The sequence below is a fragment of the Miscanthus floridulus genome, chromosome 3 (assembly GCF_019320115.1).
Source record: "Miscanthus floridulus cultivar M001 chromosome 3, ASM1932011v1, whole genome shotgun sequence".
In the NCBI taxonomy this organism is placed as follows: Eukaryota; Viridiplantae; Streptophyta; class Magnoliopsida; order Poales; family Poaceae; genus Miscanthus; species Miscanthus floridulus.
Genome location: NC_089582.1, coordinates 17060824 through 17132912, shown reverse-complemented (window position 1 = coordinate 17132912; position 72089 = coordinate 17060824). Strand labels below are relative to the sequence as shown.

Genomic DNA, 72089 nt, shown 5'->3' with positions numbered 1-72089 from the left:
GCTACCATAAGCTGACCCCACCATGGGAAGGGCCGTACATCATCGCCCAAGTGCTAAAGCCTGGGACCTACAAGCTAGCCAATGAGAAGGGCGAAATCCTCACCAATGCTTGGAACATAGAACAACTACGTCGCTTCTACCCTAAAATTTCCAAGCATTGTATACATTCTTTCTCGAAATACAATAAAGAAGCGTTCTTTAGTTACTCTAATTTTTCGAGAAACCCCCCGAACCTATCAATGGGGATCAGCGTTACGATAACGCTACAAGGGAGACTCGGCTCTGCCTCTGCAGAGGTGCCCACCACGAGGCTTGAACAAGACTCAGCTCTGCCTTTGCAGAACCGAGCCTCCCTCGGGGGCTAGAAGGGGGGACCCCCCCTAAGTCCTAGACACCATTTTTAGTCATTTTTCGAAAAAAATTCTATGCCAAACTCTCTCGCGTACTCTAATAAATCGATTGTAAAAAACCTAAGGACCGAAAGTCTGTCCCAGGGCCAAAAGGTCAGCCAAGCCGCGAGACGGCCTACACCTCCGGGCTACGGCAACTCCCTCACCACCTTTTGCCCGAAGGGCAGCTTAGGCTCCGAGGAAGTTTTTTGCAAGTGATATGTTCAGAGACGAGACAGAGGGCAGAGGCTCGAAAATACAATAAAAACGATTAAAAAGTGAATACGCATAAGTACTTTAAAAAGGCCTCGATGGCCACAAGCGTTATGGCACAATAATATAAATCCTAATCTATTTACATGGCCCCTTTTGGCCCAGGTCAGAACTCAGGGTTGCCAACGTCGGCAGTCGGCGTAGGAGGAACCACCTCCTCTTCGAACAGCTTGGCCAGCGCCGTGCCAGGGGCCTCAACCACCTCCACCAGCTTCATGACCTCCTCCTCGGCCTCCTCGTCATCCTTAGCCAAGACATAACCGTCGCTGATGGCCTCGAGGTCGACACTGGTGTAGTGCGAGGAGACGACAGCCAGGGCACGCTTGATGCCCGTATGCAGTGCCCCCTCGGAGCCGCTCATGGACTCGACCACTCAACACGATCAAGTGGCTCCCGAGGGAGCTACCTAATATGACCCCCCGACCTCCAGGGCCTTGCAGGCGGTACAGGCGGCGCTCTGCAGCGTGTTGTGCTCCTCGATCTCAGCCTCAAGCACCGCCTGCACTTCAACGGAGGCCTCAGCTGCTCCAACCCTGCGCCAAGACAAGCGGGATGGGGTTAAGCACAAAAGGAAATAAGCCAAACAGGGGTGAAGGCCTATGGGACTCACCCTCGGCTTTCTCTTTCTAGCTTTGGACCTCGACCCAAGAGGCCTCAGCCGCCCTGGAAGCCTCCCTCTCCAGCTCTATGTCACATCAGGGAGTTAGGGGTCGAATGCAAGAAGAACAAATAAAACAAGAGGTGCGGCTCAACATGACTCACCCTCGGCCTTTTCCTTCTAGGCTAAGGCCTCGACCCGGGAGGCCTATGCCACTTTGAGGGCCTCTGCCAGGGCACCTTTCATCAGTAGGTGCGCGCCCTACTCCGCCGCTAGCTACCCAGCAATGGCCTTGGTAGAGGCCATCGCTTCTTCAGCTCGGGGCCTGAAGGTGTCCCGCTCGCCAGCCACCCGGGTTAGCTCCTCCTCCAGCTCCTTGATCCGCTCCGCCAAAGGGACGGCCTACTCCCAGGCCATGGCCGCCTCGGCCTTCATATTAGCACAGCAAAGGCGGAGGTCCTCCACCTCCGCGCTGACAGAAGCTCATTGGCATTGGCAAGCAGGTCCTTCTATCGCTGAAGCTGGTCCCAGACGTCCCTCTCCTGTCGGAGGAACATCAACTTCCTGAGGGACCGGGCCTCGAGCTCCTAGGTAGGCAGAACAGGGGTCAAGTACTACGAGAAAACTCAGAAAAGACGACATAGCACTAGGAAATAAAGCGCGCACCTGGGCAACCCTGGGTAGATTGTCAACCACGATGGACAGTGCTGTCCGCAGCGACCGCTCTACCAGCTGGCGAAATTGCTCGAAGGAGCCCCAGTGCCCCCTTGGCCACGTCCTCAAGGGCGAACAGAGGCTTCCCCTCAGGGTAGTCCCAGCTCTGCCACAAGACATGTGGGTTATCCCACCCACGGGGCTCGGGTTGTACCCGCACGAGGGCCGAGCTTCCCTCGCCAGAAGTCGGAGCTGGCTGCTCCATGGTGCTGGCCGCCTTGGCATCTGCCACCTCCCTCCCTCAGGAAGTATCGTCGGAGGAGATCGAATGGACCTCCACTTCCCGGGTGCTCTCCTGCGATGGCGGCGGGTCTTGGATGGGGGGTGGTACTGAAGCTTGCCCCACCTCCATCTCCGCTTCCTAGGCCACCGGCTCCGCCGCGCCCACGCCGGCCTCCCCCACCTCGGCCTCGGTGGTCCCAAGAGCTCTGGCCTCCGCCACATCGGCCTTAGTGGTCCTGGACGCCCCGGCCTCTGTCGCCTCAGCCTCAGAGGTCCTAGGGGCCTCGACCTCGCCCTCAGTGGCCTCAGCGACTGAGGGTGCCTCGGCCTCATCTGGCTCGAGGGCCTTGGCCTCGCGGGGCATAGGCGCCTCCTCCCCCGCTTGCTTCATGGCCGCCTCGGTAGCCTCTCCTTGGGCGTCTGGCTCCTTCGGGTCAGACCTAGCTGAGGTCGTGCCATGCTATATGGTGGTCTGCGCCTCCACCCATCGGGCGGTGGAGCTGGTGCTCACCTTGAGCGCCTTACATGGCGCTAGGGCAGGCGCTTCCGCCTGACGCTTCTGGCTGAAGGCAAAGCACTCATAAGGTCAGCATACGACCAAGGGATGAGCGGGAGATGCTGCAAACTCCACTGACAAAACACTTACCTTGAACGGGGACACAACCGCTTCCGCACTATGTCCCTCGTCCTCTGCAACGACGATGGCGGCGGTGGTGGCACGACCTCCGTGTCTGCCGGTGTCGGCCGGCCCTCGCTGGACTCCAGTGCCCCTTTGACCCTTTGCGAAGGTGGATGCATCGCCCTCGCTGCCGCCTGCTCCACCTCTGCCATCGAGCCCATAGGGCTGACGGCGCGCTTCCCTAACGCCCGTGCCTTAGGCATGTCGGCCTCAGCCCTAGGGCGAGCGATCGCCGGCCCCGAGGCGTCCTCTCATCCTCCTCCTAGAAACACCGGGTTGCTCATCGACGCCTCGGGCGTCGTCCCCCTGACGTCAGGGAGATGGTCCAGGGTACCCCACCCTGTCTTGCTCTCATCGTCATCGCTCAAGGAATCCGACAACGACAGTGATGGAGACGGCTCCACCAGGAGACCGTCGTGCCTCTGCTGCCGGCGATGTTTCTCTAGCTCGTTGTGCTCAAGGTTCTTCCTCTTGCGCCATGCCTCCTCGGCGTCCTTCCACTCCTTGTATGCCTTGGCATGCACCCTGTTCACCGCCCGCCACTCTGCGTCCTCGGGAACGGGCGGTGGGGAGGCTCGCACATCCCTCCTCCCCTGCAGGAACGGCGAACGCAAATAAGGGAACAGGAAAATGCAAGGAGCAAGGAGGCCTCGGGGGTAGCAGCGGCGCGTGACTCACCAGAGAGATGTACCCCCACGATGGGTGCATCGGGAATGGGGTCAGACCACTGCTCCTTAGCCGCCCCTCCACCGTCTCTCTCACCCGATGTAGAATCTCCTCGTCGAAGAGGGCGACGGCGGACAACCAGACGCCATCGATCGGCTCGTCCGGTGTCATCTCAAATAGGCACTGCCACCGAGCCATCGGCGGCAGCACCCTCTGGCGATGGAAGGCCACCACGACCATAGCCGCCATAAGGCCATGGCTACGTAGCCTCTCCAGTGCCTCTAGAAGTGGTCGTAGCTTGGGCTGATCAGCCGTCGGGACGCCGTACCTCCACTTCTCCGGCTGGCTCTCCATGACCCGCCCGGTATAGGGGGAAAGCCCACCGTCGTTGTTGCGGAGGTAGAACCAGCTATTGTACCAGCGACGGTTGGACGACGTGAGCTGGGCCAGGATGTAGAGGGGCTACCGGTCTTGGCGCACTTGTAGAGTGCAACTGCCGGCCCTCAACGCCTTCCGCCTGCCCGCCATGCCCGCCGGCTTGGTGGTGAGCCCCACCCAAAAGAGGTGGAGCCATAGCTCCTAGTGGGGGGCAATGCCTAGGTACCCCTCGCAGATGGCGACAAAGATGGCCGCCTGCGCGATAGAGTTGGGGTTGAAGTTGTGGAGCTCCACGCCATAGTAATGCGGGAGCGCCCACATGAGCTGGTCCGCCAGCAAGCCGAGACCACGCTCGTGGAAGGCCACGAAGCTCATGATGTAGCCATCGCGTGGCCTCGGCTCCAGCTCGCCCCCGAAGCAATCCACTCCGGTCTGTTGGGGTCGGTAACCGGGCGGAGGAGGCCGTCATTGACAAGCGACTGTAGCGTCGCCGCGGACACATCAGACGGACCCCAAGGATCCGCCTGAACGACAACAGCGTCACCGGCCATGGATGTGGTGGAGAATGCGGCTACAGTGGTAAGGCAAGCTCTCGCTATCCCTCTCTCTCTCTCTTCTTCCCCCTTCTCCCTTCTTCTCCCGGCGCTCTCTGTTCTAATCAACCGCTCGAGGGCAGAGAAGTCAAACGTATGTAGGCAAGGTAAGGAGGGGAGGGGCGAGGCTCATCACATATTTATGAGGGAAGGGGGCAAAATGGACAGGCAATGAAACCGGGGAAGTTTCCCTCAGATCTGGCGCAGTTAATCTGGATCCGATTAAACCGCCCACGCGTCCACCTTTTCCTTATTAACTGTGCACGCACAGTAACGTCCCATCCATAGACATCGCATCGCATCCGACCACAGCGACGGCAGGCACCGTTTCGTCTCCCCAAGAAACTGCCTCAAAAGGCGCGCCCGCCGTTGTCAGCCGATGGGAGGGAAATATCCCCCACCTGACTCCTTTCAGACTAAGGAACTGGGCACCGAGTCCATTACGGTCCAGGGGTTTGAAGGCTAGGCCCCCGAGGGTCTCGACAGCCACCCTAGGATAACAGAGTCAGGGATGACTATGGGCAAGCCCGTACATGGCCGAGGCCCAAGCAAGCAATTGCTTGGGATACCCTAAGTCATGTCCGAGACCGGTAGGGAGGTCTCTGAATAGGATCCCACCGTAGGGAGGCATCAAGCCCCTAGGTCCAATCGAACGGCCCTGTGACCCACTAGAGAAGCCCTCTGGTACTTTTGGAGTGCATCTCTGGACCACTTGCCGACCCCTATCGAATGTGGCACGGGCCTCCACTTGGACTTACCCCGATAACAGCTCACCGGAGGTGTCACTGCTCGCGCCCACCAAGGGTAGCCTAGCATACTCCACCCCTCCTTCCGAACGAAAAGGATGCGTGAGGGCCGCACAAAAAAGACAGGGAAACTCCTGATCACCCTCCTGCTCCGCGTAGAGGCTCAGGGGCTCATCCTGCATACACGCCGAGGCCCAGCAACCCAAACTCGCACTCGGGGGCTCGGCAAACATGAAAAAGGGGCACCGAGCCCGTTACGGTCTAGGGGTTCGAAGGCTCGGCCCCCGAGGGTCTCGACAGCCACCCTAGGACAATAGAGTCAGGGATGACTATGGGCAAGCCCGTACATGGCCGAGGCCCGAGCAAGCGATTGCTCGGGATGCCCTAAGTCATGTCCGAGACCAGCAGGGAGGTCTTTGAATGGGATCCCACCGTAGGGAGGCACCGAGCCCCCAGGGCCAATCGAACGGCCCTAGGACCCACTAGAGAATCCCTCTGGTACTTTTGGAGTATGTCTCTAGACCACTTGCCGACCCCTATCGAATGGGGCATGGGCCTCCACTTGGACTTACCCGATAACAGCTCACCAGAGGTGTCACTGCTCGCGCCCACCAAGGGTAGCCTGGCATACTCCACCCCTCCTTCTGAATGAAAAGGATGCATGAGGGCCGCATAAAAAAGACAGGGAAACTCCTTATCGCCCTCTTGCTCCACGTAGAGGCTCAAGGGCTCTTCCTGTAACCAAGCCGAGACCCAGCGACCTGAACTCGCACTTGTGGGCTCAGCAAACACGATAAAACCCCTCGCTCAATATGAGAAAAGCCCCTGAAGGAATAAATCCACTCCTCCAGGGCCTCGGGGGCTACACCCGGCGGGTGCGCTCGCGCGCACCCACCGAGGCCTCGAGTACGAAACACCATCCTACCAGGAGCTGCCACGAGCTAAGTCTCGTCAAAACCTCAGGAAGGGCGCTCACACTCTCCTCGAGGCTCGGGGGCTACTGTCAGGTACCATAAAAAGGGGTCCCCTAAGCAAGAACCAAAAAAATCGCTTAGACCCTGTAAAAATCGAAGCCAAGGGACAACTACTGGCAAACCCCCACCTTATCCGAGGCTCGGCTGGACCGCCCGACCCAGCTCGAACAGTATCCCACCTCACCCGAGGCGAGCTCGGCCCAAAATGAAACCATGAGGCCTCGGATGAGGTACCGATTCTCTGCCTCGCTCGAGGCCCCACCCGTAAGGCCTCGGACGAGGTGCCAATTCTCCGCCTCGCTCGAGGCCCCGCCCGTAAGGCCTCGGACGAGGTGCCGATTCTCCACCTCGCTCGAGGCCCCACCCGTAAGGCCTCAGATGAGGTACTGATTCTTCACCTCGCTCAAGGCCCCGCACGTAAGGCCTCGGACGAGGTACCGATTCTCCGCCTCGCTCGAGGCCCCGCCCGTAAGGCCTCGGACGAGGTGCCGATTCTCCGCCTCGCTCGAGGCCCCGCACATAAGGCCTCGGACGAGGTACCGATTCTCCGCCTCACTCGAGACCCCGCACGTAAGGCCTCGGATGAGGTACCGATTCTCCGCCTCGCTCGAGGCTGGCTCGGCAGCTACCCTGTCACCGCCGCCTTGACCGGGACGTCATGTCCAACTAACACGACCAACCACTCCCGCGACGTCAGCCGAACGATGGCTCGACACAGCGGAGTGACCGACGAGATGGGAGTCGCATCAACGCCATGCTGTCCGAGACAGGACAGGGTAGGGGTTACCGGCCGCTGTGCTCGGCACTGTGCCCACGACTGACACCTATGCGGCACTGTGCTGCCTAACCCCACCTGCTCCAAGGACGGCGCGGCGTGGAGAGTCAAGTCCAGGTCCCTGTAGCCTCGGAATCAGCGTACTGGACCAACTTCTCCCTCCGAAGCCTCGGCTACCCACTTCGGGGTCCCTATAGCCTCGGGACTCGCGCCCGCCGAGCCCCCCACGATAGTTCAACCTCTGCACCGGCTTGGCCTCGGCTCTCTACGTTGTCAACATACAGCAGCCGGCACGTCGCCTGCAGTACGCACCATACCCTGTGCCAAGTCACAAGAGCTCCCACGTCGCACAGGATCAGGCGTGACCGGCGTGTCGCTCTAGTGTACCAAGGACAAGGTCACTTCACCGACCATGCCGCCACAGTGACAAGCTACAGGGCTCAGACATGCCGCCTCTGCTCACGAACGCCACGTAGCGAATCCATGTACCACCCCCGTGCCTCCCTTCGACTATAAAAGGGAGTGACCGGGGCCGCTTCTAGAGGGAGAGAGACGAAGACAGACGCATAGACGAACACACACAGACACACTCACAGGTGCAAGCAACGCACAACGCTCTGTAACTCACACTCCTCCTCGCTGCAAGAGATCAACATCTCAAGCAACCCACGCCGCTCCACGCAGAGACATGGAACTAGCTCCCTCTCTCGCCCAGGTTGTAAACCCCTACTACAAGCACCTCGGTGCAATGAATACAAGATCGCTCTCTCAGACTGGATGTAGGGCACCTATTGCCTGAACCAGTATAAACCTTGTGTCTCTTTGCATCACCGTCCGGGATTAGGGGCACGCAGTACACTTTCACTAGCCGGTTGAGGGCCCGCCGGTCCAAAACAACGACACATACACACACGTGACGGAGCGACACAACCTGCGTCGACAGTAGTACCAGATATTAATCAACCCTTCGATCATTTTTTTTTCACGAATACGGCAAAAGGTTCGCGCATCTATCTTTTGTAAGATAAAAAATAGTGACCGTTACAACGAAGCATCACGAACATGACACACTAGGGGATATAGTATTATACAATAGCAGCTCTGCTCTCCACAGCATAATGACATCGCATCGGAATGTTGGTATCCAGACCTCTATCCATCAAATATTGGAAGGTGGTTATCAAATACTACCTGTCTCAAAAAAAAAGCAACTACATGTTGCGTGCCGGTTAAGGGTTTATATTTTAACCAAGTTTATAGTAAATAGTATTTACGTTTATAGTCCTAAATTAATTTATTATGAAAATATATTTCGTAATGAATCGAATAGTATTTATTTGATAATATAAATATTGATACTTTTTTATCTATAATAAAATACTGAAACATGACATTGTGCTAGAATTGCACTCTCTCTGGGACGGAAGGAGTAATACATACTTTCTATCTACACTTCTCAAATACCAGTTCTACTCTCCATGATTGAAATAATCCCATATTTACTAATATAGTTGCACTTCTGAACATTGTTTTTCTTTGTACGAAAATGAAACAGTCACCTTCAAGAATTACCTCTCCTGTTCTGGACGTGACCGTACGTTCTGTAAGCAATTCGTGATATATAGCATCGTTGCTGACTAAGGGGGTGTTTGTTCTTTAGTCGTTTTTAAAATTCATGTCACATCAAATGTTTAGATACTAATAAGGAGCATTAAATATAGATTAATTATAAAACTAATTACATAGATGGAGGCTAATTTGCGAGACGATTTTTTAAGCCTAATTAATCTGTCATCAGCACATATTTACTGTAGCATCACGTTGTCAAATCATGGGCTAATTAGGCTAAATGATTCGTCTCGTAAATTAGTCGCAAGTTGTGCAATTAGTTTCGTAATTAGTCTATATTTAATACTATATGCATGTGTCCAAACATTTAATGTGACAGAAATTTTAGGAGGGACTGCAGTAACCAAACAGGGCCCAACTGACTATATGCTAATGGCAAATGATGCTCTCATCTTCCATCTTCGGGCCTGTTTGGTAGAGCTCCAACTATAGCTAAAACGACTCTATTTCCATCTTCTTTAGCGAAATGGTTTTATTTGGCTTTTAGCTTCACCTGTTAGAGAAAAGTTTGGTAAAAACGGTTTGTTATCAGACCCACTTTATATACACATGGACCAACTTGTCCTTAGCCAACTCTTTTATATATAGGGTGTATTTTTCCTACTTATGGGAGTAGTTACTCCCGCCTTCAATAAACAATATTGCGTATGTGTGCGTACTCATTTATCAATTTGAGTATGCTTATATACTCATTTTATGATACTTCAAATCCTATTACGTGAAAATTTTCAAAAGAACCCATATCTTTTAATATGTTATTATAATACTATGATAGTAGTATACAAAATAAGTATAACCATATACTCAATGTATACTTGCATACATGACATACATACTACCATAAAAAGTCTAGTATGATCATATACTTCGTCAACGTACATTTTGTCGGGCCATATACACCTTAAAATCTAAAGATATATACATGGGAGTAACTATTCCCTGGGAGTAGGAAATAATTTATATATATATATATATATATATAGGGAGAGGCTATTCAGTACCCAGCTACAGAATAAGTTATTCTGTAGCCACCTCCATTTACCATAATTTTATATACTAATTTACGATAATGTTAATATATATTTACTATAGTTGGGTTACTATAACACATAGGGATATTTACCATAACGTTATAGTAAACCACTTAGTAAGGAGTTACTATAATCTCATAAATTAACATAGTAATTATAGTAACTCAAGGTGGCTACAGAATAGGTTATTTTGTAGCCAGCTATAGAGTAGTTGTTCTATATATATATATATATATATATATATATATATATATATATATATATATATATATATCAAACATTAATCAGCCTGTTCGTTTGGCTGTGGCTTGTCGTAAATGATCGTAAATTTTCAGACGGAACAGTATTTTTCTCTCACACAAACCAGCCAGCAGTACTTTTTCACGAACCAACAACGAAACGAACTAGCCAACCGAACGGGCATAATAAAGCCCCTAGTTTCCTACAGGGTTAACAGAAAAAAAAACCCCTATGAGTAGTAGATTGTTTCCTTGCAGCATGTAATAAATCTTGAATCAGCGCATCTGCACACAAGTTAATAGAATAATGTAATTCAGGACATCCCACATAGTTTTCATATGAGCATACAGAGTTTGAAAACCTATTCGTTTGGAGGAATTCTGGAGAAATTTGGATGGTTTGGAAGAATGTTGGAATAATTTGTGAGAGAAAAACACTGTTCCGGATGAAAAAAGAAGCGAATCAAGCCGAGTTTAAGGACACGTGAACGGGTCTCACGTTTCTGTGCCACAGCACCGCTTGCAGCCTCTGAATGTTCTTCCGGACCTTCGAGCGAGTTACAGTACCTCAGCAGCCCTTCATATGAGTATTGTCGGATGGATTCATAGATGGTTTTGTCCGCTGGATTTACCAACCAGCCGTGTAACAAAGGTACCCCCAGATAGTTGAATAACCCAGAGAGATTAGATGGCTCGAATGCGGAAATGCTACAATGAACACACAACAGGATATCCATCAGAACAGTTAAAGAGGCCACACAAACTGAATCAAATAAAAGAGTCAAAGACTGCACAAACTGAATTAATCTAAACAGTTGAAGGACATGCTGAATTGAAAAGTACAAAGCTATATATATGGATCGATCGAAATAGCAAACACGGTCATCTCACCTGTCAAGAAGCGGAGTCACATGGTGATCAGGTCCGAGAGATTCATCAATCAGCTTGAGAAGCAAATCCTCATCCGCATTAGTCATCACCATCATGGTTGCCAGACTGCACAAACCTTTGAACGTTCAAGGCCAGCAGGTCTTTCAAGCCCTTCCTAATTGTTTGCTCTGCCACGTATGGTGCAGGAGTAGTCTGGTCTTCTACTTGACCAACGCTGAGAAGGGCATAGTTATATAAGGCCGTGAGGACAGAGGTCCCTCGGGGCCGTCGCACACCATGCGCTTGCGACTCTCGCCGCAAAAGAACTCCACTTGCTTGTATTGTGCCATGGAGCCTAACGGAAGGGAAATTTGGTGTCAACTTGGTCACTATGTAAGTACTCCCTCCGTTTTAAATAATAAGTCCGTTTAACTTATTTTTGGTATATTTATTTTACTATGTATCTAGATATAACATTATGTTTAGATACGTAACAAAACAGACGAACCTAAAAAGTCAAAGCGACTTATAATTTAAAAACAGAGGGAGTATAGATATAAGTAGTTCATAAGGATGAATGGTAAGATGTATTATTTAGAAGATATCTTAGTTCATCACTTAAATGTATAACAAAATTGACAAAAAAAAATGATCTGTACCTAATTGGCTAATTCGAGACCCTTAATTGTACAATGAACTTGATTAAAAAAACGTGGTGCACTTATGCAAAATAGAAATTTGGGTTGATGAGGTTTACATATTGTATAATAAATAGGCATAGGAGCAGAACAAAAAAATCAGTGTCTTGGGTCGTAGGTAAAACATGATTCCTAGCAGATACTTGGGCGATCGGCATAAATCCAACGAGGCACGGCCTAACGAACAATGGGACTATAAAAACGGAAGACAAAATATAAACCAGGAACAAAGCTCTATTGGCCCTGTTCGACTGGTAGAATTTTGATTGAAATTGGCTAAAAACATCGTTCTGGCTGAATTGTTGTGAGAGAAAAATATTGTTCCGGCTAAAAAAGAAGCCGAACAAGCCGAATAGGGGGTAAGCCGAACGGGGCCATTGGCGGCCGTGCTGTGCAGTGTGCGTCTTTGCTTTGCGATGGCACGCTGGTGCTGCTCTATTGCCACTGCAGGAGGTTGTGATGAAAATTGTACGAATATTTTCCGACCGTATTCGAGACCGAATCCGTTTAGAGGGGTTTAGAAGTCCGTATCCGAGTTCGGATATTCAACGTCCGATACCGTACTCATATCCGAAAACTCAAATCGCATATTTATGATGTTGATATTGAATCATATCTTATTCGGCATGGCTGACACTATATTCGTATTTAAATTTAAATCCGATCAGAAATATAAAAACAAATGTAATATGGATGATGTCGGTCTCCGTTTTCATTTCGGACTGCAGGATTGCACAGCCGCACAGGAGCGAGCTGCGAGCCCGGCACTCGCCTCCTCCTTCCTCAATTTTCCCATGCTGCCTTGGGCCACTGATTTGGCTACGCAGCCGCGCCAGTTCGCCCTCCGAGCGGCAGGCAGATGGAGCGTCGGTGTCGGGCGCCTGGAAGGTGAGCGCCGAGCGCAGCGTCGGTGCGAATCGCTACTCGCGAGTATGCGACCCTGGGTGCAGGCGTGCAGCGCTAGGTCACGCCGCTGGTGGGTGGCCGGTTGGGCCTGTTTGCCTAGTTTTCCATTCATGGGCCGTATCAATTAGGTCCAAACGTATCAGATACGAGTGTCCATGGTCTGCTCAAAAAAAAAATTAAGATTCGTGCTCTGTACTCACCTAAATAACAATTCCCGTTTGCTGTCAGTTTTGTGGGCCCATCTAAGTTTTCTGGTTGTCGTTTGTGACTCCATTATCCAGCTGCTTTTCCCTAAACTTCATTTCAGTTTCGTTTTTATGGGTGCTTGTCGACGGTGCCCGTGGCCTTGCCGTCGGCAGCTGCGGCGACGGTGGCGGTCGTGTTGTCTACGGTGGCCGCAGCGTTGTCTTCGGCGGCGGCGGCTTTGTCGGAGGAGGCAGCGGCGACGACGGCGGTGTTGTTCGAGGCGGCGGCGGCGTCTTTCTTGGATCCGGCAGCGCAACGACGTTCCCCTTGGTGCCGTTCTGTTCTCTTGTATTTTGATTTGATTTGTATCGTGGTTGCGTCAGTCGCGGCATTGGTTGAGGGCTTGGCCGGGGCAAGCTCGCCGGCAAGGCGGCAAGGCGCTCCGCATCCTCCGCCCCTCCAATGTCAATCCCTGATTTGGATGTTGCGCTGGTCAGGAAGCCTCGCCCCTGCTCCTCCAGTTCATGCCGTGTTTTGGCATTCCACATCCGTGGATATGTTATTTTTTTTCAGTCAAATGTGGGATTGGATTATCTGTTAATGTTTTTTTGGTCCATCGTTTGCTACTTCTAGGGATTAGTCTTGTATTGCTTATAGAATGTGTACACACCTACCAAACTTTGTTGCTGATCACTACGGTTTGTGTGTATGTGTGTGGAGCAGGGCACATGTCAGTGTCACCACAGTTTTGCTTGAGTCTGCTTTTAATATTGCTTGATTTTGTGTGTCAATAGTTAAAGATGGTAGGTTGTGCGTGCTCAGCATCTGCGCTACCGATCCATTGCATTGCATTGCATGGATCTTGTAATTTGGTTTTACTTGGTGAGGTTGCTGCGACTGTGAGAGGATGGATAAATGAATAAATTAAACGAGGAGCTTGTCAGTCATCCCCGTCAGCAGCATGAGCGGATGGATCATCAAGCACCATTGGATATGATGTAAAGCTCTGCGCTCAAGATCGTCATGTAGTCTCATTGCTGGCCGGGTGCTGCACTCTCGTGTGGTGTACTTTGTGCTTGTGTGCGTCTATGTACATGTGAGATTTAATTTGCCAGCTACCGATTGATTCAGAAATAACTATTGTTGCTTCACTACTATAGATGATGTGCAAATAGTTAGAGCTTGTTCTTTTGTTTCTTTTTTTTTCCTATTGTACTTGATGGGCTGCAGCTAGCAATGAGGTCATTGATATGATCTTTTAAGTTCTTTATTTGGTCCAAGAAATGAAGTAGGATGGTTTTTGTCATTGCTACATTTGATACTAAAGGGTCTGTGACTCTGAGGTGCTGTTGGTTAGCTCGAGAATGGAATGTAATTATGGTATATTTAGCATTCTTGTGTCTGACAGCTCTTGCAATAATATGGTCACATTGATAAGAATGAAAACTTGAAAAGTCAAAGCTTTCGGCAAGGTATCTGTGGCTTATATTCAGAATATTGGATGTGTGATCTTTTGGCTGCTTTCTTCGTTGATCTGTTCTGATCGCAGCTGCAGCCAGGTAAGGCATAGATTCCACGTTTGTGTTTCTCTGATGAATTAGTCATGTTCATGTTCAGGTTTCATTATAGGTTCAGATTCAGTTTAATTTAATTGCAGTTTTCAGTTTTAGTCATGTTCAGGTTCTAGGTTCAGGTTCAGTTTTATTTATTTTCAGTATTCAGTTTCAGTTTTGTTCAGGTTCAGGTTTAGTTCAGTTTATAATTTAAGTAGTTAGGTATTTCAGTTTCCTCCATGTTATTCTTTCGAATTTCAATCTTCAATTGCAGTTAGCAATTTCAGTGTTTAATTTCATTTGTGTTATCATTTTCTAATAGGTTTCATTATAGGTTCAGGTTCAGTCCAATTTAATTGCAGTTTTCAGTTTTAGTCATGTTCAGGTTCAGTCTTATTTAATTTCACTTTTTAGTTTCAGTTTATTTCAGTCTTCAATTGCAGTTAGCAATTTCAGTTTTTAATTTCATTTGTGTTTTCATTTTCTAATAGGTTTCATTATAGGTTCAGGTTCAGTCTAATTTAATTGCATTTTTCAGTTTTAGTCATGTTCAGGTTATAGGTTCAGGTTCAGTCTTATTTAATTTCAGTTTTCAGTTTGGGATTGTTGTGAGATTGGTGGAGAAGAAGAGTGCGCTTGATCCTCATTTTCTCTTTCCTCGGCTTCGAGCCCCAAAGGTCTCAGATCAAATTTGAGCTCCTTTTAGAATTTTCTTCTGGTTTGTCATCAAGTTTGAATAGTCACTTGGTAGTTTGTACTCCTACGTCTTCAACTTTGAGAGCTCGGATGGCCCGGGGACTTTTATGTTTTGTAGGATAGTTTTTTAGATGATTTTCATTTGTTTTTTAGATCTGGGCTTTCTGAATCAAGAACTGCGATGCTTTGTGTCACAGCGAAAATGGAAATCCCAAGTTTAGTGGTTATAGGGGAGGCTTTCATGCAGTAGATACCACTAAGGAGCACCAAGATATTCATCTTTCACCTTTGGATGAAACATACTGTAGAAGCTGCTGAATAGAACTAGCATCCCGGTTAATATCATGTTCATTCCCTTTCGAAGAAATATCTGTCCAGTAATTGTGTTTATTGTACTATGATTTTATTTAAAATTGTTTTACAAGGTATGAGAAATATCATGGATATTATGGAGGGAAGGAGGAAGCAAGAAAAGGTTTTTCAGAATGAATAAGTATTTAAGTGCCTACTCTAAGAAAAGGTAACATAGGTTATGCTTACCAATGGTCCATGGTAATTGAACTATGCTGATTGTGATAGATGGAATGGAGAATCCTTACTTGAAAGCATCAAGCGTCATGAGTCTGAACAGGCGGACCGACCAATGTTCGTGCTGAGTCTGAACGAGGTGAGCTCGTATCGTACACGGCCGCCTCGGCCTACATCACCTCCACCTCCGACTTGGGCTGGGCTGATCGAGCACACTGAAGCAGCTGCATGTGGACATGGGAGCCGGTCGATGGGGACACGCGTGCTCCACGCGAGAGGCAGCTGACCTGTAGCTGTAGGTGAGTCCCAGAGTCTCCAAGATTCTTGAAATGGAGGGAGTAGTATCTATGGGTTGTATTCATAGCGTATAAGAGTATGTAGCAATTATAGACACTAGTACATACACTCATGCCTTGGAATGGAAGGAACCTAGCAAGCCCAACCCCAATGCAATAACAAAGACCTTAAACTTACTTTTACACGTTAATAAAGCATCATTGTTGGGCAATGACATTTAGTTTTCATATATTTAAAAGAATGTTCTAAAATTTTAGAACGGAGACCATGATTTACATAAACATAGTTTAGCACCAAAACTTTTCATTCATCCTCTTTCCATGCAGCTCAATGACTTAAATTAAAAGAAACCAAAAAATAATAATTTCTTGAGCTTATCAGCCTGACTTATCAGCCATAGAACAGTGTTTTCCTCTCACAACAAATCAGATTCAACCGGCTTATCAACATACGTCTAGGGCCGAGGTGTTAGGTCCGAAAACCTTAAGCTTGGGCACGAATTTCACATTACTCAGAGTGCGATGGTAGGCAACTCATGTTGGCTTTCCTAAAAAAAAGGCAACGCATGTTGGGCCGTTGGCTATTCATGCATGAACGGATGGCATTCAATGAGCCAAAAACACGGCTTTTTGGTTAGTTTCAAAAAAATATCGGTTTTTAGTTAATCTAGGCTATTAGATAGCCATAAAACTTTCGGACTTGCTAGCCCGGACCGTTAATTCAGAGCACTAGTGTCGGACGGTGCCATGCCTGTTGCACGCCCGTAGGTACGTGCGATTCGCTCGCACACATGGGACCACCCCACGCTGCTCCTTTCCCGCGCGCGAATGCTCCCTCTTGCCCGCTCCGCTTTCGGACTGCCTGCGTCCACGTGGGTCCCAGTCACCGCCCCGCCTGTGGGGGACGCGTCTGCCGGCCTTAGGCGTCTGCAGGGTGACCCACGGTGGCACCCAGCAGCTGCAGCATGCGGTTGCGACAGGTTGGTCCCATTGCAACATGTCCAACACCAGATCTACGTTTGCAACATCTAGATGAAACACTTGCTAGATACATCCGAAACAGCTGAAACACTTACAACATACGTTTGAAACATCAGGAAAACACGTGTATAGCTATTGCAAACATATGGAACATCCAGATGAAACACTTGCAACATACATATAAAACACCTGAAACACTTGAAACATACGCTTGCAACATGCATGTATATGCAACATCCAGATCTACTTTTGCAACATCTCGATGAAACACTTACAACATACATCTAACACAGATGAAACATTTAAAACATACATGTGTAGCCACTACAACATATGCAACATCATGATCTACTTTTGCAACACCGATATAAAACACTTGCAATATACCTTTGAAACATCTGAAACACTTGAAACATACGTTTGCAAAACATGTGCTTTTAGCGCAATATCTCCTTGCTGCTTGGGAACGGAGGCTCATCGGCACGTGGAGTTCACCGGTGTATATCTCGTCGGTGGCGCGAAGCTCACCACTCCGGTAGGGAAGGAGGCTGGTCGCTCCGGTGGAGAAGGCCATGGCTGGTCGCTCCGGTGGACAAGGCAGATCGTGAGCAAGAGAAGGCCGTGAGGCAGAGTGGGGTGTGCGCGGGGGATGGAGCACGGCACGGTGGCGGCTACCGACGCAGCGGGGAGGCAGTGGCCGCATGACTGGGAGAGGACAGCCACACATAGCACCTTGCAGGGCCGGCAGCCAAGCGACGTGACTTGGACGTGCACGCTGAGGCGGTAGCACAGAGATGAAGCGGTGTAGTGAGCGATTCCTTGCGGATGAGAACGAGCGAGTGAATCGGTGTGTGGATCTATGTAGAGAAGCCCAAGCGCACATTTAGATATGATGATGAGTTAATGTGTCTGATGAAAAGCATCGTCCGGAAGTCCTATCCTAATCATTTCCGTAAAACATCGATGTTGGCAGGGTCCTAACTAACCTAGGGAGAGGCGTAGGAGTAGCTCAGGCCCACCTGTCATTGAGTTGAAGGGACAACTTATGGATGAATCCCTTACTTTTAATATTAGATACGGATCTAGACATAATTTGTGCTATTTAATCTTTTTTTAAATATAAGATAAGATGCTGGTAATTTGAAAGTCGGTTTGAGGAGTATTATCGTTTACTTTTAATAATGGTAGAAACTGCCACTACAATAGAACGAAAAGACAATCACTATCGGCACATCACTGCAGGATAATTCGAAACTGACAGTGAAAGGGGTATCATATTCGTAAGCAACAATGCTATCACTATTGGATTTTAAAATTGTCTGACAGTGATAGAAAACTATCACTACTGGTTGATAATATAACCCGATAGTGATAGTATCACTACCTGGTTGTATAACCAACCGGCAGTGACTTCGATCCTAGACGCAAAAATAAAGTTAACTTCAGTTAACTTAGGGGAGTTGAAGTCCGAACAACCCTCTCTCTTAGGCGCTTTCTGAAAGTGCATTTGCCCCCTACGTGGGTTTTGATGTATTGATAACATCCAAATTAGGGACTAATGTGATCTTAATGAGATATGTCACAGCTATTAGTCCCATGAAATATTCAAAGAGTTGATAAAGATGAAATGGTATCCCTCAATTCTTGAAGTTGTAAAGGCGGACGAACACAAAACACTCTCCAAAGATTTTATTTTTGTTTTTGAGTTTAGGATCCGCCGCACTATAAAGAGGGATGCAAACTTAGTTGGTCTGAGGAAGATAGAGTGCTCAAGCATAAAAATAAAATCAAAAGAGAGACACTATAGCATTTCACGAGCACATAGAATATTTTTCTGTGACTGTCGGTGTCGGAAGTCCCGACGTAAGCCGGAACTCCCGACCTTCGGAAGTCACGACTCATGCTAGAAGTCCTGGTGCCCAGTCACTTAGCCTGCGCGGTGACTGTGGGTGTCGGAAGTCCCGACGTGAGTCGGAACTCCCGACAGTCGGAAGTCCCGACCCAAGTCAGAAGTCCCAACACCTGTGGTTCTGCTGGCCGGTTGTCTATGCCCGTCGGAAGTCCCGACCCATGTCGGGAGTCCCAACACCTGAAGCGGTGCTGGCTGGTTGTCTAACTACGCACGTCGAAAGTCCCTATGTACGTCGGAAGTCCCTACGTACGTCGGAAGTTCCGACCGTCGGAAGTCCCAACGTTTGCCAAGAGTTCCAACATTGACTTGCACGCGTGGGCTTCTGACCCTGTGTGAACAGTGTTTTTGTTAAAGGCCGGAAGTCCCGAGATCTGCGTCGGAACTTCCGATGTAGATCTAAACGGATAGATTTCTACTTAGAGTATAAATACCCCTCTCTTCACTTCTAACCGTTACGAACTCATTTACAGCTGACCTAACTTCGTCCCAACAACTCCCAAGCAAGAAAGGCACCCCTCTCCTCCCTCCTTTGCTCCAATCTTCGATTCCCTAAGGGTTTTGAGTGAAAGGAGAGTGGATTAAGTGAGAGAATCACTTTAGAAAGCTTGAGCATTTGATTTCTTCATCAAGCCGGTTGATTTGCATCTATTACTCTTGGAGCTTCCATCTTGTGGAAGAGTCTTGGGAAGTTTATATTACCCTTTAATTTCTTAGTGGAAAGCTCAAGTGACCTTTGTGGTCGCTTTGAGAGAGGCAAGGAGGTGGAATAGACTCCGACCTTTGTGGTCACCTCAACAATGAGGACATAGGAGCTCCTTTGTGGGGTTGCCAAACCTTGGGATAAATCCTTGTGTCCCGTGTGCTTGTTGTTGTGATTGCTAGAGATTACTTGTATTTGTTTGTCTCTCTCTCTTGAACTTCATTTTAGGGTTTGGACTCGATCTACGGTTTGGAGGCATTACGGCGTTAAGGGAGTGACCCAACCTCTTCACCAAACCACGAGGAAGTGAGGTTGTAAGATTATTTATCCACAAAGTTAAATTTGACACTGCTTTTGTAGTTCACTTAGGCATCGGGACTGCTGACGTTTGTGCCGGAACTTCTGACGACGTCGGGAGTTCCGACCCAAACACCGAGACTTCCGACATTGACTGACAAATTTGAACTTAGCATTTGCAGTTAATTTTAGATACGCCTATTCACCCCCCTCTAGGCATTGTTAGATCCTTTCACTTTCCCTCTCTCTCTCTCGCCTCACACTCTCCTTCTCTTCCGGCTCTTGTCCTCTCTCCCACTCTGCTTCTCTACCGAGCCATCTCCCTCTCTCCTACTCGCCTTGTCTCCCTGGCACGCTCTCGAGGCGCCACGCGAGGTGGCAGCGTCTGAGGCCGCACGTTGCAGCGGTGTGAGGCCTAGTGGCGTGTGAGGTCACACGGGGCAGCGGTGCCCCAGGCCATGCAGGGTAGTGGTGCGAAGGCCTGCGGCACGTGAGGTTGCACTAGTTGGTGGCGTCTAGGTTCGCTTGGGCCGGTGGAGCAGATGCGACTCAATGGCAACGCGCGGGTGCGAGAGGTCGATCTCTACCTCATCTTCTATCTTTGATCTGGATATCACCTTCCATTGTCTCTGTGTTGAATGACTTTGTGATTTTGCTCTATGTCTAGATTTGTGAGGGCGGTCGACAGATCTAGCGTCAATGGCCACGTCAGCACAAGGTGCAGGACAAGCCGTGAGCGGTGGATCCAGCTAACCCTATGGCTCCGGCGGCGGCCGGCGTGGGCGTGCCATCTTAGGCGACCCAAGCGCGGGTGCAGCAACCTCGGTGGTGTGAGGCGTGTGTAGCGGCCTTGGTGTCCCGACACGAGCATGACGTCCCTAGCGACCCCGGTAGCGCGCCCATGGTACGAGTGACGGATCCAGCCTCAGTGTCCCCGGCGTGGAGCGCTGGTGGCGGATCCGGCAGCCCGACACTACGAATGTTTTTTCTTTTCTTTTTTATTTTGTGAAAATAGTCATCAGTGCCGGTTCGACAACCGGCAGTGAAATGCCAAGGCTATCAGCCTATCAGTAATTGCTGTTTCTGGCATAGTGTGGTAATTTAAATGCAAATTTAATGGGTTGCTTATATCATATATTATAATGGTAGGGTGGGTAATAATTTAGATTATGCTTGAATAACAACAAGGGTGAATAAGTTTTAAGGAAACAGAATTCAATGGCTGTTATTATCAACTAGTTTATCAACCTATCCTCCCGCACAGGTTAGAATCTTATGATTTTTGTGATAATTTCTAGAATTGGTCTTTTTTTTCTTCTCTAGCTCTTCTCGGATGGATTAGTACGGAAGCTCACTTAGAGCATCCAATTAGTAATAGTAAGATTAAGATATCAAATTAATCTCAACCGAATAATTTAGACCAATATAACTAAAGGTGCAATCTTTTCTTCTTACCATGCATAATATATGACGGTGATGAACTAATATGGTGATTTCTTTTGATGTCTATATGCTTAGATAATAGATGGACTCTATATATACTATCGTAACAAGAAGACACAAACACCACTATATTGACAAGACCAACTAAGCATGATTGGCAAACATTGCAACTCTAGCAACTGCACACTAAACACCAACGCCGCTACCAGCAGCGCTGGCAGCTTCACCTGGCCTACTAGCTATTCCAGCATGGAAGAGCAGTGCCCAGAGGAGAGTGATCAGTTCTCCACCACGGGCGATGGCCTTTTTGTGTCCTTTTAGATTGTTGGATGGCGCGATGTACAGGATCATCTCTGCCCAGAAACCCGCTAGGATTGCCCATGCTGTTTCCTCACCGTCAACCAACTCCACCAATTGTTTTCCGAGCCTCACGCCATTCTTCACCACTAAATGATTGGACTTTTCGCTTAGCAATTGCACCAAATCATGGTACTCAGCCTTAGGCATCAACGGTGGCACGGTCGCAGCACGGACATTGAGGACACGCTCAGTATCCTTCTTGACATCCTCATACAAGCTCTTGGTCCATGCAACCTCGTCAGGAAGAAGCTCCGGGGACCAGGTCATAAGATATGCGCAATACCGTGACAGATGAGTGGCAGCGCTCTTATGCTGGATTGAAATCGGGGAAGAACCTTGCTCTATATCATCCCAGTAAGGGTGCCTCACCTCAAAGATGCATGTGGCAATGTGCCATGTAAGTATCATATCAGATGTACTCATCTTTCCATTGCATGCCCAGAGGAAACCTGTTCCAGCTTGACTTCGCTGCAAAAACATTCGGACATTGCCTACTTGACATACAGTGTTGCTAGCGGTGCTTCTTAGCGAATCCATGATGCAAGCTTTCACTGCTGCTGGCATATTGACCTTCATCTTCTCATCTGGCAAATGATGGAATACACGACTAAGAAGACCAATAAAGTTTGTTCTTGTAGTTGGGTGAAGCACTAATACTGAGCACTGCCCTATTTTCTCATCCCAATTATTCACTATCTTGCATCTGCACCGCAAGATAAGACCAAACCATTGATATCTTGTTTGCTGCTCTTGCAAAGATGCACATTTTACATGGTGGCATATGAGGGCTACTTTGGTCCAGTTGGAGCAGATGTAGGAAGTAATATCCCTCACCTCAGTGACCAGGACCAAAACTAGAAGCAGAAATTCTGGCAACACATCAAAGTACAAGTTCCCAAATTCTTTATTGTGCAACTGGCTTACCGCCTGTAGTTTACTGCACCAGAACTCACAGTGGATCTGACTGCGGCCATGCTTGTGCACCTGACCTGCAAACACAACAATGAAGTATGCAGCCACGACGCAGTAACCTATGCTCAAGAGTGAGATAAGGATGCTCAAGAAAGGTAGCCAACACTTAGCATAGGATGTTGGTAGTGATGAATTATAGTAATCATGAACGAATGAAAGCTCATCAGAAATCACCCTAAACACCCTGTTATGTTCACCATCCTTCAACAGCATGCTCCAGAAAAACTTGTGCCCTGTGGAGCCAACGGCATTAGCGATATCATACCTTGCAAATCGACATCTCAGCAACTTGAACAATGCAAAGGACAGGCATAAGTCTTTTGATGTCGGAGCCACACTGTCCAACTTCCATACTCTATCAAGGGTCACCAAGCCAATTCTGTCAATAGCCATTGTCCATGTGTCGCTGAACACATACCCCCAAGGTTGCTTCTTCACTTGCCTGCTATCTTCTCCCATAACTAAGAGAGGAGAAAAGTAATGCATCCTCACCTACAGTTGTTGCTCCACCATGCTGGCTTCTTACTTGTTGTATCTCCTTCATGTACCCAAAAATCAAGACTAGGGTTGTGCCCTAGCGCAAAGGATTTCCGTGCCTTTCTAAACGAATAGAATTTGAACCAAATCTTGACACAGATGAGAACAAAAGGCGCAAACATAATCTTGGAACAGATGATGGTGAATGGTCCGTGGTTTCTCACTAGGAGAAATCCTGAACAGCCCATGAAAAAAACGTTTATTTGTGATGCTGGCACCAAGGTAGAAGGTCCAGATGCCCTTGACAAGCAGCTCCCAAGGGGGGCCTACCTTTCGACCTTCTCTGCTTTCAGTGGCAACAACTGAGGTAGCATTGGTAGCTGCCATCTGAACAAGGAATGCCCATGTTATGACCATGCATGGGTGGAACACTGAATGGCACAATGCCGCCAAGGTTGCTTCCATCCTCTTTGTTGGCATAGTCATTGGAGCTGTCACGAAGGGTAGAGACTGACAAAAGAGATGATGGGCAAGAACAGTATGTTGGCTCCAAGGAAGATGAAGCGGGTGAAGCGGTGGTGGCGGTAGCGCCGGCCGTAGCCGCCGCCTATCCCCACCAAGACTCCTGTCATTGCAGCGCTTGCGAGAAGCATGGCGTTCCCCAACCATATCTGTCGTCCCATGGTGTCGTAGAAGGCCACCTCAGCAACGTTGGGGCAGCGCATTTCTTCCTGCAATGCCGCACTTGGAGTATATCCAGGTTGGACTCGGTGGATCCATGGTCATCTATCTGATTGCCAAATTACAAATTGATGAGAACAAGGAATCAATAATGAGGCATATGTGCACTAACCCAGAACTTGTAATTAAGCACAAGCAGATGGTAATTTGGTGCTGGCTGGTGTAATAAATAAATGAACTACTCTCTACCTTCTTATTTAGTAAGCATAATAAGATTTGAAGAACCAAATTCCAGAAATTATGAACCACGATTAGTCGAATTATAAACATGATTAGTGTATAGAAGCTACATGAAAAGATTGGATTCCAAGTTTTTTTATGCGACATTGATTGCAAAGCAATTAGTGATAAATTGTAAGAGAAATTGGTGGTAAAAATATGCCTTTAGTTAAAGACTACTACAAATCCTAATAGGCCTGTTAAAAACAGAAGGAGTACTAGCTAGAACTGAATTCAGTTGCATATGAATTCTACTGAGATATAGATAAACATAATAAATTGGGAATATAGTTAAGTAGTTACCATAGAATAATTGGAGATCTAGCTGTGCCTGCAGTGGCCTCTACCCATGTATAAGATCAAGAGTCTTATGGAGATCAGAGTTCATGCATCAACCTGCTGCAGAGCATAGGAGTATAATGGCTGTCCAAATCCATAGCGTCTCAGGCGCACGCCACCAACAGCTTCTTTATTCCTTGCTTGCCCGGTGGTAGTACGTTGCCTGTGTATCTTTTGAACGAACCTATAGCTTCTTTATTCCTTGCTTGCCCGGTGGTAGTACGTTGCCCACGCACATGCAATGTGCTTTGAGCCTTTTGTTTTACAGTTTGACTATACGTTCTAGTACATGCTTGGATTCCCTCGCTGTATTTCTATCGACCGCCACGCCAGCTATTTTGATGCTTTCAATGTAATCATTCCCCGCTTTAAGTATATAGTACTCTCTCAAATTCAAAATTATAGCCAAGAAGCCAACTTAAATAGATCATAAGTTAAATTTCTGACTTTGACCATATTTAGTGAACTACTATCAAGTATCAACACATATTTTATACTTTATATAGAGAATTCAATGAAACTAATTTTGATACACATTAGTCCATGGACTTATATATGCTGCCTCACGGACCAGTAATTTTGAGAGAGATAAGTGTTAGAAATTTATGTATGAATGTAGGTCCCACTACTGATCGCTTATCTTTCATTTCACTGATTTATTTGCTCGTACTCTAACAAAATATTCATGCAGATATCCTTTACGGTAAAGTTTAGTTACCCTCTGCTTTTAATTCCAAATAATAGCCATCCACTTTGCATCGTAACTCCATGTGTGTATTTTCCCAAAAAAAAGTAACTCCATTGTGCAGAAGTACATTTATCTGGAACTTCTCATATATTAATAATCACTACAGCACGTCCCATTATAGGAGGCATTTACAAATGCCTCCAAAAATGGTCAAAACGCCATCAAAGACCTTTTGAGGCATTTTTTAAAACACCATCTAAAACATGAAAGTAAAAGGTCTTTGGAGGTGTTTTTCCAAAATGCCTTTTAATATCAACATTTAAAGGCATTTTTTGAACACCTAAAATACTATTTAGAGGTGTACAACGCCTTCAAACATTAATGGAGGCATTATTAGAACTGCTAGCAATATAAAATCGACACAATCCATTTGAGAATGAACCAATAAGAGCACACGTTAACACTATATACTCCAAACATTTTAATCTTGCAGACATACATATTTACATTTGTAACCAGATTGCATTGCTCCCTTTAAGAGAGACAAAAAGCCTGACATGTTCACATCACAGTTACATACATATGCAAGCTCCTGTCCTCACTTGGCAAATGCTCCTGCTTGAAACCAAACATGTCCCGATGAGTTAAGGTATATAAAGTGGTGTGCTAATGTATTACTGTGCCTTGGAGGTCATGGGGATCACCACCGTGTTACGTTACAGACCCCACCGGAGGACCAGCTGCGCCGGCATCTTGCCATACTTCTTAGCCAAGCTCTGCTAATTGTATTGCTGCCACAATGCCAAGTTAGCTGATCACATTGGCACCAGAACTGATGATATTGCAAAGTATCCAAACAAAATGTACTCCTGTTTGTTAAACAAGGATGATGGTTGATAGTCTAGAGCTAGTTGTAATGGATGATTGTTGATAGTCTAGAGCATGGAAAGTAAACCACCAAGCATGGAAAAAGTCGCAGCAAGAAAATTTTAGTGTAAGACTTATTATACTCCAATTCAGGATATTTCGAAACTACACTACGCTTTCAGCACCAGCAATATTCGTAGTACAAAAGGGAAGCTTGCCAATGTAATGAATCATAATACAAAGGGAAGCTTGCTAAGACTAAATATCTCAAATGTCAAACTGGTGCTAACAAAACAGAGAAAATTGTTGGTTCGGTTTACCTGATTCCAATGCTGCGCACCAGTCCCATGGAAACAAGTTCTTCCATTGCATGCCATGTTGTTTCCAATGAAATAGTGGAATCAATGTCTAGCACGCCATTATCACCAAGAGAACTAGAAGTTGTGTCCAACTCCTACAGAAATACACATTTCTGTGAGGTACCCATTGAATCTTTCTAAATATTGTGCAAAGGGCAAGGAACTTACCTGTATGCCTAGTAGTTACTGGGAAGTGAATAAGATAGAGATCGAGATAATCGAGTTGCAGCTTCTTCAAGCTATCCTTGCAGGCGTCAAGCACATGGCCATGATCTGAGTTCCACGGCTGCAATGAGAACAGATTCCAAACTTTCAATCACATGAAGATTATGGAATAGAGTGGGGCAAAAAAAAAACCTGCAGTAGAATACAGAAGGTAGCATTCTGTGATTCAGATTACCTTGGTTGTGATGAACAGATCCTCCCTCTTGACAAGTCCATTCTGAAATCTATTAGCAAACATCAGGACACTAAATGCAGAGTCCATGTTGGGCCTATCGTCGGTAACGAAATGCAGAGTCCATGTTGGGCCTATCGTCGGTAACGAAATGCAGAGTCCATGTTGGTCCTATCGTATATACACCCCAATTGGGCCGGCTGGCACCGATCTTCTCCAGAAAACAGTAGGTGGCCCATATCCGAAGCAGGCCCAAGCCAAACTAATATATAGCCCATGCGGGCATGCACCGCACAGTCTCAGATGATGATTGATGATGCTTGCTTCAGCCTGTGAACCAGGCCGTCAGTGCTGTCTCTTTCTCCTCTCTCTCTGAGTCTCGGAAAGCCCCACTAATCCTGTCCTGTCAGCTGGGAGTATCACATCTGCTTAAGAAAGGGGTATATCATTATCATGGTAGAACGGCCGACAAGAGGACTTAATTTAATCATATTTCTGGTAAGATTGTGGCACTAATATATGTATATATATTATTATACTTGAAAGTTGAACCCATATATAGGAGTAGTATGCCCCAGCAGACAACGCTTCTGGAGTCCGGCACAACTGTCATGGCATCTTTATCACTAATCTGAGCAAATTAAGTAAGGCATCAGCAGCACTAACCCAGCCACCCATCCCATCCCATCCTACTAAAAGAGGAAGATAGCTAGTAATAGTACGTGTATAATAATATATAATACTATACTACTCCTGTAGTAATGAAATAATGTAATGAAACATGCATGGTCCCCCGGTGGCCTACTTGTTATGCTTTTGTGGGAATAAAATTGCATGACCAAAGTATATGGTCAGCTTAAATTTAACCATTGCAGTTTATTATAGATAACCATGATTTCTTTCTAGGCAATTACAAAGCACCGAGATATCTTCCACAAAATAGTCTGAGAAAGTCAGAAGGCAAAGGAAGTGTTACAATTGATGGCAACAAGGACGCCCAGCTTCAAGGACAAACATAAATATATATAGTCAGTCCAATTGAAGTCACACTCAACGAAAATGTTGTAGACACAAACATCTCTGAGGTTACTGAATTTAGGGGAGAGATGCTGTGTAGGTGGTCATGAGAGAGCGAGCAAGCGAGGGAGATGAGCCCATCACCAGGACCTGGAGACTGTGCTGGCCTGGAACACTGTATATGCGCTCCAGGAAGTGGAGCAGGGTCTCATCACTCATCAGGGAGTGCGCTCATCCTATCTTCTTCGAAAGCTTCTGCTAAACAAGCAAGTGTTTATTTGATTCTAAGGATTCGATCATTTTCTACTTTCAGAGTGTAGCTATTCCCTTCCTTTCTAATGTACTGGTTTCCTTTCAGAGTGTAGCTACCAGATATCTAACCAAGGACTATTCCATGACCGGTGGCCTATTAGCAAACATCAGGCATTGATAGTACCAGATATCTAAGAAATCTATTAGCAAACATCAGGACACTACAGCTTCGATTCATATTTGGATATTCCATGACCGCCAAAGAAATTTCAATCATGTAGTACATTACAGTGCACATTATCTAAGCATGCCTGTACTATTCAGACAAGCTCACAAACTAGTGTTTATCTAGACAAGAGGAAGAGTGATGGACACACAAACCAAGGCTCAACCTCCATGGTCCTTATCCTAACCACTGGAGATATTGGAGATGATCTAGAGTGACACTTTCTATAAGCATTTTCACAAACAGGTGGTGAGCATGAGACATTGGCATTCATAGATTCAACAAAGTGAACCAGATTAAGCGCAGACCGGAACTGGATGTAGTTGCTGAAATGCGCATGAGCCGGGGCAGGAGGAGCCTTAGTAGTCGTAGCGGTAAGGGCACGGTGACGTCGGCGAACGGCGGTGGCGGCGATTGATAACGGAGGCGCGGTGGTGGTACTGATGGGATGGTGCAATGGAGAACCTGCCGCCTCAAGCCGGGATGTAGTGGATGACCTCCTCGTCGGCGAGCTCGCGAACCCAATAATCTCGCCGCCCCGCCTCCTCGCAGCCGCGCCGTCCCTCCCCGCGCCGCCTCCTCGTCGCAGCCGCGCCGTCCCTTCCCGCGCCGCCCGACGCAGCCACGCCGCCTCCCCGCGGCCGCGCCGTCCTCACGGCGACGCCGGACGCAGCCGCGTCGCTGAACCCTATCGCAACAGGTGAAGGGGGAGGATAACGGGGCGAAGCTTTTTTTTTCAACAGACACGGGGAGGATACGGGAGGGATAGAATTTTTTTTTTTTAATTTTAACACTTTTTGTAAACTAATTTTAAATCTAACACGTTTTTTTTAACTAACACTTTTGGCCGCACCTATTGCCCTGGCGCGGCCAAATGACTGTGCTGCACCATGCATAGTAGCGCGGCAGAGGGCTGACGTGGCGGTGACTAGAATCGCTGACCGCTGACGAGGCAGGGCCTGCCGCGCCATCGACCTTGGTGCGGCAGTGACGCGCCTTGATCCGTGGCGCGGCAGAGCCGAATAAAACCCCACGGCCAGTCCCGCCTGCCTGAGCAGCAAACCCGCCTGGTCGCCGCGCCCGGCGGTCCCTGGACGGTTTAATCGGAACGCGTCGCGCCGATAGTGGGAGTTATTCTAAGTATTGCTTGACGTAAAATCAATAGTGGATTTATTTCTGTCTTTTATTGAATTAGTTTCACGACCGAATAGAGAATTTGATAAGGCAATGATTTTTTTTCGTTTTTCATAATACGGTTAACCACCATGTTAACTAATCGATTACGAAAAATTAGATCGGATTGAAACGAATATTTTTTTAAAGGAACTTATTTCTTGGACTTTTTTGCCCCATATTGTAGGATCGACGGCGACGCGACCATGGACCCCGGCTTTCTCAACCCCTCGCGCAAGACGCCGGCCACCGACGTCGAGATACGGCGGGACTGCCAGTTCCCGAACTAGTTGCTACTTAATCTCGTCGGCAGTGCTGCCACGACGCATAGAAACAAATATGAAGCAAATAAATGAAGTCCGTGCGCAAGTTGACAAGCTGTCAAATAACATTTTCATTGGTTTGACATAACATAACCAAATAACCCCGTAAGTTTCGGACGTCAACATTCATTTGACCTAATAAACTAAGATCCCGGAGTGTAAGGATCCCTCGGACGCCTCTGTCTCTTCGGATTTGTTGGCAATACATTAGGAGTGTAGCCAACGTCGATATGGTCGCGTCGACGGTGCGTACGGCTCATACCCTGTAAGTATATGATACACATGATTACTTATAATTCTTTATTATCGTTAGTTCATGGAGCATACTTATTTAAAGAAACTACCATTGTTAGTACCTGTGAGGCTCCTTGGATACCAAGCGGGGCACCACCTAGCTGACACATGCCGATATCGTCCTGCGGCCAATCGTCCCACTGGTTGTGCTGTCTGCGGAAGTCCGGGGGGTCGTCGTCGTCGTCCTCGTCGTCCTCGGTTGCAGGGTCCTTCCCAGCGCTATGATGTGGTGGTGTACGCACCGCGGAAGTGACACTTGTCATCGACTGAGAAGAGCCGACTAGTGTCCTCAAAGAGGCTGAAGACGTGCCACCCGACCGAGCCGGGAGTGGCGGTTCCTCATAAGGAGTGTCCATGCAGCTCAGCTTCTGAGCTAGCTTCCTATAGCTCTTCTTCACCTTTTGCATAAATAGACGTTAAAGTTAGCGCATTTTCCAAACGCATATACACTAAAGAAATATTTTTGGAACGGGCAAGTTTATGTTTATCTCCACAAAAGCCGCGAGAACGCTTGGCCCCTGCCCTCTAGACTCGTAAAGTCGAAACGCTGCTTCGTTGGACAGCCTTGATAATTGTGCCACCTAGGTAAACACGGTTGGACAGTTTTAGTACACATACTTAATACCAAAAGGATAACAAATTGTACCATTCAAATATCTTACCACGTATCTTTGAAGCGGGGTTTTCTGTAGCTGTGTGTCCTCCCTAGTGGTAATGTCGTACACATCTTCGATGACATCTTCCTCTGAGTCCTCGTCAATCATCTTCTCAGTGTACGGGAGCTTGATATGTGTCCTCGTAAACCTATGAAGCCACCGCAGGTACTCGTCGAAGGTGTGCTGGTCGTGTGGAGGACCCGCATGGACCAGATGTCGTACCTTGTTCTGCCACAAATGGATGTGCACGCTGTGTGTCACGCGCCAATCCTTGGTTGTACCGCACACACCTCTGAATTGTAGCTTTGTTATTAATCGATAACACACACGTGCAATCTTGGTTGGTGGAGTAAAGCGGTGGTGGGCAGCCTGTCATTCTTCCAAACTGTCTGCAGACCCTGATGGACAAGTGAATCTCGACCACATGGAAGAAAATAAGAGGGAAATCGCAGTGATACTCGTCTGACTCGTCCCTAGTGATAGGACTAAGATAGTATTAGAGCTCTGGAGCATCCCAAGGATACCAATACATCTAAAATTTTGTAATTGAATTAGGTTGTGATATAGTGTACATCGAACAAGACACATATATGATAGTAAAGAGAGCATAACCTGGTGCTGTGTCAGGACATCGAGACCGTCCGTATACTCCCTGTACTTACGCCTCGCATTCCCTCTAACTAACTCTGATTCCATCTAGATAACACAGAGCTGCAGGGAGTGTATCCTGTCCGTTCCATTGCTGCATTGAACACGATAATGAATTAGCCATTAATAAACTCATCATATATAACCATATCAAAAAATATAATGAACCAAAGTACTTACCGGTAAACCAGTACTAAGTGGCCTCCCAACGGGCCATCATTCTCAACACCAAACCTGGAGTAGGTACGAGCAACCTCTAAGGTTCGCATACCCTGAGGTGTGACGGCAGGCAATGCATAGCTGTCGATATGTCTATGTTAGGGCTGTGTTGCCCCAGCTGTACGCCGCTATGTTCTCCCACGGCTGGCGTAGTATGTCAAGGAAGATCCAGCTGATGGTGTTGCTCGAGGCGTCTAGAAAGAGAAAAGCACCAAAAAAGTGCCAGAGCCACACTCGAGTGAACCTGTCGATCTGAGCCTCCTCAGCCTGTGGGTCTAAATAATCAAAGCGCTCCGTGATCCAGGACGACGAAACACCGGAACTTTTCCTAAAATTTACCAAAGAAAATAAGACCCGATGGTTGCAGGAAAGCAATACAAGTATTAAATATGCTTCAATTTCTCACTTATTTTTCTTAGAAGCCTCGTCGTCCGGTGGAAGAAAGCCAGTAAACTGAGCCACCAGCTCCCTCCAATGATCTTTGTCAACTATCTCTGTCACTGGAAGTCTCCCCAATCGAAGGCCAAAAATAGCCTTCACGTCCTGCATGGTCAAGGTCATCTCACCACAAGGTAGGTGGAACGTGTGGGTCTCAGGCCTCCACCTGTTATAAGAATAGAACGACTGTTAGTTGCCTCAAATTTGTTATAAGAAAATTTACGTACAAAGAATGCACTCGCACCTGTCTACAGCTGTAGTAAGTAGTGCTGGGTCAAGGGACGGAAGACCATGGTTGATAACACGGACAAGCTCGAGTAAGCCGGCACGCCGTATGTACGGCGCATAACACTCGTCCCACTAGTGTGCCCTGGTGTGCGTGCGGGGCCTCAAAGTAGGCAAGGCCACCTCTGCGTCGTTGTCACTCAAGATGTGTGCTCGGTGCTGGTCGTCGTACTCCACCTCAAGAATGGGGTACAACGGGTGCTGCGCGGGAGGGGCCATCCTGTTACAAATTGATAAACAAAGCGTTAGAGTAATCAAATTAACAAAATTCAAATTAACATTACGTAGCATTGCAAAATTTAAACTACTTGTTATGTAATATGAAAGCACATGTATATATTCAAAGTAAAATTAACAGACATATCACGCACTAGTAACATAAACAACTTCACTAGGAATATAAGCATTTGATGAAACTTCATGAAGTCATCAAAATCGACGTATCACGCACTAGTAAGTACCGATATTTGTAAACTAGTATCTATACCCAAAATCCCTAACTAAATAACTAACTATAAACTAAATAATAAATACCTAATCAATCCCTAGACCCAAAATCCTAACCTCAAACCTAAAAACTACCTACGTAAATCACAAATAAATTCACTAACCTAACTATCCTAAATCACTAACTATCCTAAATCACTAACTATCATAAATCAATAACAATCATAAAACCCTAACTATCCTATATTATTTATTATCCTAAATCACTAATTATCCTAAAACAATAATAATCAAAACAACCTAAAATCGAGAGGGTGGTACCTTAGAAGCAGGCGGCCTTGACGCGTCGGCGTTCGTTGCGCGGCCGGCGCGGGTGCTGCGTGGCGGGAGTGGCTGGGCGCGGCCGGCGCGGGGGCGGGCGAGCGCGGCGTGGGCGGCCGCGTGCGGCTGGCGACGAGCGCTGCGCGGCGGCGGGCGGGCGGGCAGGGGTGCGGGCGGGCGGGGGGGGGGGGGGGCTCGCTCGCGATAATTATTTGGCCCAGCTGTGCCAAGATCGGTGGTGCGGCGGAGCCCTGCCACGTCAACGATCGCGATTCCGGTCATCGCCACGTCAGACCTCAGCCGCGCCACCATGCATGGCGCGGCACAGGTATTTGGCCGCGCCAGGGCAATAGGCACGGCTAAAAGTGTTAGTTTAAAAAAAACCGACCGTGTTAAATTTAAAATTAGTTTCAAAAAATGTTAAAATAAAAAAAAATCGAGGGATACGGGGAGCGCCGCGTCGTCCTTCAATTCACGAGCTGGGCCTGGGCCGAGAGGGATGCAGGGGTCTCCAGCATTTCTTTCCTCGGATTAAAAAAAAAACTGAATATAGGTGGCTGTATGCGCACTTAAAGCGTTACGTAATGGACCAGTAGGAGTTCTCGTTTTCAAACAGAGCTATATGTGTGGCAGAAACAACTAATCTTTCTCAAGAATACTTATTTTTTATTAGACGCTGAGCACCAAGTGAGAGCACTAAACCATACAGTTCTGTCGAGCACACCTCGAGAGAACTCAAAACTTTATATTTTTTCATTAGGATCGTAAATGAGAGTATAGAGCTTACACCATATTTTAGTCATTTCTTACATTGCATAATACAATAGCGGAATTAAACATGTGATCAGAGTTTCAGCGACAATAAAAATTCATATACTACATGTTAAGAGCTACATGAGAAACATTTACATACAAAGAACAGTAACAGATTATAAGTTTTCGCTTGCAAACAGTTTTATAAAATTTTGAAGAAACTCTACGTCAGCAACATAAGGAAATCATCACTGAGCCCACCAGGAGGTTTCACACACAAGAGTAGTCTATCATCCATCGATCACCTGCAACAGAGGAATAAAACACTGAGTACTTAATTATACTCAGCAAGACTTACCCAACAGGAGAAAATAAAAGACTCCAAGGATATGCAAGGTTGTTTGGCTTGCTGGTTTATTGCCTTTGTAGAAAGCATTACTAATAGTGCATTCTTATATTTCAAGTTTTTAGCAATTGTTTTCAGTTAATTAGCTAATCATTTTAGGTAAGCTCCTAAGCTACTTTCAAGCATGTGGATAAGCAATCAGAACCATTTTATTCCTTTCAAGTTCCAGTTGTTACTACGGTGCTAGATCATAGCCAAGTCGTTATCGTTTCGAGCAACGACGATTCGCGAATCAATGTATCTCAGCTGCGTACCCCAAAACACACGTCCTGTTTGTACTCTAGGCACAAACAGAACCAACTCGTCTCACTCCTGTCAAGGGGTCCAGGTCCCCAGTATGGTGCTTAGACCTCCACCTAATACCACCCCTAAAGTCGGTCCGGAAAGAGCCGGAATCCATGACAAGAGAGTAACAAGTCTTCCAGCTCCCATAAGCAAGTATGTGCTCAGGATAAAAAGTCTATGACCTGACTACCATCCATAGCAACGGACGGTCCTCAATCGACATAGGTGGAACAAGTGCAATCCGAGCCTCGCTCGAATGCCTAACCAAATCTAGATCCAAAGTACCATTCCGCCCGGTCTCCAATATACATTCTGATATATATATATATTTTGCATGTGATAGTAGTATAATAATGGCAATAATAGTATCTCTTCTATCTCTCGTGAGTGACAGGCAATCACTCGACTTCTACCAGGGTCCTAAAGCATAGCAATCTACATGATCTTATCATACTAGTAAGACTCATAGATAAAGGATATATATATATATATATATATATATATATATATATATATATATATATATATATATGCAAGTGAGTTTCATTCAACTCCTAAAAACTTAATGCACAAATATAAAATAAAGTGCAGAATAATAGAGGTTATGCACCAGGGCTTATCTGGGCAAGATATAACCAAGGATTTGCAGTCCACCGTGGCGACGCGATCACCAAGGCACCATCCTTACTACTCCGATCGACTCCAGATCCATCGTTTTCCTATTATGATATTCGCAGATGCAGCGCAGAAAACGTAATTAACCAAAGGTAACCGCACTCTAAAAACACTATTACGCTTCGCAAGTTAACGAGCTAGCTCTAATGACTAACGCACTAGACTACATATCCGCGTTGTCAAGTAAGGCTTCGTTTCCGGAAAATGTTTTAGTTTTACAACTCCAAGGTGTTTTAGCATTTTATTGATTAAATACATATATTCGTACTAGGGCTCATTTAGCTACCTTAGCAACTAATTCTTATAGAGCTAAAAAATTACAGTGAGCACCTAATAATGTTAGGAATTTACTGTAAAGATTCTAGAGCCAACACTATTACTAATTTACCGCAACAATTCCTACAAGTTGATGTTTTAACCATGTCAAGTATTTCAATTTAATTAGATTACTCTTAGAAATACTATGAACTATGCGAACAAAATATACTAGCACATAGGTCATGATTTTAGGAACTTAACAAAATTAGTTTCAGAATTTTTTGGTTAGCTATATAATTTTATATTGAATTTACAAGTTTGCTTAGAAACTAAATTAGGAATTGCTTAAGAAAAAGGGAAAAATTGGCGACAGCTAATTCGGCCCAGCAGCCCAGCTTAGCCCAACGCGGGCGCGTGTAGCATGACGGCCCAGCAAGCGGCCCAAGGCGGGATCCCTCGCGCTCGCTGGCTATTTTGCAGAAAAGACCTTGATCTATCAATTTATTACGCGACACTATACGCACTATTGCAGAAGAGACACGCCTCGCATCTAACACCCTATAAAAACTCGTCTCTACAACGGCATGCCCCTAGGCGCATGCGCGCGATGGCGCGGCTCACCAATGTCATACGACGGATACGCCGGGCAACCTAGCGGCACTCAGTGAGACAAAGGGGTCGATCGGGCTCTATGGCCAAATGCACAAGGATGGGCGGCGGTTGGGAGCTTAACGGTGCACTATTGAGGCCTAGCCTCGACGACGGGCAGAACCGTGTGGCGGCACGACTGTTCCGGCGGCCTAAGGCACTATTGAGGTGGTGGAGATAGCGGGTAAGCACTAGTAGCTCACAAAGATTCACACTACGATGGAGGTTGAGACGGAGGAGTGCTGAGGTGGCGCTCCAAGGTTGACACCGATGCATCAGGTACTCACCCACATTGTTCCTGGTCAAATGAAGATGAGCAACAGCACAAGGGGACCAAGGTGAGCTCATAGGAACAACTAGTTGAACCCCTACCGAGGGGTAGGGCCTTACCCCCAGTCGCGCTCTGTTTCAGAGGCGAGATGACCGGCGGCTTAGAAATTCTGAATTGGGCCGGCCATAAAGGATTGAGGGGCTCAAAGTGGGTTGACTGGCTAGCTAACTTCCAAAGCTAACCGTGGTTGCAAAGAATCGAGCTAAGACACTCAGGATGGGGTGAACGGCGGTAGCAAAACTCGACTGGAGTTCGACTTGGCCATGGCAGGCTGAGCACCTTTGAGAGAAAGAGAGCGAGAGAGGGACATGGGGTTTGACTGGTCATGAGCATGGCATGAGGACGAGCAAGGAGATAGGAATGAGGATGAGGCGGGTACGGTGACATGAAGACAAATAGCAGCGTGGCAGGCATCAGATGGGGGGAGGACAAGGGTGGGAATGGGACAAGCAAGGGCGCCAGGCACAGCGTGCCTAGGCGATAGGACCACGGTGGTGAGATAGCTACACTATGAATCAGTCGAGGCAAGTAGTGCCGCAGTGGGTAGGTGGGATGAGTGGAGAGGCGAGTGCCACGATGACCCGACGGTAACTGCCACGACGTTGGCTGGCTCCGCTTTAGCAGCACCGCAGCTCGGCCCAGCCCTACGGAAGATGACTAGGGCCGTCGTAGCCCGGTGCACGACCAACAGCCAATAAGGCCGGCCACAGCACGACCATGGCCAAGAATGTCCAGGCAGCGTCTACCTACATGCGAGGTGACTGTAGACCCAGGCCAAGTAACGATGAACGGTGACATGCACGGATATTAAAGCAACACGAAAACTACTAACTAACTCGACTAAGGCTTAACCAAATGCACTACCCTAAAGTTGACATTATCATTTATCTAACGAAGCAATCTTCATGACAAAAGGGCAACTAGAGAGGAAGATAGAAGCATGCCAACACTAGCTCATCACGCTGAATGCTAGTTCGCGAACAGAGCGCCCATAACATGATTTCACACGTTTTAACGATGTTTGAGCAATTTTAAAGGAGGGCAACGTGACGTACAACACACCCACGACCCACACCATGACAAAGTGCTCACTTAGAAGCAATCAACAATACCAAAACATACAACTAGTGTTGTCGGTGTTTTGAGTAAACACCAAGTAAATTTCTAATATTATGCATCTAGCTCGGATGGTGTGCTAAGAGGACATGAGGTTTATACTGGTTTAGGCAGAATGTCCCTACATCCAATTTGTTGTTGCTGCTCATGTTATTAGCACTGAAAAGTTTATAGTAGGGGTTATAAACGAGCGAGAGAGGGATAGGTCCCAAGTCTCTGGTGGAAAGAGCGAATGGGTACCGAGAGCTCGGTTGCTGCTCGGATATGTGTTCGAGGTTCGATGCTAGTAGTTTTGGTCTAATGCGGTGTGATGCATCGTTGTGTCCCTTAGTGGGACGCCCTGCCTTCCCTTTTATAGGCAAGGGAAAGCATGGGTTATAATGGGAGAAAAAAGGAGAACGAGAGGGAGAGGAAGTCCTTTAGGGTCGTCAGGCCTTTCTTTTCCTTTGTGCGGGACCCGCTAACATGGTAGGCGGTGATAGGGACAACTCCACGTCAGGTGCCTGTCCACCGATGATGCCATGCCCTGGCATTGTCAGCGAGTCATCACATCCCACTCCACCCCGACGGGCAGCGCGACGAACCAGCCTACTGATCAGCGGCCGTACAGGGAGTAGGTAGCATAGTGACCATACGTCCATCACTGTGGGTGATGTGAGTTCCCTAGAATGATAGGTCATGGGGATGGGTCGTGTTGAGATGTGACGCTCCCTGCATGATGTCTGAAGTTTGACCTTGGGTTATACTTTCTGGCCCGTAGTGGTTGGTAGCAGCGTGAGCTTCCATTAGGAGTTATGCCTGAAGGATCGGGCGAGGCAGAGCCTGCCCTCAAACATCGGGTGAGGCGGAGCCTACCCTCAGACATCGGGTGAGGTGGAGCCCACCCTTAGACATTGGGCAAGGTGGGGCCAACCCTCAAATGCTGGGTGAGGCAGAGCCCACCCTCGGGATCAGGCAAGGTGGAGCCCGTGGCCTCGGTGTTAGGCAAGGCGGAGCCCACCCTCAGATGTCGGGTGAGATGGAGCCAGCCCTCAGACGTTGGGCAAGGTGGAGCCCACCCTCGAGGGTCGAGCGAGGCTTAGTCCGCAGCCTCGGTGTTGAACGAGGCAGAGCCCATCCCTAGAGGTTGGGCAAGGCAGAGCCCGTGGCCTCGGTGTCGGGCGAGGTGGATCGCATGACCTTGGGGTGGGGCGAGGTAGAGCCTGCCCCTAGAGGTCGAGTGAGGCGGATCACATGTCCTTGGGGTCAGGCAAGGTGGAGCCCACGGCTAGAGGTCGGGCGAGGCAGAGCCTGCTCCCAGAGGTTGGGTGAGGCGGATCGCACGACCATGGGGTCAGGCGAGGTGGAGCCCATGGCTAGAGGTCGAGCAAGGCGGAGCCCGTGGCCTCGGTGTCGATTGGAGCTGTAGTCGCACCTTTGACTGCCTGGATGGATTAACGTATGACGACCATTAGTCCCTCCTCTTCGGGTACCCTAGTATTGGTCCCCGATAGTAGCCCTCGAGCTTTCGGAGGAGTAGAATACTCCTCCGAAGGCTTTTTCGAATAGGAGGACTCTAAGGGCTTTGGCCTTCTTCTATAGCCCATGATGTAACCTAGGAACGGTGGTTCCCTTTCGTCGAGATCAGACCCTTTGCTGATATGGCCATGATATTTGGTGGGTTGGAAAAAGGTCTTTCCTGATTGGGGCTCCGGTATCCTGTTCATGGGGATTCGGCTAGGGCCAGCTGGTGACCAACTCTAGATTCTTAGCGATCAATCCATATAGTTCTTGGATCCGTTCGACCGATCCTGAGGACTCTCTGCCTTCCTTAGGAAAAAACCATGGATCGTATCTGGCCGAGACTCGAATGTGGGCCAGGATTCCCACAGCGCTTGTGCGCCTAGGTGTTGGTCGCTAGTGGACCCACCCCTTTCTACTTTCTTACCTTGAAGGTGCCCAGAGCGGTTGTCGAACCCATCGATGGCTAACCTTTGAGCTCCTAGGCCCAGATGGGCCATAGAGGTGTTTTTAGATCTGTATTCCTCGCACTTACGACGAGTCGTGATCCGTATAGAGAGGCAAAACGTCCGGCGATTTTTCTAAGGGAATGGATAGAGATTACGTGCGCATATCCCGTGGCGTGATGTTGTGGCAGATCATAGAAGGTGCAGAGATATAGGCGGACGGTTGGTTTCCTCATGCCTGTTGCACCTATAAAACCAAAGGGTTCACCCCTCGGGTTTCATAGCTTGCCTTCTTGCCTTCGCATCTACAATCGCCATCGCCAATCGCCAAGGCTTCCTGCATCCGTGTCCCCGCCATCGTTGAGCTCACATCCCCCTACCCCCATCTTGCAATGGAACCATGGTGCCGCTCTGACATCACCTTCCAGCGCATGGAGGGCCTCGTCCGTCACGGCCTTCTCCACGCACGGACCTTAGCCAAGGAGTGGCTACTGCCCAACGAGGAGGATCTGTCGTCACCTCCCGACGGCTACGTGGTGTCATTCGCGCACTTCCATGAGCGTGGGTTTGCTACCCCCACCCACAAATTTCTTTGAGGGCTGCTACATTACTACAAGATCGAGTTGCAGCACCTCCATCCCAACGGGATCCAGCATATGGTGGCATTCGTTGCCCTGTGCGAGGGATTCTTAGGGATCAGCCCCCACTTCAATCTCTGGAGGTACTTCTTCGCCATCACCCTCTAGAAGAAGAGGGAGAAAAGCGGTAGGCAGGAGCTGCACATGCCGATGGGGTGCGCCGGCATCCAGCTCTGAAATAATCGGGTCAGCGAGTACCCGCCGATGTGGCTGTCGACATCCAACAAGGGGTGGCACTCGTAGTGGTTCTACCTCAAGAACGACATCGCCGCTGCCCTATCGGAGTTCACCAAGTGCTTGATCAAGGAGGCCCTGGAGTCATGGAGGGAGTGGGGCGTCCCGGAGAACGACAAGAAGAAGATCCGGGATCACATCGCCGCCATCCGCATCCTATAGGAGAGCAGCCTGAAGGGGTCAGGCATCATTGGGGCCTACCACGCAAGGAGGGTGGCGCCGTTGATGATGCGCGTGCTCTCGCTGTACGCGATGGCGCCCAAGGCGTCGTTCAATGGAACGGTGCTTGCCAAGGGGGCGCTCTCAACTCTGAGATCATGCAATGCATCAAGGAGGTGATGGAGCCTTCGTGGGATGATGCAGGCGCCCCCCTCGACTTCATTTATCTAGTTACGTCATCTTCATAAGTTTCCCCTTTCCACATCTTTTTTCAGTTGATTTCCTAACCTCTTGATATTAACTTTGAGGGGGACAGGACCAGCCGAGGGACCTCATCTTCATGGATCACCCGTCTCTATTGCTGATGGATTCGTTTGTGAGGGCAGCGAATCACGTCGAGGGTGAGTAGCTGAGGAAGGCGAAGGAGGATAAGAGAAGGAAAAGGCAGTGGAAGCTACAAGCACGAGAACGGGGGGAGGACACCGACAGCGATGATGATGATGATGATGGCAATGATGATGAGGTAGCCGATGATGTCGAGTGGGGCATCCTAGAGAACAAAGATGCTCTGATAGGTAGTGGTTTGCCCTTGCAGGAGTTAGTACCCTTTTCGTTCTACAGAGGGGTGGGTACGTTCGGGGAGCCAGCGGAGGCGGGACATACCATCGGCCTCCGTCAGGAGTCAACAGGGGCAGGCGGCTCTGTCGCCATGCCTGAGATGCTGGCGGAGGCAGGCGGCTCCGCTGTCGCGCCCCAAGAGTCAAGGAGAGTGTGCCCCTCTGCCCAAGAGTAGGGGGCGGGCTCAAAGCAGCCTCACCCGACGAGGAGGAGCAGAGGTCGGGGGGTTCGCCCCCCAAACGCATATGCTACCCGATGGCGCTGAGGTAATTTATCAGTTCCCCTGCTTCCTCTATTTCGGGTGGATTTCATCGTAACTTATGTTTTTCGTTTCTTTTAGCATCGGGAGGCAGCGTAATCCTTTGGCGCTAGCATAAAACGTTGCCCTCCAAGTGAGGCGGTAGCCGTCGGCTGGTGCCGCCCCTATTTCGGGCGGGAGTGGCGCCAGTGCGACCGCGTCTTCGGCCGGATAGGCGATGCTCGCGCCAGCGCCCGTGCCCTCAGTGGGACGGGCGGACGTGGGGGCCCAAGGGATGCATTTGGAGGTCGCCGAGCAGTCTGCGATGGCATCGATACCGCTGCCAACGATGGGGCGGGCGAGGCTGCCAACCACGCTCGTGGCGCCGACCGCGATGGGCGCGACGCAGCCGGTCGTGACCCCGCCAACAAAGGTGGAGGTGGCAGCGACTGTGATAGGCGGGTCACAGCCGGGCGCTATCGTGGTGACGCCTGAGGTACCGGCGCAACCCGCGCCGTCGGCAGCCCAGGTGATGGAGTCTGGCGTGAGCCGGACGGAGAGGGACGCGGCCGAGGGGTCCCCGGACGTCATGGTGCTGGGAGAGAGGTCGGCGCCCGTACCGCCGACCCCTTTCGTCGTAGGAGGGGGCGTTCTGGGGGGAACGTCGCGGTGAGAGTGCTCGGCGGCGCTTGGAGCCGGCAGGGAGTCATCTCTGGCCCTGAGGTCGGTGGGCGGCGACTTGCCTGCGTGGGGCGAGCCCCTGCTCCGGTGGACAAATCCGGAGGACCCGGCGTCGACGCTCTTCACCCTCGATGACGCCGCCGAGAGCATGAAGTGGGAGAGCCTCGACATAGGAGTCACGTCCTTGCTCGAAGCTCTAGACCATGCCCGAGGTGCCTTGGCCGATGTTGTCGTTCCGCTGGGTATTTGCTTGATCTACTTCTCACTTTTTCCTTTCTTCACATATTTTTGTATTCTGACCATCGTCTTCTCTCAGTCCCTCATCGCTCGTTGCCGGGGGAAGTCATGGTTCCTTCGTGAGCAGAAGGGAACCTAGGACCGCCTCGTCGAGGAGGCGCGGCTGCGTAGGGAGGTGATGGCTCAGCTTGCTGCCGCCCAGCAGAAGGTGGCTGAGCTGACTCCCCTTGCTGAAGAGGCGGGTAGTCTTCGGTCACGGGTGCTTGAGGCCCGTCGGCTTGCTGACGAGGCCGAGAGGGCATTCGAGGCCCTGTCGGCGAAATTGCGGCGGGACGACGAGGAAGCCGCCAAGGGGAGTATTGATTCACAGCACTATGTTCTCAGATGGAGCTTTGCTATGAATCAATCTGCTCCAGGTATTGATGTAGACAAGCTACCTAAGCTGCCCCATGAAGGTTCGAAGAATTCTTCTAAGGTCATGGAAATCGTCATACCAATAGCAACTGCAGTATTCATTCTTGTGGTAGTTGTTGCCATCTTCCAATTTATGTGGAGACGGTTAAAGTATGCTGAGCTTCGAGAGGATTGAGAAGTTGAGTTTGGGCCGCATCGTTTCTCATACAAGGACTTGTTCAGTGCAACACACGGTTTCAAGACCAAGCACCCGCTTGGTGTAGGGGGATTTGGGAGCGTGTACAGAGGGGTTCTTCCAATGTCCAAACTGGAGGTCGCAGTGAAGAAGGTGTCCCATGAGTCAAGACAAGATATCAAGGAATTTATAGCCGAGGTTGTTAGTACTGGCCGTATGAGGCATCGCAATCTAGTGCCACTACTTGGCCTTTGTCGAAGAAGAGGTGAACTTCTTTTGGTTTATGAATTTATGCCAAATGGAAGCCTTGACAAGTATTTTCATGTTGAAGATGGCAAGCCGTCTTTGAATTGGGTGCAAAGGTTTCATATCATCAAAGGCATCGCTTCAGGATTGCTTTACCTTCATGAGGAGTGGGACCAAGTTGTGATCCATCGAGATATTAAAGCAAGCAATGTCCTCCTTGATAATGAGATGAATGCACGGCCAGGTTTTCAATTTCGGTATTGCAAAAATTTCGGCCACCACCGAAACTACCGAATTTCGCGAAATTCGGCCGAAATTTCGGCGAATTTTTTTAGAGACTAGCACATGAAGTATGTTTTTTCTAAAAAACATTTAAATCTAAACAAATATTAGTATGATTTATGACTATACATCTATTGAATACAAAAATATGCAATATAAACAATAAAAAATTAAGTCTAATGTTATATAACACATGTATTAGTGTATTATAAAATTTCGGATTTTTCTTTCAGCCACCATCGAAATTACCGAATTTCGCGAAATTTCTCCGAAATTTTGAACCCTGTTTGGTGACTTTGGTCTAGCAAAGTTGTATGACCATGGTATCGATGCGCAAACCACGCATGTTGTTGGCTCCGTGGGCTACATAGCACCTGAGTTGGCGCGTACCGGAAAGGCATCCCCTATCACCGACGTGTTTGCATTTGGAGTGTTTCTTCTCGAGGTCACTTGTGGGAGAAGACCTGTTGAACACAACAGGGAGAACAACGGAGTATCGATGTTGGTCGATTGGGTACTCGAGAAATGGCACAAAGGACTACTAACAAAAGTAGTAGACCCAAGGATACAAGATGAGTTTGACATTAACCAGACCATCTTGGTGCTAAAGTTAGGGTTGCTATGCTCCCATCCAATTCCTGATTCTAGGCCTACCATGCGACAAGTCATGCAATACCTTGATGGAGACATGAAGTTGCCAGAGCAAATGCCAGAAAGCTTGACCCTTGGTATGCAATTCTTGATGCAAAGTGAAGGGTTTGATTCATACATCTTGTCACAAGCAGCAACAACGGTGAGCTGTGGCACACTTACTGACCTCTCTGGAGGGAGATGAACCGGTGGTAGTAAGGTACAAGTAGATTGGTACTACTAGTTATTGTACTTGTACTTGTGGGTGCACCAAGACCTTCAGAATAATCGTCCTTGCGTTGGCATTCCTTTTTCAGTCATTATTACATATATCAAGTATGAATGTTTTCTTTTTCATTGGATAAAAGTCAAACCACTCGTTCGGTCACTGAGTCTTGGGCTTTTGGACCAAAAAAACCTAAAAAACGAACTGTTTCACAGATTTGGGTTCAGGCTGTGTCGTGGCTTGCTAGTGTCTGTCTTCTGGGAACAAAATGGGCATCTGGTCCTGATGCCAAGTGTAGCGTCCTGAAGCTTAATAAGGTTATATAGCACTGAAACACATTAAACCAATAAGTGCTCTGCTAAAACAACTTCAACTCAGAATAAAGATACTATAACAGTAATAACGACACACTCCACTCCATATTTCCTTAGCAAAATAACTGAACGCGGCATGGATCATCAAGTCCTTACGCCAGAGATTAAATGTTCAACAGAAATGAAAGATACTACACCAAATGATCAGCCTTTTTACATTACATCGAGCCGAAACCACCATAACACAGAGAAACAACTAAACACAGTCTGGCAAAAACAGAGGCGCTAAATATATGCAAGTCCACAATGCAAGCACCTAAATTCTGAGAGCTTTTGTTGCTTCTACATTACCCTGTAGCTTATCTAACAGGAGCATTGATTCACTGCAGGTCTGTGCCAGCATTCGTTGAAAATTCCCTCTTGCCATGGACTGCCTGATTGTCAAATTTCACTGCAGGTCTGTTGTGCGCTTGCGCTTGCGCTTGCTGTCTTCTCTCACTCTCTAGATATTTTCCTTCTATCTTAGTACGACTGTCATGTGGGTTTGGTGGCTGGAAATGAGTATATATGCTGATTGCCAAGCGTTGGCTTCAAATCTTTGATCTATGATTTTCGCCTAATGAATCCTGATGCCGTCTGGAGGATTTGACTATGTTCCATCCTCGTGGCAGAGACTAGGCGGTGTTGGGTTCGAGCTACTAAACTTTAGTAGCTACTAAACGGTTTAGTCACTTTTAGAGCAGTCACAATGAAAGAAACTAGTAGTTTCTATAATACCATATAAAAAAATACTGCTTTCCAACCCATGGTTTCTATGAGTAATAATTATTTTTTTTACCTCTCCCAACTCTATCTTCTTCCTCCAATGGGAGTGCGGCACGAGCCCCCTAGAAACTGGTGGTTTCTCCCCAATGACGATTTCATGGTTTCTTGGTGCATTGGGTGAGAAGACCTGATTTCTTCATGAGGAAACCATTTCTAGGATTTTTGCTCTTTCTTCATTAATTGCGTTGCCATGTCAGCGTTTTGCCTACGTGACATGTCATTTAATGAGGATAGAAACCATCATCAATACACTAGGGCAGTCCCAATAGAAGAAACGGATACGGTTTCCATAGCACAAGAAATCATCTATAGAAACTACCTTCCACAGTGGAGGTGTCTTTGTATAATAATTATTTTCTCTTTCTCTCTCCCAACTCTATCTTCTTCTTCCAATGGGAGTGCGGCACGAGCCCCCTAGAAACTGGTGGTTTCTCCCCAATGACGATTTCATGATTTCTTGGTACATTTGGTGAAGAGAAGACCTGATTTCTTCATGAGGAAACCATTTCTAGGATTTTTGCTCTCTTTCTTCATTAATTACGCTGCCATGTCAGCATTTTGCCTACGTGGCAAGTCATTTAACGAGGATAGAAACCATCATCAATACACCATTGGGACTGCCCTTATTAACTACAGAGTTACTAGAGAGGACTAGACTTTTTTAGTAGCTTTTAGTCATAACGTTTGGTTGAATAGTTACTAAAATAACTAAAAGCTATTAAATTTAGTAGCTACTGGGCGAATCAAACAGGCCCTAATGCTGACAGGTGCATCTGTCCTGTAACTGTGGGCTGCAGTCCCGGTAGCCCCGGTCATGGGCCAAAAATTTAGGGAGCAAATCTTCAGATCCAGCCCAACAACCCCCTCCACGCCCAACTCGCAACCACCAGTCAGCCGCCAGGCACCAGCCGTGCCCCTCCCGCTCGCCTCGTCGGCGTCGGACGCTCGCCTCCGCCTCCAGCTCCCGCCGTCGGCCCTCCGAGGTCCGACTCCGTCTCCGAGGCTACCCGTCGCTGCCTCTCTGCCCCCTGCCCGCCAGGGCCAGGCCGCCGGTCACCCAGCTCCCGCCCCCCGGCTGGCCGGCTGCCGGCCTCGCTCAGGCGCCCAGCGGCCTAGGCCAGGCCGCCAGTTGCCCAGGCCAGGTCGTCGGATGCCTGGCTAGTAGAATTGATCTCCGGCTCTGCCCAGACGGCATCGGTGACGACGAGGGAAACGCTAGTGGTGGCGGACATTGCGCGCGCTGGCTTTTCGACGTTTTGACGCAGAGGAGGTTTGCTTCGTAGGGAGGCTGACAGGTCACCCATTCGCTTTTTCCTACTTTTTTTTTTTGTGCCTCATTATATACGACAAACCCGTATGAAAGTTTGGCAGAAATCGAACGGGAAAAGAATTGCTCAATGTAGCCGGCGTGTTGATGCGTTGGAAGGTGAGTTAATTTTCATGAAGAAGGTAACTTGTTCTGTTCAAATCTGTTGTTTTACATCATTATTTTTTGGTACATCTTTTATTTTTTTGGTGTGCCGCTAGTACGATTACTACCCTTCAATGATTTAGCGTCTTACCCCCCCCCTACTCCATTTCTGGATCCGCCATAGGCTAGGTAAATGCAGTTTAACCTTAGATAACTACTACCATAGGCTAGCCTTGGTTGTAATTTTTTTTTATGAAACAGGAGGGGTGTGAGCCCCTACTGAAATTTATTAAAAAGTTACCTAGCCTTGGTTTTCAGTTTGTCACCAGTAATAACAAGCAATACATTGATCACAGACGACTCAGTGCTTAACTGCTTATACTACTATATATAACAAGTTATAACAACCCAGTAATAGGAATCTAGCTGAACCCACAACTTCCCCAACAATGAAGAAAAGTGGCAATTGACACGCCACTATCAAGATTTAAGAGTACAAAAGGTGGAGGACACAATACAAAGAAACCATATACTGATCTACAGACCATGTATACATCAAAATTAAACCAACCTATGGATGTCAGAAAAAAAAAATTCAGCTCTAAGCAATAGCAGTGCCAGCAACGTCGGCAGGCCAACTCCTGATCCCAGCATGTGTAAGCAAGGCCCAGAGAAATGTTATCAGCTCGCCGCCCCGCGCGATGGCCCCCAAGTGACCTCTGACATTTTCTGAGGGAGTGATGTACAGGATCATCTCTGACCAGAATTCAGCCAGCATCATCCATGCCTCTCCTTCTGTCAACTCCACCAATTTCCCTGCAAGCCTCACACCGTTCCTGAGAACTTCATTCTTTAAAGAATTGTCACTTAGCAATCGGACCACCTGCTCGTATTCAGACTTCGGTGCCAATGCACTGAACCCCACCAGGGCACGCTTAGCGTCCTCCTTGACTGCCTCATATAGGCTCTTGCTCCATTCATCATCATCTGGAAGCAGATCCGGGGACCAGGCCATTAGGTATGTGCAGTACCGTGAAAGGTGAGTAGCAGTTACCTTGTGATTGAAATTGGCCTGAAAACCTTGTCCTTGACCATGTTGGTATAACTCAAGGATGCATGTGGCGATGTGCCATGTAAGTATAGTATCAGATGTGCTGTTTCTACTGCAGAACAAGAGAAATCTGTTTCTTACTGGGCTGCGGCGTAGAGATTCTGTGCCTTTGCCCAATCGGTGCCAATTGTGCTGCCTGTAGCGCCGCAAAGTATCAAAGATGCTGACCTTCACCGCGTCAGGTATCTTCACACTTCTATCAAGGTCTGGGAGACGCAGGAGACGCCTGAGAAGAACAAGTGGGGTTCTTCTGGGGTGAACTACCAACACTGAACTCTGGCCCATTTTTTCATCCCCGTGCTTCATGAGCTTCCACTTGCATTGCAACAGAAAACCAAAACATTTCTTCATGCAAACAGAATGCTGCAAAGCGGCATGGTTTATATAGTGGCAGATGAGGGCTACTTTGGTCCAATTGGAGAAAATGTAGGACTCTATGTACCTCACCTCCGCTATCACAACTAGTGCGATAAGCAAAAATAAAGAAATGTCATCAAACAAAAAGGATCCAAAATTTTTGTCCTGACTGTTGCTTATCAAGTGCCTCTCGTTGCACCAGAAATGACAACGCAGCTGATGGCTATACTTAGTGTTCCAATTCGACAGGAGGCCCATCATGATGAATCTTGTAGCCAAGATGCAGTAAGCTATGCTCAAGAGTGAGATACAGACACTCAACATTGGCAACCAATACTTCGAGTAGGAGACTGGAAGTGATGAGAAGTAGTAATCTTGAATGAAAGAAAGCTCATCTGCAATCACCTGGAAGACCCTTTCATGGTTGCCATCTCTCAGCAAGAAGTTCCAGAAAAAGTTAGGAGTCCCCACAGATCTATCATTGGCGTGCTCGTACCTCGCAAATCGACATCTCAACAATTTGAACAATGAAAATGACAAGCACAGGTCTTTTAACTGTTGCATTGACCGGAAAACCTCATCATTCAACTGCCAAACCTTGTCAATGGTCACTAAGCCAATTGCATTGACAAAATACCCATGAGGACGCATATTCACATTATTATCTTGTTCTCCCATAACCAAGAGTGGAGGAGGAGGATCCTCACCTACCAATGGTCCATTGGGTTGAATTGCTTCTTGTAGTTGTTCCATGTACCCAGAAATAAGACGAGGATTACGCCCAAATGCAAAGGATTTCCGGGCCTTCACAAATGCATAACATTTTAACACAATTTTAGCACAAATGATAGCAAAAAGCATCAATTCAAGGTAAAGTTGCCAGATATCGGTCGTAATCGGTCCCATGGCATAGACACCAAGGTAGATGGTCCAGAGACCCTGAAAAAGCAACTGGATAGGGGGACCTTTGTTGCGACCTTCTTCCCTATCATCAACAGCGACTATTATGCTAGTGTTGATCATGGTGATCTGAATGAGGAACGTCCATGATACAGCTGTAAAATAATGAAAACCTCCACGGCATGATGCTGCCAAAGTTGCATGGTTTTTGTTGTTGACGTAATCATTGGTGTCGGTGCCGATTGTAGACACGACGTATGATGTAATAGGCAATAACAAGGTAGTGGCTCCGAGAAAGATGAACCTTGTGAAGGGGTGGTGGCGATACCGCTGCGCGAAGGCGCCAATTGCAACTAGTACTACAGCTAGAACAGCATCAGTGAGTACCAGCATGTTAACCTGCCACAAAGTTGCTCCCATGGTCTTATGGAAGGCTTCCACTGATTCATGAGAGCATCTAATGTTCGAGGAACATTGCTGCAGCGAAGCATCGTCGAAGCATATTGTGGTGGAATTCACCCCAGCCATAAGCTTAGCTGACTGCCAAACACCAACAATAGAACAACGTTGGCATAGAAATAAGTATACCCAGCTAGCTTTTATGCTCCAATGGAAATGTACAATGCAAAATCTTAAAAAGTATCTTAAAATTGCAGCAGTGAAGTCAGATGCTTGTTGGCCCATTTTGTTTCGGATGAAACTGAAGAGGAGCCGCCTAAAGTTGGTCCTATTTTGATACATAGAAAGAGAGATCTCCACTTACAGGTGTGCTATGCCGCTGCCTGCTGTTGCTGGGAATTATTTTTTTTGGATAAATCCTGCTGCTGGGAATTGATATCTCGTGATGTGAATGGTTATGTATTGGACGGCTTTAATTTGCATGTATGGGCTGATGGTTATATCTATTGCGTGCTTCTGCTTCTGCCAGTGCTGTGTATAGTTTCCTCCGATAGATGCCAGGGTTCAAGAGACATTGGGTTAAAGACATCATCGATCTCACCGCACAAATTAAGCGCGTGTCTGAAGATAAGACAGCCTCTGCAGGTTGTCGACGAGATCATCGAAGAAGGGAACACTTGGATTCAGGCAGGGATAGGTCGTTGGCCGTCTTGCTGGCCGAAGCGGCGAGCTGAGGTGACTTGGTCAGGGTACAGGTTAATGAAAAACTTGTGGGTTCGCTGGTCTGGAACTTGGCTGAAACTGGCTGAAAAACACTGTTATGCTTGAATTGTTGTGAGAGAAAAACACTGTTCCAGCTGAAAAAACGAGTCGAACAAACCGAATATGGGGTAAGCTGAACAGAGCCAGTATATTTTTTTAGTTTGTTATTTGTGCTGATGTACGCTTTAGCTGACATATGGCAGACCGAGTTGTTTGCCCGTTTGCTATTTCCATGACCATGGCAAGAGCAAGATGACAACTGAGGATCAAACAACAAAGGACACTGGCTGTTCGATGCATCACTATCATTGCCTCGTCCGGCAGGTGGCGGCTGCCCGTCCGGCAGGTGGCGGCTGCACGCCGTGGCGGCAAGCCAATGGCCCTGTTTGGATACTCTAGCTGTGCTAGAGGTTAGAGTTAGTTTCTAGCTCAGAACTAGCCCTGAACTAACTCTAGCCTAAGAGATGTTTGGATACAAGGGTTAAAATGATAATAAATGTGTTTTTCAAATCATTGGTGCGGGTGAAAGTAGAGAGAAAACAGTGGACCCCACCTCAAATAGCCCCAACTAGCCCAAATAATCACCTCTTTAGGGGGATAGTTTTTTAGAGTGGGCTAGTTGCAAATAACCCACTCTAGCCCTCCTATTTGGCTACTTTAGGGCTAGTTGAGCTCTAACTAGCCTAAACTAACTCTAACCCATGGATCCAAACAAGGCCAATGGCCAGAAGTAGGTAGCAGCACAACAGGCCGCACAGGCGCATCCACGCAAGCTGCAAGCAATATGCAGCAAGATTTTGGTAGTACATATTGATTTCACGCTGGTTACATCAATTCTGGATTTTGGTAGTACAGATTGATTTCACGCTGGTTACATCAATTCTGATTTCACGTAAGCTAGTATGATGTAGCTTAAGCTTTTTTTAATTTATTTTTGAAAGATAATCATAATACCTAAAAGAGAGATAATTCAATATTTTTGAAGGAAGAAAGCGGTCAAGACAATTTAAATGACCCTGACGGGTAAAAAATAGTATTTTTTAATATCATACAAACTCAATGTATTTATAATTAATGATGATGATTTATGTGCCATATTCAATATATAGTTGATCCCTATATATACCAAAATTAGTTATACTATATTATTTATATTTGGTCGTTCGACCCTCTCTATGTATAATTTCTGGCTCCGGCACTATTTGCGAAGAAAAGAGGGCGTGGACTTCCGGACGGCGAGGAACCACTTCTTTTTTCTATGACCAATCATATACAAACTCGAGCATAACGGGTCTTCGCTTCACCCACCGTAATTTATTTGTATTATATCGGATTGTGGAAACTACCGTGAAACACTCAAGTGCATCCAGGCACACTATAACACCCCTGGTGTTACGAGTTTGCTTAGCACCGAAATTTAGGACGGGGAAGGATTAGCTTAACAAGTTTCCAGGTTTTAAAAATGTATAACGCACATGAGGCGAAAAACAATTTCTAGGAACAAGGATCAAACATAACTTGTATTTAATACTTAAATAAAAAATAAGTACAAGTTTAGTAGATGAAATGCAACTTTAACTTTTGGAAAATAGATGTTGATAACTAGTGTTTTGGGAGCTCAAAAATCAAATTTGACGTTAAGATGAGCTCTTTTCGTTAAGTCGGCAAATACCTGAACTATTGTTAAAATACCATTTTTGACAAATTATATTGAGCAAAATAGTTAAATGGTGCTTAAATATTTTGCTCCTACGGATTAGTATAAGGTATGGACTATTGCATGAAGTATTTGTTGGTTGAAGTTAACAAGGCTTAGATCTATTAAAAATTGCGACAAAAGAGTTAATGGTTACTTAGCCTCAAATAAAACCCTTAACTTTCCTAAGTATGGAAAAGTAGCAAGACAATGCTATTTTGATATTTAATTTCTAACAAAAATGTTTAAACACTAGCTGCATGTTTTGGTATTGTTGATTGCATCAAAGTGAGTACATGAGTATGGTGTAGGTCGAAGCGGTGTTGGATGTCACGTTGCTCTCATAAAAATTCCCCAACTTCGTTGGAACGCGCGGTAAACCACGTGTTGGCGGTCTGTCCGTAAGCTGGCGTTTAGCGCGACGAGCTCATATTGGCATCCATCTATCTCCTTCCCTGGTTGCTCTCCGGTCATGGCGATGGCGTTGCTAGATCGTTGGCAATGTGGACCTTACGATAGGGGAGTTAGTTGAACCTCAACTGTGATCGTTAGTAACTTTTGCTACGCTTCAAAATTCATGCACGACACTGCTCGTCGTTGCGCGCCCGTGTGCAGTCACCGCGCTCGCGCTGCTGCTGCCTGGCCGTTCCTGGCCGTGGCTGTTGCACCGTTGGCTGGCCTCGTTGGCTGCTGGCCATCGGCCGCACGCCGGGCTGTGCCGGCCACAGTCGCCTTCCGTAGGGCCGCTCAATTTGTCAGAGACGCAGAAGACGGGGGTGAAAATGAACACGGGCTTGGGATGAATGTCCATGAACTCCATATGTATGGTAGTAGTCATCGAAGGTTAAGCTGCAGTTAGCCTTGGTTGTCAGTTTGTCACCAGTAATAACAAGCAATACATTGCTCAATGCTCAGACTCAGTGCTTATACTACTATATATAACAAGTTAGAACAACCCAATAATAGGAATTGACACGCCATCAATCAAGAAAAGTGACAATTGACACGCCACGATCAAGATTTAAGAGTACAAAAGGTGCAGGACACAATACAGAGAAACCATATACTGATCTACAGACCATGTATACATGGAAACCAACCTATCGATATTAAAAAATCAGGTCTAAGCAATAGCAGCGTCACCAGCGTCAGCAGGCCAACTCATGATCCCAGCATGTGTGAGCAAGGCCCAGAGAAGTGTTATCAGCTCGCCACTTCTCTCGGCCCATGATACAGCTGTAAAATAATGAAAACCTCCACGGCATGATGCTGCCAAAGTTGCAAGGTTTTTGTTGTTGACGTAATCATTGGTATTGGTGCTGATTGTGTGATTGTGGACACGACGTACGACGTAATAGGCAATAACATGGTAGTGGCTCCGAGAAAGATGAACCTTGTGATGGGGTGGTGGCGGTACCGCTGCGCAAAGGCGCCAATCGCAACTATTACTCCAGATAGAACAGCTTCAGCAAGTACCAGCATGTTAACCTGCAACAAGGTCCGTCCCATGGTCTTTTGGAAGGCTGACACTGATTCATGAGAGCACCTAATGCTCGAGGAACATTGCTGCAGTGAAACATCGTCGAAGCAAATTGTGGTGGAATTCACCCCAGCCATAAGCTTAGCTGACTGCCCAATCCTAACAATAGAACAAAGTTGGCAAAGAAATAAGTATACCCCGCTAGCTTTTATTTTATGCTCCAACGGAAATGTACAATGCAAAATCTTTAAAAAAAAACTAGAAATGAAAAGATAACACTGATTTAAGTCATCAGATGCTTCTTGGTTCTATTTTGATAGGTAGAAAGAGAGATCTCCACTTACAGCTATGTGCTATGCCGCTGCTATGCTGCTGGGAATTGATGTCTCGTGATGTGATGGTTATGTATTGAACGGCTTTAATTTGCATGTACGGGCTGATGGATGCAGAGGAGCCGTGAATAAGTACAGACTTGTCATGAACCAGCAAACTGCTGTGATGGCTTATCATGAAGGAGTGTGTGTGTGTCTCTCTCTCTCTCTCTCTCTCTCTCTCTCTCTCTCTCTATATATATATATATATATATATATATATATATATATCAAGTTGGTCCAACGGCTAATTTGGGCCTTTGATCCATGCCCTGATCGGGAGCGCCCAACTCAATCATGGTTGGTGGCCCCTCTGTCGCGCAACGCTATAAAGAGGAAGGTGGGGGCCGGGGCACTGGGTACGAGGTTGACCTGAGCCGCCATTCTCCTCACCTACATCCCAACCCTAATCTAATCTAAGAGGGTAGCGCTGAAGCGACGGGAAGCACCGCCACCCGACTGCCACTGTGCTTCCCCACCGGACACCTCCATCACCGGACACCAACACCACTGGACTGCGCCGACCTCACCACCAACGCCATGGCTAGTAGCTTCGCCAAGCCCACCGATGGTCAGCCACTTCAATCCTCTCTCTCTCTCTCTCTAGTTCATGTTCTAGGTTACTTTATCCCAGATGCCAAGTTAAATTACCCACTAGATCTACTCCTATTGATCCTAAGTATTTAACAATTGTATCAGTTGAGCCTTACCTAGTGTGTAGATCTAGATCGGGGTAGAAAGTAGAAGGAGATGATTCGATTTGCGATTTTGATTCAACCCCTAACCCTAACCCTAGAAGAAAGGACAGAGAGGTACGAGCGGACCTACCCGGGTTTCCCTCGCCACCGCCGTCGTGCAGGAAGAAGAGTTCTCACCATCGGCCGTCCGTCGACAGTGCGCGGGTAGAACGAGCGAGCCCCACCGCAGCGCGTGTGGGGGACTAGGGCACCGTCGCCTAGACCGCTCGACGGCGGCGCGCTCAGCCTAGGGCGAGCGCGCGCGCCAGTGAGGGGACCGGCGGCGGCGCCGCTACCCTTCTCCGGCCGCCACGGGTGGGCATCACCGCTGCTCCTCCTTTTTCCGGCTGTGGCATTGAGAGAGAATAGGAAAGTGGAGAATGCGTTAGGGTTTCAGGGGAGCGGCCGAGTCACGTTTTTGATCGGCCGAAAGCCACAGAGGACCTCCCAATCGGATCCGACGGCTAAGAACAGGAAGATGAATTCCTGGCCTAGGCCCAGGTTGTGGCCTAGGAGCGGGGGAGCTCAGTAGCATGCGTGGGCTGCTGGGTCGCGAGCACGCGAGGAGCGAGAGGGCCACGGGCCTAATTCCTGAATGGGCCCTATGAATAGTAGAAGAAGAGCTTTACTTTTGTAATTGTCAGAAGCATTTATGTGATGGTTTTAACTCAAATTTGGATGTTTAAATCTCTATTCTTTTTGCACCAGCGTGTATATTGTTTAGAGAGTAGATCAGTACATAATGCTTATGAAAAAGTAGTTTTTCATGTTTCCACTGCTATGTTTAAGTCTATCCTCTAATTAATCTTAGAACCAACGAGAAATTTTAATTGGAGGAGTAGTGATTTTTGGTTAAGTTAGATTATGATATTGTTATTTTCTAACCAACGTTGATAATAGCAATATTATAATTTTTTTATTCATGAGTTTTTCCATGCATTAGTTCTATTTCTGCCAACGGTGATGTAGAATTAATGTAGAAGCATATTATATATATATATATATATATATATATATATATATATTAATTTTGACCAACTTCAAATTACGGCATGCAATTATTATGTCAATTGTTTCCCACTTTCTCTGACGTTGTTTCAGGCAATAACCCAATGACGTTTATCTCGTCCATTCCGCCTCTCAATGAAAGCAACTGTAACGTATGGCGAGAGAAGCTTGACATAGCACTTGCGCTGTCCGACAATGATCTAGCACTTATCTCTCCGTGTCCCACTGAGCTAGTGGACCCGATGAGGGAAAGCAAATGAGACTGATGCAGCTTTCGCTACTCGACAGCGTGACCATGCAGAAGTGAAAATGAAGTACGACCTTGATCGTGCAAAGTGGGATAGTTCAAACCGCAAGTGTTTGATGGTGATTAAGGGCTCCATTGAGGATCCAATAAGGGGTTCAATCCCAGAATGTACCACCGCCACTAGGTATCTCAAGAAGGTGGAGAGTCAGTTCACTGGCTCTTCAAAGGCTTATACAAGCACTCTTATTAAGAAGTTAGTCAATGAGAAATACTCTAGTGTAGGGATTAGAGAGCACATATTGAAGATGAGCAACATGGCATCTAAGCTCAAGCCAATAGACTTGGGGCTCAAGGATGAGTTCCTAATTTATTTGGTTTTTTGCATCTTTGCCCAAAGAGTATGAGACTTTTGTTGTTAATTACAACTTACAGCCAGATAAGTGGGACACTAAGAAGCTCATTGCCATGTGTGTGCAAGAAGAGGAGAGGCTTAAGAGCTCACATGGTGACTCTGTCAACCATGTGAAGGAAAATAAAAAGAAGAATTTTAACAACAAGAATGCTAAACCACAAGAGTAACCTTAGTGGGACAATAGCTCCTCTTCTAAGTCACAACGAAAGGCCCCTCAGAAAGATCACCATCAGAAATCCAACTATGTTCAAGTGGACAAGGACACCTGCAGATGGTGCCACAAGACTGGACACTACCAGAAAGATTGTCCTAGAGTTCCTGAAGCACCTGATCAGAAAAGGTGAGGACATTATTACATTTATTGATGAGTCCTTGTATTTAAGTTATGCAAAATCTACTTGGTGGATTGATTTAGGTGCAACTATTCATATTGCAAATTTATTACAGGGATTCCATATGAGGAGGACCCTACAAAGAGGAGAAAGACACATTAAGGTGGCAAATGGAGTCAAAGCTGAAGTAGAAGCCATTGGAGAACTCCCTTTAGAATTAAATGATGGCTTTGTACTTAAGCTTACAGATGTCCTTTATATACCCTCTTTGCATAGAAACTTAATAAGGGTCTCACATTTAGACGATGATGGATATGATTGCCATTTTGGTAATGGCCAATGTAAGATAATGTTTAATCATAAGTGTGTTGGTCTTGTCTTCTGACAAGACGAGCTTTATTTGTTATCACTTTGTGAGAATGTGAATGTTGTGAGCACTAAGAATGAGAATGCCTCCTCGTCTATGAATGCAAGAAATAAGCAGGAAGAGAGTTCATGATGTATCATCGAAATTATGGCACTATCAGTTTAGGCCATATTTCGAGGAGAAGATTAGAACAATTGATTAAGAAATTAATTCTTCCGCCATTAGAATTTTCAGATTTAGAACAATGTATTGATTGCATTAAAGGAAAGTATGTTAAGAAAATAAAGAAAGATGCCTAAATGAAGCGCTAGGAATTTTATAAATAATTCACACAGATATAAGTGGTCCTTTTTCTATGAAAAGTGTGGATGGTTATGATTCATTTATAATATTCACATATGATTATTCTCATTATTGAAAGCATCTAGGCCCCTAGTTGGGTTTCGGTGATTAATGACAATACGTGATTACTGTGACTAACGTGTGTTTTGCAAATGCAATTAAGTTAGGTCATTGTAATGCAATTGATTGGGCAATCATGGTTGTCATGCCCCTACGATGGAAATTGTTTCGGTTTTCAAAGGATAGACGACAAGGTTAAGGATAGACTAGTTCTAAGTGTCGTTTGGTGTTGAAGAGACACTTAGAGTAGTTTAGGACTTTGTTTTTCCTTTGGCCGTACTATTAAGGGGGGTATGGATGGGTAGCTTGACCTAGGTGAGTCTAGTGGGTTAGGTGTGGTGCACACTTATCAAATCTAGCACAAGATAGCTCCTAAATAGCCTTAAGATCAATTGGAGCAAACTTCATTCACATATGATCGCGAGTTGGAAGTGAATGGAGGGTCAAATGTTGACCGGACGCTGGTTTCAGTGTGACTGGACACTGGCACAGAGTCCGGTCAGTTCATTTGATCAAGGTGAAGTTGTCTGGTGGGACCGGACGCTGAAGTGAAAAGCGACCGGACGCTGGCTGCTAGTGTCCGATCAACTCCAGTAAGGTTTCAGAGAGCGGTTTTCGTGACCGGACGCATCCGGTCAGTGCTGACCGGACGCTGCTCAATGTCCTGTCACCACTTAACTGCTCATTTTCGGGGAGAACTGACTGGAGCGTCTGGTCACCCCGCAGAGGCACATAATGGTTCATTTTGAATGTGGGTATATAAATACTTCCTCCATTTGTGTGAGGGGGTACTTTTGCTCATTACTACAGCTGAGAAACACCCTTGAGAGTGCCAAGAAGAGCAAGGTCCTAGTGAGGTGATTGAGATTTGAGAATCCAAAAGAGAGGCCTCATTAGTAAAAGCAAGAGTAGTGAAAGTGTGCATCCACCCTTCTCATTAGGCTTGTCGTGGTCAATGTGAGAGTTCATGCTTGTTACTCTTGGTGATTGCCATCACCTAGACTGGCTTGGTGGTGATTGAGAGCTTGGTGATCATCTGGAGAGCTTGTGGATGACCCAACTCAAATTATAAGCGGTTGTGGGTGATTCACCATGACTGGAGTGTCGAAGAATCAACCCATAGAGAGCACTTGATCCTTGCAGTGGATCAAGGGGGAGCTACACCCTTGCGCGGGTGCTCCAACGAGGACTAGTGGGGAGTAGCAACTCTCGATACCTCGGCAAAACATCACCACGTTCCTCCTTCTCTATTTACTTCAAGCATTTACTTTGAGGCAATTCAATTCTTATCTTTACATTCATAGAATTGTCATTCTAGAGTAGGATTGGAACATAGGTTGCTAAACTTTTATGTGGTAGAACAATAGAACACTTTCTAGGCACAAGGGGTGAAGTGGGCTAATCGTAGGGTTTAATTATTGCAAAGAATTTTAGAATTAGCACAATTCACCCCCCCTCTTGGGCATCTTGATTCTTTCAATTGGTATCAGGAGCCTCGTGCTCACGTATTTAGGCTTAACCGCCTAGAGAAAGATGTATCACAGGGATGGTCCTCCTCCTATCTTTGAGGGGGATGATTTTCCTTATTGGAAAATCCACATGGAGGCGTATTTAGAAGCTCTAGATGTTGGAATACTTAGAGCCGCCTCACAAGGATTCCCAAAACCTCAGGATGCACGCACCTACAAGGCGATGAGATCAATTACGAAAAAATAGAATGCAAAGGCTAGAAACACCATCTTTAGAGGACCTTTGCAAAGATGTGTTTAACCGGGTGAGGAACCACAAGGACGCCCATACACTATGGTCGGACTATTTGTGCGCTCCATGAGGGAACTAAGAGCGAGTGTGAGGAACGCTATCATCTTGTCATGAAAAAGCTAAATTCATTTGAGATGCTTCCTAAAGAGAGTGCTAATGAAATGTACTCACGCTTGAATGTTCTTGTAGAGGAAGTCAATGGGCTTGGACTCACTCAAATGCAACCATCCGATGTTGTAAGAAAAATCTTGAGTGTCCTCCCCATTGATAAATATGGGCATATTGTGACCGTGCTTCATCAAGGTGATCTTTCCACCAGCTACACCGACACAAATCTTGAGAAAGATCAATGCTCATGAAATGTACATGCACATCATGCCACAAGATGGCTCATCCTCTACCAAGAAGAAAGACAAAGACTTAGCATTCAAAGCTAGCCAAGAGAAGGGCAAAGCAAGAATTGAGTATGAGAGCTCAAGTGATGATGAAGTCGATGATGCAAGTCTTGCTCTCATGGTGAGAAGAACCACCTAAGATGCTAAAGAAGCTTAACAAGAATGGCATCAAGTTTGATGGGAAGAAAAAGAAGTTCTTCACTAGCACAAAAAGGAAGCCAATCTCTGAGATGGATTGCTACAATTGTGGAGAACTTGGTCATCTAGCGCATCAATGCACCAAGCCCAAGAAAGACAAGTTCAAGAACAAGTACAAGGGCAAGAAAGATGATTCAAGTAATGAAGATGAAGATGATAAGAAGAAAAACAAGCCATACAAGAAGAAAGATGGCAAGGACTTCCACAAGAAAAAGAAGAGTGGCAAGGCATACATCGTCGGTGATTGGCTCACGGACATTGATTCATCTAGTTGCTCATCCGATGATGATAGTGATAATGAGAAGGTGGCCGCAATTGTGATTGACTCTTCATCATCTTCACCGACACCACCGCCATCATCCTCTACTCACCTATGCCTTATGGCCAAGGGTGAACGAAAGGTACCAAATGATGATGATAGTAGTGGTAATGAAAATGCTAGCAATGATGATAGTGATAGTGATGATGATGAATATGAATCACCTTCTTATGATGATCTTGTTAAATTGCTAAACCAATACACTAAGATCATTAAAAGACTAGAGCTAAGAATGACAAGCTAGAAGTAAAGAATAATTCTCTTTTAGCTAAATGTGACATAGCGGAAAAGGCTAGTGTTGAGCTTAGAGAAGCAAATGATGCTATGTCATCCAAACTCAAGGAGCTCAAATCTTCTAAGAAAGAGCTTAAAGAAAAACATGATAAACTTGAGAGGATACACAATGAGCTCATCACTAGCCACAACATGCTAAAAGAAGAATATACTACTCTTAAGATCAATCATGATAATCTTGTCATTGCTCAAGAATTTTTATCCAATGATCCACATGATGCTACTAACGATGTTGTTAAGATTGATATAGCTACATCATGTGATGATTTAATTGATGAGAGCATTGAGCAAGGATCTAGTGGCAAAGGCAAGCAAGTGGTTGAGTGCAATGACTATGATGAGTATGTCAAGCTCAAGCATGATAATGAAAAGCTCAAGAAAGATTTTGAAGAGTTCAAAACTCACAACACTATTGTGCTAGAAACTCTTGATCATGATGGTGACTTGATTCTTGAGAATGAGAAGCTAAAAGAAGAGAACAAGAGACTCAAGGAAGAGAAAAATAATGATGCACTCAAGGAAGAGAACAAGAAGCTCAAGTTGGAAAAAGAGCATCTCAAGATTGGATTGAGCAAGTTCACAAGAGACAAACATCTTCAAAGTGAGCTACTAATGAACATCATCATGAAGATGGATAGAAGTGGCATTGGGTATGTGGACAAATCAAGAGAAGAAGAAGGCTCAAGCTCAACAACAACAACAAAAGCCAAAGCCAAAGAAGTGTTTTGAGTGTGGACAAGAAGGCCACTTTGCCCATGAGTGTCAAACTCCACCACCACAACCCTTGCCCAAGCATGCTAGACCTTTTGCTTTCAATGCTCATTACTATGCTTAGAAAGAATTCTAGTGGTAAAATGAAAGTCATGTTCTTAGGACCTCCCAACAAGAATAGGACCTAAAAAAATTTGGGTTGCAAAGTCACTTGTAGAGAAAGTCAAGGGCCCTCAACAAGTTTGGGTCCCTAAACAAGCTTGATCTCTTGTGTGTAGGTGAACTACAAGACCGGTGGATGTCATTGGGTAATTGATAGTGGTTGCACACAATATATGACCGGTGATCCTCGTATGTTCACCTCACTAGATGAAGAAGTAGATGGACAAGAAAGAATCACATTTGGAGATAATTCAAAGGGCAAAGTCAAAGGATTGGGCAAAGTGACAATATCAAATGATCATTCAATCTCAAATGTGTTATATGTTGCTTCATTGAGCTTCAACTTGCTATCCGTTGGACAATTGTGTGATCGTGGCTTCCAATGCCTATTTATCGAGAAGGGAAGTTGTTGTATCCAAGAAGGATGATGAACAAGTGATATTCAAGGGATTTAGATACAACAACCTATATCTAGTAGGACTTCACCTCCGAAGATGCTAACTTGAAGACATGTCTATTCACCAAAACAATACTTGGGTGGCTATGGCATAGAAGACTTGCTCATGTTGGGATGAGCTCACTCAAGAAGCTAATGAAGAATGATTTGGTGAGAGGGTTGAAGGATGTGAATTTTGAGAAGGACAAGCTTTGTAGTGCATGTCAAGCCGGCAAACAAGTTGCAAACACTCATCCTACAAAAGCTTTCATGTCAACCACAAGAGTGCTAGAGCTCCTACACATGGACTTATTTGGACTAACAACATACAAGAGTTTGAGAGGAAATCTTTATTGTCTTGTGATTGTTGATGACTACTCTAGATACACATGGGTATTCTTCCTTCATGACAAATCCGAAGTTGCATCATGCTTCAAGAAGTTTGCCAAGAGAGCACAAAATGAGTTTGAAGTGAAGCTCAAGAAGATTAGAAGGGACAATGGGAAAGAATTTGAACAACACAGACATAGAAACCTATTGTGATGAAGTTGCATCAAGCATGAGGTCTCCGCAACATATACTCCTCAATAAAATGGTGTAGTTGATAGAAAGAACCGAACATTAATCACACTAGCAAGAACAATGCTTGATGAGTACAACACCCCCGAAGCTCTATGGGCAGGAAGCTATCAACACCACATGTTATGCATCCAACCGTCTATTCCTTCAAAAGTTTCTTGGCAAGACACCTGATGAGTTGCTCAATGGGAAGAAGCCGGACGTCTCCTTCTTTAGGGTGTTTGGTTGCAAATGCTACATCTACAAGAAGCGGCAACACCTAGGGAAGTTTCAAAGACGTTGTGATATTGGTTTTCTTGTTGGTTACTCATCAAAGTCCAAAGCATATAGAGTATTTAATCATGCCACCAGCTTGTTTGAAGAAACATATGATGTGGAATTTGATGAATCTAACGGCTCCCAAGGAGCACATGAGAATCTTGATGATGTAGGTGATGAACCATTGAGGGATGCTATGAAGAACATTCTGGTTGGAGACATCAAACCTAAAGATGATGAAGATGATGTACAAGTCATTGATCCACCCTCTTCATCAAGTGTGCCACATGATGGTGATAAAGATGGGAGAGTAGAAAATGAAGACACTCATATCTCTCATGATCAAATGGTGGCACAAGCATAAGATGTTGATGCTCCACAACCTCCCCCTCAAGTGGTTGATAGAAGAAATACACCTCTACTACTAAGCTCATCCACAAGATCTCATCATAGGGAGTCCATCAAAGGGTGTAATGACTCGCTCACAAAAACTTGCTTCTTTTATTGAACATCACTCTTTTGTCTCTTGTTTTGAGCCAACTAAGGTAGAAGAAGCTCTTCAAGATCCAGGATTGGATAAATGCCATGCATGAAGAGTTGAACAACTTCACTCGCAATGAAGTTTAGACTCTTGAAGAGGCGACCACATGGTGCAAGAGTCATTGGAATAAAGTTAGTGTTCCACAACAAGCAAGATGATCAAGGCATTGTTGTGAGGAACAAGGCAAGACTAGTTGCAAAGGGGTTCTCTCACGTTGAAGGCTTGGATTTTGGAGAGACCTTTGCACCGGTTGCAAGACTAGAAGCCATTCGTATCCTCCTTGCATATGCATCACATCATAAAATGAAACTATATCAAATGGATATGAAAAGTGCATTTTAAATGGCTTTATTAATGAACTAATCTATGTTGATCAACCTCTCAGGTTTGAAGACCCTAGATATCCTAATCATGTTTATAGGTTGTCCAAGGCGCTATATGGGCTTAAGCAAGCCCCAAGAGCTTGGTATGAGCGTCTTCGGGACTTCCTTATTGAGAAGGGCTTCACCATTGGGAAGGTCGACACCACACTATTCACCAAGAAGCTTGATGGACATATCTTCATTTGTCAAGTATATGTTGATGATATCATCTTTGGGTCATCAAATGAAGATTCATGCAAAGAGTTTGGTGAATTGATGTTGAAGGAGTTTGAGATGTCTATGATTTGAGAGCTTACATTCTTTCTTGGTTTTCAAGTTAAGCAAATGAGAGAAGGGATTTTTATCTCTCAAGAGAAATATACAAATGATCTTCTCAAGAGGTTCAAAATGGATGAATGTAAGCCAATCAAGACACCTATGCCATCTAATGGACATCTCGACCTAGATGAGGGAGGTAAAACGGTTGATCAAACTCTCTACCGTTCTATGATTGGTAGCTTGTTATATTTAACCGCATCTAGGCCCGACATCATATTTAGTGTGTGTATGTGTGCTAGATTTCAAGCTAATCCTAAGGTAGCTCATTTAAGTGCTGTTAAAAGAATCCTTAGGTATCTTAAGCATACACCAAGCATTGGCCTTTGGTATCACAAAGGAGCTAGATTTGAATTAATTGGCTATTTCGATTCAGGATTATGCCGTATGCAAAGTTGATAGGAAAAGCACTATCCGAAGGGTGCCATTTGCTTGGTAGATCACTTGTGTCTTGGTCCTCCAAGAAACAAAATAGTGTGGCTTTATCCACCGCCGAAGCGGAATACATTGCCGTAGGGTGCTTGTTGTGCACAAATACTTTACATAAAGCAAACTTTGCTAGACTATGGTGTAGTTCTAGAAAAAGTACCTCTTTTGTGTGACAATGAAAGTGCGATAAAACTTGCAAATAATCCAGTTCAACACTCTCGCACCAAGCACATAGATATCCGCCATCACTTTCTTAGAGATCATGTTGCTAAAAATGATATATCACTAGAAGGTGTAAGGACCGAGGATCAATTAGCGGATATCTTTACTAAACCGCTAGATGAGGTGACTTTTTGTCGATTGTGGAATGAGCTCAATGTGCTTGATTTTAGTAACTTCACTAGAAAATGAGCTTGTCTTGTCCCTTGCATTGCATTGTAATATACAACATGTTTACTTTGTGACAATGCACATAGGGCTTGTCTAACATGGTTAAGATAACCACCGGAAAGCGTGTTAAGAAGCTTAACCGTGGATCAAACTTGACAAGCAACTAGAATTACTTTCAAGGATTGCATTGCATATGCATGAATGTTGTTTTCTTGTTTCTCTTCAATCACCCATTTATTGCCTATTTTCTTAAAAAGAATTATAGCCTAAGGCAAAATATTTTGAAAATTTTGAGGGTTTGAGAGAGGTCACTCACATCAGTCCCAATTGGTGTTTATTTAGGTCTTATTGAAGTTGGGACTTGATTGGGAACAGGCAAGCACTGAAGGACTTTGAAGAATTGCTGAAAAAGAGTGACCAGACGCTGCACCGGACTCTGAAGTCTAGCATTCGGTCAGTTCATAGGACGTGAACCCTTGCTACGAAGAAGCGACCGGACGCTAAAACAATTATTTCCCCACGTCTGGTCAGATGGTGGTTCAGCGTCCGATCAAGCGAAGGTGATCAAGGCAGGTTGGACTGGACTCTAGTTGCGTCCGGTCAGTTGTGATCGAACGCGTCCGGTCACGACTCCAAAGGTTTTGGACCTCTCTAGAGTCGACCGGACTCTGGGTGGCAGCGTCCGGTCATTGCCGCCGGAGCGTCCGGTCAATAGAAGTCATGCGGGATTCCAATTCTTCTCTGTTTCCTTTTCTAATCTGCTGGGGGCCACCATAAATCACGCCGCTGACCTATTCTCGTACCCATTGCGCTGACTTCGCCATCACAGCAACCAAGCCGCCACAACCGAGCCCTAGCCATTGAATCCATGCCAGCACCGCTTCTTGCCCGCGCCACCCACTGTGCCGCCTCTTGCACCATCGAGCTGCACCACCGCCTGCCCATAGTCATGCCACCGCGCCCTGCTCGCACCAAGCCCATGCCGCCCACAGCATTCTCTCGCCGTGCCCTAGCACCACTCTACTCTACCATCCACGCGCCAGTGCCGCCACCAGAGCCTCGCCGAAATCCTAGCTACCCTCCACACCATGCCACATTACGCCACTACCCCAACAGTGCTGCCGATCCACTACACATTACCAACCCTAACCCTAGGCGATTCCTGGTGGTTCCCCTCATGTTGTTCCTTATTCTTCGGTTCACCGGTTCGTCAGGTAGCAAGCCCTCATTTCCAATTTCATATCTATTGCTTGCTTTCTTAGGGTTTCATATCTCTAAATGAATAATTAAAATTATTTGTATATCCTATCTATTCTATCATGCAGCGAGTTGGTGCCATTGTGGTCCTATTTGCAGTTGTCAGTCAACTCGGGGCCAAGCTCATGAGTACGGATCGAGGCCAAGCCTCGGAAGTGATAGTTGGCAGTTGATTCTTGTCAGTGCAGTTGTTCTTTTCAGCTCCATCAGATGGCTCGTGTCAAGAATGTCGGAGGTGGTCCCGGTGATGAGGATCCGAGGCCCCCACCACGCTTGCCTTCAGAGGTTAAAGGCAAGGCGACGAAGAAGCTTGCAACAAAGAAGCGCAAGTATCCAGATGCTAACACAGGCAAGAGCAGTAGCAGTTGCAGCCGCCGCAGAGCGTGTAGAGAGAGGATGTGCTCGGAGTGGTGTTGTTATAGTAGATCAGCTTTCACCAGCTCAGAGGGCCGCTATCTAGGAGGTTGAGCATCATCATGGTAGTCTAGCTAGGACAGCCATGCTTGGAGGATAGCGTGTCGCTATAGATGAGAGTCAGTCTTAGGGGAAGTCACAGCAGTAGGCATAGCCAGCAGAGCAGATAGAGCAGGCTTAGGTGGAAGAGCAGGCACCTCAGCCACAGTTACGCCGCTCTAGTTGTACCCGTACCCAGGTGACACCGAGGCCAGAGACACAATGGAGGGGTTCTCGTCCGCCTCCTAGACCATAGGGTCCGCCTCTAGTGACTCATCTGGATTTGAGGGCCCCCACGACCAAGCAGGTACAACAGCTCAGATTTGTGCTGTTTGAGGAGTGGTTTCCACCTAGGAGGGATGAGCATGCATCAGAGGGCTTCTACACACCACTGTAGGAGGACTTCTATAATGCATATCTTAACAGTGGTGTAGCATTCAGGTCTCAGAGGGTCTGCAATATTGAGTCCATTATAGCAGCAGCAGGAGAGCAGATTTGCCCTTACCTAGCTTATCTACTAGGGCTGATAGATTTACTCGGACGAACAGGCAGATATGTTCCATCTTGGGTCCATAGTTCTATGCTACACTTTGGATTGACCCCAGCACAGATTTATATACTTTGTATTCAGAGGCAGAGATTACAGGTTGATGAGCTTTAGGATCAGAGAGATACTCAGGCTTCAAGAGCAACCCATCAAGCTACATGAGGTGTGCTATGGTTAGGCAGAGCCTCCCAGATGCCCTCACGGTGGTCTTGTGCCTCCTACAGATCTGGTTCACCATTGCTTCATAGAGCCATTCGGCGAGGGGTCGAGCAGGACTCCTAGGGATCTTACTCCTATAGCCAGAGTGCTTGATGCTATTATGAGGAGGACCCTGCTTCCGATGATGGGATATAGCAAGGGGTTGACTCGCATACAGTTATGGCTTCTGAACTCTCTAATGCTGCAGACTATATTTGACATCTGGGATCTCATACTATCAGAGATGGAGGATACTATTGCAAAGGGATTCAGAGGTCACCATCAGTTGCCCTATGCTCACTGGATTATATTTCTTATTCATAGGGTAGTTATAGTGAGGTCTCCAGAGATGCTGACAGAGTATAGTGGTGCTACTACAGAGTTTCCTGCATACAACATGACTCAAATGCTCCACCATACTGTAGTGAGGACACCCAGCCAGCTGCGCCGTCGTCTAGAGGTGCCAGAGACTGTAGCCCAGTAGGATGAGACCATCATTGGCATAGCAGCTACAGAGGAGGAGCAGTTAGATGCTCAGCAGGAGGGGATGGTCAAGAGCGACCCCAGTGACAGCTCAGATGATGACTATCAGGATATCCCTCAGATGCCCCCACGACAATATGATGCTGAGGCCGATAGCTCCAGTTTAGCTCCACCTGCACCACAGACAGACCCCGCTCTACTTGATATACTTGAGCGGATGAGGTAGGATCAGGTTCGCCAGGCCTAGGAGACAGCAGCTGCTCTAGCACAAGTTCAGGCCAGATAGGATGAGTTCCAGCGATAGCAGCAGGCCATGCAGCAGCAGCAGCTTCTGATGCAGCAGCAGCTACTTGGGTTCATGCAGCATGTGGTTTCTGCTATTGGGGCTCCATCGCCACAACCTACACCTTAGCTTGGTTAGCTTGCCACCACTACAGCGACTCCATCTTTACAGCCCAGTGGGCTTCAGAGTTCAGGGACTACCAGCGCCATAGTTTCCTTCACCCACAAAGCAGGTGTCCTGGTGGTTTGCCTCGCCAGTGCCAGCCCCGTAGTTCACACCTCTTCATACGTGCTTCACACTGGCTCAGAGTTTGTCTGTGCTTACCCCAGTGTCCAAGAGCCTTGGTGTTTTTTCAGTGAGTTGACAGGGCACCCTACACCTGCCAGATCTACATGTCCCTATACCTACCAATATTTCTCTAGTGACAGGCATGACAGAGACGCTCCCTTCCTCAGTTGCATCATCAGAGCCACCTGCTTCAGTCATACCTGCAGAGTCACAGGCCGCACCAGTTCCCGATCCAACCCAGACCGCTTCAGCATCACTTCCAGCGATAGAGGGTCATACAGCTCAGAGCTCAGGATCAGATGATGATGGCACATAGTTCCAGATCGCTCATCGCACCATAGCGCCCGACTCGTCCGTTGTAGCCCCACCGACTGACCCTTAGGTTTTGGTGTTTGACGCCAAAGGGGGAGAGAAATCGAGTATGGTAGACTTAGGGGGAGTGATATATTTAGGGGGAGCTTATCTATATTATTTGGCTTTTTATGTGTGATACATTCTTATGCATTCATGTTTACTATTATGCATTGAACTACTTAAGTGTGATCGTAATCATGATATTAATGTGATCGTGATTTTTATGTGATATGTGACATGTGTGCTCTCTACTTTGAATTATTTAAATGTCATATCACTTGGTTATGCTCATTTGTTTTGCTTCTGCGTTTTACTCCGATGCAAATGAGCTTTATAACTTGTACTCATGCTTATTTCATATGTATTGTGTACATCATGTTGGCTTGGGTCATATAAGCTTGCCTAACTCTTTTGTTCTTATTGTCAAAAGCTTATATGAACCAAGCATGTTTAAAAACTGTCAACTCTTTCACATACTCGAGGTGGTATTGTCATCAATCACCAAAAAGCGGGAGATTGAAAGCATCTAGGCGCCTAGTTGGGTTTTGGTGATTAATGACAATATGTGATTACTGTGACTAACGTGTGTTTTGCAGATGTAATTAAGTTAGGTCATGGTAATGGAAATTGATTGGGCAATCATGGTTGTCATGCCCCTATGATGGAAATCATTTTGGTTTTCAAAGGATGGATGACAAGGTTAAGGATGGACTAGTTCTAAGTGTCGTTTGGTGTTGAAGAGACACTTAGAGTAGTTTGGGACTTTGTTTTTCCTTTGGCCATACTATTAAGGGGGTTATGGACGGGTAGCTTGACCTAGGTGAGTCTAGTGGGTTAGGTGTGGTGAACACTTGTCAAATCTAGAACTAGGTAGCTCCTAAATAGCTCTAAGATCAATTGGAGCAAACTTCATTCACATATGATCGCGAGTTGGAAGTGAATGGAGGGTCAAATGTTGACCGGACGCTGGTTTCAGTGTGACCGGACGCTGGCACAGAGTCCAGTCAGTTTATTTGATCAAGGTGAAGCTGTCTGGTGGGACCAGACGCTAAAGTGAAAAGCGACCGGACGCTGGGTGCCAATGTCCGGACCAACTCCTGTAAGGTTCTAGAGAGCGGTTTTTGTGACCGAACGTTGCTCATCGTCCGGTCACCACTTAACTGCTTGGTTTCGGGGAGAACTGACTGGATCGTTCGGTCACCCCGCAGAGGCACATAACGGTTTGTTTTGAACGTGGGTGTATAAATACTTCCTCCATTCATGTGAGGGGGTACTTTTGCTCATTACAACAGCTGAGAAACACCCTTAAGAGTGCCAAGAAGAGCAAGGTCCTAGTGAGGTGATTGAGATTTGAGAATCCAAAAGAGAGGACCTCATTAGTGAAATCAAGAGTAGCAAAGTGTGCATCCACCCTTCTCATTAGGCTTGTCAGTGGTCAAGTGAGAGTTCGTGCTTGTTACTCTTGGTGATCGCCATCACCTAGATGGCTTGGTGGTGATTGAGAGCTTGGTGATCATCCAGGAGAGCTTGGGGATGACCCAACTCAAGTTGTGAGCGGTTGTGGGTGATTCACCAGCGACAGAGTGTCGAAGGATCAACCCATAGAGAGCACTTGATCCTTGCGCGGATCAAGGGGGGGCTACACCCTTGCGCTGGTGCTCCAACGAGGACTAGTAGGAAGTGGTGACTCTCCGATACCTCGGCAAAACATCACCGCATTCCTCCTTCTCTATTTACTTCAAGCATTTACTTTGAGCAATTCAATTCTTGTCTTTACATTTATAGAATTGCCATGCTAGAGTAGGATTGGAACATAGGTTGCTAAACTTTTATGCGGTAGAACAATAGAACACTTTCTAGGCACAAGGGGTGAAGTGGGCTAACCGTAGGGTTTAATTATTGCAAAGAATTTTAGAATTAGCCCAATTCACCTCCCCTCTTGGGCATCTTGATCCTTTCAGTTATGGCTATATTTATCCAATTAAGGAAAGATCAGAAGCATTGGATAAATTTAAGATATTTAAGGCTAAAGTAGAAAATCAGCACAATTTAAAATTAAGGTAGTAAGATCCGACCGTGGGGGGAGTACTACGGTCGACATACCCCATATGGCCAAGTTCCTGAACCTTTTGTAAAGTTCCTTACAGGAAAATGGCATGGTTGCCTAGTACTCTACACCTGGGCGAGCCTCAGCAGAATGGAGTAGCTGAAAGATGCAACCGTACCTTAATGTATATGGTGAGAAGTATAATAAGTTACTCCACTTTACCGATAAGTTTGTGGATGGAGGCGTTAAAAATCGCCATTCATATTCTCTATCGAGTACCAAGCAAGTCGGTGCCCAAAACACCATATGAGTTATGGATAGGAAGGGGACCCTCACTTAATCACTTACGTGTGTGGGGCTTGTCTAGCCAAGGCTAAAGTTTTTAACCCAAACATTGGGAAGCTAGACTCCAAGACAGTTAGTTGCCATTTCATTAGCTATCCAGACAAGTTAAAAGGTTATCGTTTCTACTATCCTGATAGGCAAACCAAGTTTGTAGAAACAAGACACACTGTGTTCTTAGAGGATGATATGATCAGGGGAGCATGGTAGAGTGAGAAATTAACCTTGAGGAGAAGCGGGTATATGTGCCCACTCCGATGGTTCAGGAGTCATTCTTCTCGCTACCTATTGCTGCTACACCAACAGTACTAGACACTGTAGTGACATCACCTATCGTTAGTTCTCCCGTGGCAACAATAAATAAACATGAGGAACCTGTCCTTCTGGATCCTATAGAACCAATTGTTGCACATGAGAAAGAGCAACAATAGCCCCATATAGAACAAGCACCAACTAATGAGACTCTCAGAAGGTCTCAAAGAGCAAGAAAACTAGCCATTCCTGATGACTACGAAGTCTATGAATGTGAAGAATTTCAAATGGAGGGTGATCCCACCTCATTTGAATAAACCCTGAGAAGCACTCACTCGTCGAAGTGGCTTGAAGCCATGCAAGATGAAATGAGATCAATGAGTACCAACAATGTTTGGGACTTAGAAAAAAATCCTAAAGAAGCCAAGACGGTAGGCTGTAAATGGGTCTACAAAACTAAATATGACTCCAAAGGGAATGTGGAAAGATTTAAAGCATGACTTGTGGCGAAAGGCTTTACGCAAAGAGAAGGAATAGATTATAATGAGACATTTTCTTCTGTCTCATGCAAGGATTCTTTTAGAATCATAATGGCGTTAGTGGCGCATTATGATTTAGAATTATATCAAATGGATGTAAAGACGACTTTCCTTAACAGGGATTTAGATGAGAATGTCTACATGGCACAACCAAAAGGTTTTGTCATAAAAAGAAAAGAATGTATGGGATGCCTCCTAAAGAAATCCATTTACGGATTAAAATAAGCCTCTAGACAGTGGTATTTAAAGTTTGATGGAACGATAAGAAAGTTTGGGTTTAAAGAGAATGTTGAGGACAATTGCATTTATACAAAGTTCAAGAATGGGAAATTTATTTTCCTAATCCTGTATGTGGATGACATCTTACTCGCTAGTAATGATGTTAATCTACTACCGGAGACGAAGAAGTTCTTGTCCTCAAATTTTGACATGAAAGATCTCAGTGAAGCTTCGTTCGTTTTAGGGATAGAGATTCACCGAGATAGAAGAAAGGGTGTCGACAGAATATCATCGGTAGTCCTCCGAGGGGTATCCCATGAAGGTAGATTGATCAGCATTGGTGCGTGTAATCAAGAACAAGAAGGCAACAGAGACACAAGAGTTAGGCAGGTTCGGGCTGTCAGCACGACGTAATACCCTACTCCTGTGGTCTATTGGTTCATATTGGCTATCGTATGATATTGCGTGTGTTTTGAGAGGGGTCCCCTACCCACCTTATATAGCTAGGGGTAGGGTTATAAGTCGATTAGATCTAGGAGATAACTGGTAAGTAATAACATATTATAGGAATCATGGGATCGAACGTATCCAAATAGATCTCATAGCATCTTTAGGATATCACTATTGATGTCTTGCGGT

The 72089-nt window shown here is 46.6% G+C and overlaps 1 protein-coding gene, 1 long non-coding RNA gene and 3 pseudogenes across 3 annotated transcripts; 2 read left to right on the top strand and 3 right to left on the bottom strand.

The window, feature by feature from the left end:
• Positions 1 to 21158: 21158 nt before the first annotated feature.
• On the bottom strand, positions 21159 to 23561 carry LOC136545097 (uncharacterized; annotated as a pseudogene).
• A 1652-nt stretch (positions 23562 to 25213) lies between these two features.
• Positions 25214 to 28621, bottom strand: LOC136545096 (uncharacterized). Of its 2 annotated transcripts, XR_010780910.1 has the most exons (4): positions 28195 to 28621; positions 26395 to 26816; positions 25956 to 26280; positions 25214 to 25559 (listed from the first exon to the last, which is right to left on the bottom strand). It is a non-coding gene; the product is annotated as an uncharacterized lncRNA (long non-coding RNA). The 2 variants fall into 2 exon arrangements; XR_010780909.1 differs by lacking the exon at positions 28195 to 28621 and having other exon boundaries at positions 26395 to 27021.
• A 13470-nt stretch (positions 28622 to 42091) lies between these two features.
• On the top strand, positions 42092 to 43865 carry LOC136543262 (L-type lectin-domain containing receptor kinase SIT2-like; annotated as a pseudogene).
• A 2534-nt stretch (positions 43866 to 46399) lies between these two features.
• LOC136543261 (uncharacterized) lies at positions 46400 to 56410 on the top strand (annotated as a pseudogene).
• On the bottom strand, positions 46922 to 50032 carry LOC136545095 (uncharacterized). The gene has a single exon (XM_066537137.1). It carries the CDS (start codon positions 49543 to 49545, stop codon positions 47038 to 47040), a length of 2508 nt encoding a protein of 835 aa, XP_066393234.1. The 5' UTR covers positions 49546 to 50032; the 3' UTR covers positions 46922 to 47037.
• Positions 56411 to 72089: the final 15679 nt, after the last annotated feature.

Bases quoted from the DNA above. Each gene is read 5' to 3' on its own strand.
- LOC136545095 (XM_066537137.1), bottom strand. From the start codon at position 49,545: ATGTATCAAAATAGGACCAACTTTAGGCGGCTCCTCTTCAGTTTCATC.